Source organism: Pinus tabuliformis, chromosome 7, assembly GCF_031772625.1.
Source record: "Pinus tabuliformis cultivar Carrire ecotype Pingquan chromosome 7, CPIR1, whole genome shotgun sequence".
NCBI classification, from domain to species: domain Eukaryota; kingdom Viridiplantae; phylum Streptophyta; class Pinopsida; order Pinales; family Pinaceae; genus Pinus; species Pinus tabuliformis.
The window spans coordinates 583323617-583395705 of NC_142293.1; the positions used below are offsets into that span (position 1 = coordinate 583323617).

A 72089-nucleotide genomic window follows, 5' to 3' on the forward strand; every position below is an offset into this window, starting at 1 on the left:
CATGATAACTATATATAACTGCCTTCAGGTCATTCCTCCTTGTATTTATTTAGGGAACAACTTTATTTCTCCTCCCTCCTAGCTTTGAGAAGTTTCCTCGTCTCATCTTGAGGGTTGTTCACCATTTGCTGCATTAATTGGGATTTCTTGGAGAAATTTGATGCTCTCATTCTCCTTTTGGACCTGCAATCCATTATCCTCTCCTGAAAAACTTTCACTCACACAAAATTCACCAATTATAAAAAAAAATCCTTCTAGCCTCACCTAGTACCTTTATCATCAGTTCCTCTATTAGTTATTCCTATTGATTTCTTATGATACTTTCAGTTGGTGTCTCATCATCATATTCTATTCGTAGATGCATTTCTTCATATAGACTGTGCACAGAGTCCATGAGGCTCTCAAACAATCTCTCTTCTTCCTCTTCTCTAATAATGTTTCCTTCCACTTGTTCACAAGTGTGAACTACTCCAAACTTAAGTTCAACTACACTGAACTCTTCCTCTCTCAATGAAGCATTCAACAGGTGCTTCATATTCTTCCCTGGCATCTTAGGGATATTCTTCTTAAAACTTTTCCTTTTTACAAGTAATATATGATTTTGGTATTCCTTCTACCTCTTTTATAGAAGCATACTTATCTCTTTGTGTCTTACCTTCAACTTAGTTATTTCTATGTCAAGCTCTTCTTGTTTTGACTTCCACCTTCTGGTTGCTTTGTTGGAAGTAATGCTTCCATGTCATGTGTGAGATGTCATTGTGAGTCCCTAGGTGTCAATATAGAAGTACTCAATTTCCTATGTGTGAGTTATAATAGCTATCTAGATGTGTTGTTGTCAGTGATCTAGATACTATAAATATGTAATGTCTGTGAGATCAATAAGATCATACAGTGTTTTGTGTTGTGTGTTTAATCGCTCTCTACTCCCTCTTTATTTTCTAACATTGTATGAAAGCGTATTCTTGCTTGACTCCCTCAAGGGAGCACCAGGAAGATGAGAGATCCTTAAATTTTATTCCTCTGTAAATAAATTAGGGTAGGAGATTTTGTTGTGTGAGTAGATTATATTATTTTTTATTTGTATATCTATTCACCATATATTTGAGTGAGATTGGTAGTGCTGGTTTTTATAGATATGTATGTTGACCGCTTATTGAAGTATTGAGTTGATCCATTGTGAGTTTTCAAAGAAAAATATTCTGTTAAAGATTCCATACTCTGCTGCAAACAATTCAATATCTAAAGGGATTTGTTGTTGTGCTGCTTCTACTACAATGTGATTGTGTTTGATGCTCAATGATATTTATAATTGTCATCCACACTTATGGTTAAGTGAGGTTCTGCCTTCTTTGTATGCAAGCGCCGAAATCAGGAATGCGGTTATGGACAAAATTTTCTTCAGCGATCAGCCGAAGTGTAATAATATTTCTTTTTAAAGATTTTGAAATCTCTGCAATGGTTTTGCGGTTGTGCAAAGGGATCTTTCTCCCTGTATTCAGAGGCATTGTTTTTGTTGTTGTTAAAACACATCGTGGATTATGTGCCCAGTTCTATGGATCTCTGTACCCAGGTATTATCCATGCCAGTTTAAAGATTGGGGTCTGTCAACGTTTTTTTAAATTGATCCAACAACCATATAATATCGAGGTCAGTGGTTTGGGCAGCATTGTTTCTATGCTAGGGCCACCAATTTTATCAAAAGAAACTTCACAACCGTCATTTTCAAAACTAGTGTATGAGGTTTATTTTTCTCTTCAACGGCTTTAGTCAAGCTATTTTAATTCTCTCAAATATACTCAAGGACACAGAGGCTCAAGATTCACCCATTAATTATGAACTGATCTGCTCTTGGTGTCATAGCTAGCCTCGACTTTGTTGATCATTGTTACCCTTCCGTTTATCCCCATCAAGGTCTCGACGGTGGAAGAAAGAGTTCTCTTGGCTATCTCAATTTCAGATACCTACTTTCCCATTCTCATGCCTCATGGATGGCCACATGAATTGGTCACTTTTATTACTTTGATTTGTGAAAACCTTTTTTACTTGAGGTTATTTTAATATTGGTGTGGTTGATTGGTATATTATAAGGAGTTTGGTAAAGAGCAGGAGTTTTCGGGTTTGCATATTGTGATTTATAATTAAAAAAAAAATAACAATAATAGTTGTGAAATCGTGTTGATGTTTGTGGTGTGGGTTGTAAAATTATTTCTGTGTAAAAAGGAAGAAAAAAACGAAGAACCACAAAGAATAGGCCAACTATTTCATAGACTAATGTGACTTGTTAAGCTCTGGGAGCATTAGTCATGGGTAATTCTTAATAAGGTCAATTTGGGGTGACCTATCGTGCTCCAGGAGCATCAGTACAAGTTATTTTATAAGGTCAAGTTATAGAATTGTCTGTTGAAGACATTTTGTATCTAGAATGTTGTCCTAGATAACTGATGAAGCTTGCGGAGGGCCGTGGATTCATAGATGGTGGAAGTTCCATAGCATGGTTTGTTATTGAGACTGACCCGTTGCGCTCTGGGAGGTTGAGAAGATTCAATTTTTCAAAGCACATCAATGATGGTCTAAAGCGGTTACGTTTTAAATGGAGGTCAAGTGACACCTCAAAGATGGGGTGGTGAAAGAGCGGTGTTTGCGAGATTCTAGAGTGGATGTGGGTGCTCATGATGACCATATCAGACAAATCTGATAAATATTTATTTATTGTTGTAATGTGAGTTTTTTTATATTTTCTACATGTAAGCATTAAGGGAGGGTGTTGGAAGTAATTCTTTCATGTCATGTGTGAGTTGTCATTATGAGTCCCTAGGTGTTAATCTAGAAGTACTTAGTTTCCTATGTGTGAGTTGTAATAGCTATCTAGATGTGTCATTGTCAGTGGTGTAGATACTATAAATATGTAATGTATGTGAGATCAATAAGATCATACGATGTTTGGTGTTGTATGTTTAATCGCTCTGTGATCTCTCTCTATTTTCTAACAACCTTCAACTTATTTATTTCTCTGTCAAACTCTTCTTGTTTTGACTTCCACCTTCTGGTTCTTTCTAATTTTCCATCCTTCCTATGGCTTCCTACCTTGACATTCTTCCCCTTCTTCTTTTGGATTTTCACTGAACCACTCATATGACCATCAATGGTCACCTTCTTGAGCTTCTTCATCCTTCCTTGTGCGTTGTAACTTAGCCTTGTAACAAGTCTCCTGTCACTTGTTACTAGTACACTTCACCTCCACCTAGTTATTGTTATTCTTCTAGTTCCCTCCCGTGGAACCACTTGAGCACCCCTTGCTCCTCTCTGGTTGTTTCACCTTGCTCACTTCTTGAGAAATCCTTTGGTTCTCTCCTCTTGAGGACCTCCATTGTTCCCCTTCACTCTTTAACCACAACTTGGTTTCTTCTTCTACTACATCCTTTCTTACTACAAGGGTTCTCTGTCGCTTCCTTCAAGAAATTAATTAGTTCTTTACAACTCTGTTGGTTGTAGCTATGTCATCTACCTCTGTTGCTACATGAAGTTATTATCTTACTTGAAAAAATTAAATAAAATCAATGACCAGTTACCTACCAGTGTTCCTCCACTTGCCAAAATCTCATTATATCCTCTAACTCTACACTTGGATAGGGTTTCTTCTACTTCTTCCAGCTCTACTATCGGATGAAAATTCTTCTTTGTGTTGTTTTGACCCTTTTGTGTCTTAACCTCTTCTTTTTCGTGTCCTTCCTCTCATTGATCAATTCCCCTCTGATGCCAGCCTAAGTTGACAATACCATAATGATGCAGCCTAAGCTGCATATACCCACATTATGCAAATAAAATGCATGTCATATACACGTCCCAAGATTAATCACTTGATCAAAGGTGAAAACCCTCTATAACCAAGGTTTAATGTTCTTAATTAAACTCTATGCGAAACGATTTGATTTAACTTATCCAAATTCTAAACTTTAATTAACCTTTGGGCAGAAACTATACGACCCTTCAATATCTTTGGTTAATTATTAATCCTTATAACTTAACCCTTCGGTAATCACCCACGCATATTAACCATACCACGGTTGAAGGACTTCGGTTAAAACTCAACTTAACGCATAACACATTAAACCCGCTCATTTCTATTATAATTCCCATATAATAGAAATATTTCATTAACCACACTTAAGCCTTACCTTTCCATTGTTCACATGACTTTACGCATTTCCCGATACTCAACCTCAGCACGTTAAATTCCCGCCATCGATCTCATTCCTGCAGATCCAACGGTTATCGCGTCGTCCACTCACTTCTTCAGACTAACTCTTTAGCGCATTAGATCTCCACCGTTTATTTCTCTGACCTCAATCCAACGTTGATCACGTAATCTCACACGGATTACATGCATGACCAATATTAGCCCGAGAGCACGCGAGAAAAGTGGTTTTCTCTTTCCTCCGTGTGCTATGTGTCACCCGCTAAGGCTAATCGCGTGAACTCATAGAAATATCGTTTACCGCTTTGAGGGCACGCGAGATACCACTTACTATTTCCATAGACTGCTCCACTATTTTGCACATGGTTTTAATCTCCACCATCCATCTTCTTAACTTTATTCTATGTGACTTAATCCTGGTCGTCTATCTCCAACACTCTCGTTCGTTGATCTAGTTGATCCAATGACTATGCTCCGCTGCTATGTTCTTTTGTCTCTTACTGTGTAATAACCCATTTATCTGGCTTTCCGCCTATGTCTTTTTTCTCGCCTCACGATCTTCAATTATTCTGATCCAATCTTCAGATTCGCTCTTTATTCCTTCGCTCCTTTATGCTTCCGCTGCATAACTCCTCAGGTTTTTAAGAACCCTTACAGTATACCTTCACTATAACATTAAGGTTCCTCCAATACTGTTTGTGTATAAACTCGTAACACACTTCTCTGCACTTCGTCTCTGGTTCTGCACACCTGCAAACCTATGTTATGCAGAATTACTAAAATCCACACACAATTCATTCAATTACTCCATTCACACCACACAAACTCAGAAATCGAGTTATCTGTATTAATAAACAAATAATTACAAAATGATTCCTTTCTGGGCTGATCTTCACTATAAGTAGCCTTTTCCTTCTGTGCCCATAGGCTTACAATCAACCCTACCTAACTAACTCACTCTCTAACTCCTAGCTAGCTAACCCTTTTCTATGCCTTTTAGGCTTACATTTATACAAAAGGATTCTATAACCAATTCCTGGTTTAGATCCATAACCTTCTCAACAAAATCCTAAAATCTCTTCTTTATCTCTAAGGATCCTCTCTAATCCACAAAATCATGAACTAATTCCTAATCTAAGATTTACAATTAATTCCCAAATCTCTCAATCTCTATGGAATCTTAACTAGCCTAAATCTCTCATGTTCTCCAATATTCGAGAACATTTACAAATGTGCCTCACAATATTTAATTAAATCCTATTCTAGCTTCTCCCATTAAAATCACTCAAAATCTTAATAATTACATTAATCTGACACATAGGAATCCAACTTCCTTGAAAACACATGACCCCCTAAGTTAACTACAATAAAATGAAATTGTTGAGCTGGATGCTCCTGCATTAGACTCCCAAGGTTAAAATAATCATGATCTCCTGATCATGTGCTTCCGATCTTTGTCCTCCTGGATCCCATACTTTGTTATGTAGTCTGTCTTTGGTTGTTGCTGTTGTTTGTTGTTGTTCTCCAGGTCTCCACACTTTATGCTGCATTTCCCCACTAGCTATGCTCTCACAGTCTGCTGCTATCTTTTTCTTGCTGTTGCTTTGCTTTCTTGTTGTTGTCTTCTCCCTTTGAGACACTTTTCTCATCAATTCAATTTCTATGTCCAACTCATTTCTTTGCTGGACTTTTTTCTCTTCCTCTCTTACATATCCTTTGCAATATTCATCAGGCTCTTTCTTCCCTACTGGTGCTTTCAGCCATTTCTCCAGTAGCTCCAATTCTTTCTCCCATTCACTAATTCTTTTATGAGAGTTTAGTCCTTATTCTTTGTTGACTACCTCAACAGCTTCCCTGGTTATCTCCACTGTGCCTATCATCATGATGGAATGATGATCCTTTACTATGTTTTCAGCTAACATAGTCTCTTCTTCAAGTTTGCCTTTAATCTTCTGCTGGTTACCTTCACTTTGGAGTTGCTGGATCCTTACTCCCACCTTTACATCCTTACCCTCTTGTTGCTTCTGAACTTCCCTCTCATCTCCAAATAACCTCTGTTCAATTTCTTCGATCATAGCATCACACTCATTCATTCTATTCATTGTTCCTGCAAACAAACTATTGGTTTGTGAATTAAAGCACTCTTATGTATCCATGTCTTTTAGAGACTCTCTGCTACTGTCAAGTACTGTTGTAACCATTTCTTTTCTATTGCCATTTCCTCCTAGCAATTTCTCCAGTGATTCAATTTCCTCTTTACATTTAGCAAGTGTTTTATCACAATGCTCTTCATTTCCAACTTCATCCTTTACCTAGTCACTATTGCTCACTGATTCAATCAGATTATCTTCCATAGACAATTTTGTCTCATTCATCTTCACAGAAATAAGTTCATGTTCTCTCCTTACATTTTCAAAAATCAATACTTCATCAACTCCATGTTGTATAACAGTATTTGAGAACTGTCCTCCTTCAACACTTATAATCCCTGTATTCATACAACACTTATCAGTTTGAAAAATGTAAGGCTCAACAGCCTCAACTGATGTTTCACATATCAGCTCTTTAGGCTGAACTTCATCTCCTTCTTCCACAAGGAATTATCCTTGTTTTGTAACAGCTCCAAATATCAATTCATCAATAATTTTCTTTTGCTGCAATAATTCAATATTTTCCTCATTCGAGAGGCATTCTCCATTATACTCTAGTCTAGAATACTTATCTTCTGAAAAGTACTCTTCATCCTCTGTCAGCACATCAGTATGTTGATTTGAGCTTTCCTCTGAACTCTGGTGACTTTTATCAATTTTTATGATAGCTTCATAAGACTGCCAATCCTCTGTAAAACTTGCAAACACACCAAAACTATTAGATTAAAAAATACAAGGTTTTATAGCCTCTTCTACTACCTTTGTCCACATTTCCTCATGCTGCTTTGAACTATCCCAATAGTTCACTGATCTCCATTCTTCATCTTCACCCAGAACTTCCCCCTGTTCTGCTTCACAAATAGAAACTTCCATTTCCAACTCAGCTTCTCTGAGTTTTTCCACCAGCCACTTCACTTGCCTCTGTTGTAGCCTTCTCTGTAACTTATGCCACTTCACTGCCTTTTTCCTCAAGACCCAACCTTGTCTTTGGTTTTCCTCTAGTATCATCCTTAATACATCGAGTTGTTCTTTTAACTCTACAATCTCCTTGTCAAGCTCCTCTTGACTCATTCTCTTGCCATTTGCCTTGGCATCCTCTTTCTTCACTTTTCTTCTGTTGTGGTCTTCCTCAGAACCTTTACTATGACTATCAGTAGTCATTTTCTCCTCTATCTTCATGAGCTCCTCACTCACTTACTATGAGCTGTACTAAAGCCTCTGCAACAACAAGTCCTCCCTGTTGTCACTTACCTCACCAAGCTTTCCTCTGTACTTGGTCTTTTGGCAAGCACTTGGTTCTCTATCTCTGGAACCTCTTTGAGCACTTCTCTTTGCTCCTTCTAGGCTTCAACTCATCTGCACCTTTTAAGAACACAACTGTCCTCTTGTATTTCAATCATAATTGAAATACTAGGTTCTGACCACCTCTTCTTTCACTCAGAAATTCTTACTAGCTTCTTTCATCCCTTAGTAATTCTACCCACATCCTCTATGGAATTGCCTTTATGATCTTTCTGTGAGCTGCAACAAAACCTCTACAATAACAAGTTTGCTTCTTGCTATGCATGCCTTACTAAGCTTCTCTCCTCTGAGCTCAGTCTTTTGGCATCTCTCTGGTTCTTTCCTTTGGAACCAATTGAGCACTCCCTGCTCTAGGTTGCTGCAATCTTCTCACCTGATATCTTCAAGACCTCTGCATGATCTTGTTCTACCATTCACCTGCACTTTGAATGGATTGTTCTCTGTTTCTTTGCATCTGCAAATTCTACCAATATTCTACTACACTTTATCTCTGTATGGCTACTATTTGTCAGATTTAAAATCTGATCTCCTCTTGCCTGCATACATACCTTCACAACATAACTATGTTCTAGGTTTTCTCAAAGAATTCTTACATGCAGAATTTCCTTGTTTTGCTCTGATACCAAATGATGCCAGCCTAAGCTGACAATACCATAATGATGTAGCCTAAGCTACATATACCCACATTATGCAAAAAAAATGCATATCATATACACGTCCCAAGATTAATCACCTGATCCAAGGTGGAAACCCTCTATAACCAAGGCTTAATGTTCTTAATTAAACTCTATGTGGAACTGTTTGATTTAACTTATCCAAAGTCTAAACTTTAATTAACCTTTCGGCGAAAACTATACGACCCTTCAATATCTTTGGTTAATTATTAATCCTTATAACTTAACCCTTTGGTAATCACCCACACATATTAACCATACCACAGTTGAAGGACTTCGGTTAAAACTCAACTTAACGCATAACACATTAACCCCGCTCATTTCTATTATAATTCCCATATAATAGAAATATTTCATTAACCACACTTAAGCCTTACCTTTTCGTTGATTCGCATGACTTTACACATTTCCCGATACTCAACCTCAGCGCGTTAAATCCCCGCTGTTGATTTCATTCCTGCAGATCTCACGGTTATCGCGTCGTCCGCTCACTTATTCAGACTAACTCTTTAGCGCATTAGATCTCCACCGTTTATTTCTGTGACCTCAATCCAACGTTGATCACGTAATCTCGCACGGATTACACGCACGACCGATATTAGCCTGAGAGCACGCGAGAAAAGTGGTTTTCTCTTTCCTCCATGTGCTACATGTCATCCGCTAAGGCTAATCGCATGAACTCATAGAAATATCGTTTACCGCTTTGAGGGCGCACAAGATACCACTTACTATTTCCGTAGACTGCTCCACTATTATGCATGTGGTTTTAATCTCTGCCATCCATCTTCTTAACTTTATTCTATGCGACTTAATCCTGGCCGTCTATCTCCATCACTCTCGTTCGTTGATCTGGCTGATCCAACGGCTGTGCTACGTTGTTACGTTCTTTTGTCTCTTATTGTAACCCATTCATCTGGATTTCTGCTTATGTCTTTGTTCTCGCCTTCCAGACTTCAATTATTCTGATCCAGTCTTGAGCTTTGTTCTTTATTCCTTCGGTCCTTTACGCTTCCGCTGCGTAACTCCTCAGGTTTTTAAGAACCCTCACAGTATACCTTCGTTGTAACATTAAGTTTCCTCCAATACTGTCTATGTATAAAATCGTAACACACTTCTCTGCACTTCGTCTCTGGTTCTGCACACCTGCAAACCTACATTATGCAAAATTACTAAAATCCACACACAATTCATTCAATTACTCCATTCACACCACACAAACTCATAAATCGAGTTATCTATATTAATAAACAAATAATTACAAAAGGATTCCTTTCTGTCCTGATCTTCACTATCAGTGGTCTTTTCATTTCCTGCCCGTAGGCTTACAATCAACCCTATAAAACTAACTCACTTCTAACTCCTAGCTAGCTATCCCTTTTCTATGCCTTTTAGGCTTACATTTATACAAAAGGATTCTATAACCAATACCTGGTCTAGATACATAACCTTCTCAACAAAATCCTAAAATCTCTTCTTTATCTCTAAGGATCCTCTCTAATCCACAAAATCACGAACTAATTCCTAATCTAAGATTTATAATTGATTCTCAAATCTCTCAATCTCTATGGAATCTTAACTAACCTAAATCTCTCATGTTCTCCAACATTCGAGAACATTTACAAATATGCCTCACAATACTTAATTAAATCATATTATGGCTTCTCTCATTAAAATCACTTAAAACCTTAATAATTACATTAATCTAACACATAAGAATCCAACTTCCTTGAAAACACAAGACCCCCTAAATTAACTAAAATACAATGAAATTACTAAATTGGATGCTCTGCATCACCCTCTCTGCGCCTTGACTAGTTTCCACTATGATCGCTTGTTGATTTCTTCTATCTCACCATGCTTTCTCTCTCTCTAAGCTCGTGAACCTTCCTCACGTATCTAAATGCTCTGTTCTTTCTTCGACAAGTAGCCTTCTTCAACTTCTGTGCTTATTCTTGAAAAAACTTTTTAATATCCACGACTCTACAACTTCCAACACCCTTCATATTTGTTTTACTCGAATAGATTATGTGCTTTGACACCACTATGATACAGAGCACACTCTGCGACGTTCCATCTAAATTAAAACAAAAAACCCCCAAAGTCTTGATTCCTCCTTTTGTTTCTCCGTAGACTATGGCATCACTGGTTTCAAAACATATATATATATGACTCGAAACATATATATATAAATAATGGGGTCCACCCCAAGTTAGTGGGGATTCTTCTATTTTTTTATTGTTAATCAAGTTGTTGACTAACTCCAATACGGTCCCACTATGGTTGCGCACACATCAACCATTTCCATTGGTAGTTCCCACCTCGAGTCATGGAGTGGGGACCTACGGAGAGGTCGGGAAGCCTATTGGTTACAAGCCCAACTAAGCTTGTTTGTTAGGATCAGGGATTTATTGTTAGTCGGGGGTCAGGTCCCCATCACACCTTCACTACGCCTTGACTATACCTTGGCCCGATTTAAACTTTCTCTGCGTCGTCCCACTCTTAACTGCTGCTTTAGTGTCTTTATTGGTTTCAAAGGGTTTTCATGGATTTTTTTTTTAAATACTATGTGTTGGTCAAAGCTTCTCTCCCCACTTCATTATTTCTTAGGCCTCTAACCAGATGTTTTTCACTAACGCAATAGCACAGCCGATTCCATATATGTAAAGACGCTCAACCTTCACTCGCGCTATTGATTCCATATATGTAAAGACGCTCAACCTTCACTCGCGCAACCACTCTCGACATAGGGATTCAGTCCGTCCTTTAGCTCATCATTTCGATTTTGTTGGGCTTGCACCTTTTTTTGGCATATACCTCTAAACTCTATGCTCACATGTTACGAGGATTTTCTCTAGCGCTCGAGGCTTCTTCTCCTTCAAACAAGAATTACTACACAAATCATACACATAATGTAAACAATCAATTCAAAACATAAATTACACTACTCAATCACGAGTGTACGTCGTTCTTCCGTAGGTACAACAATACACCAAGAATAGATAGTGCATATTCATTTCCGGACACATATATTAAATCCTTATTCTATTCATAACATTAAACATACATAGATGGGCGTGGTCTTTCTACATAATTATCAGAGCCCTCGTGCTCTTCCAAAGCTACACCGTCAACACTTTGCTATGTTTTTCCAGTTGCCTCTCACTGACATAAATTTTCATATCAACCATGCCACACCAAACCTTCTAATGTACCAATACAATGTTTTTCTAATTTCCATGGGCCGGGAAATATCCTCATCCTCATTAACTAAATCTATTTGGATATCTATCCAAAACTAACTAGCATGACACCTTTATAGACACTTGACATATTTATAAAAGGCCTATTTAGCCATAAAAACAACTCATCAAAACAACCAAACAACACAATTATTCATGATTCTTTTGAACAAAAACACTTGTATTTACTTTAAAACTCCTTATTACTACTTTTATACAAAGTTACATTTGAGGGAAAATAAAATTCCCTTTGGAAATCCCCATGACCCCACTTGAGTCTAAGTAAAAAGTGTTTCCTAGGGTTAATTCTCTTGCAACAAGGCCAAGCGTAACAATTTATATCCCATGCTTCCATCCTTTGTGAAGGCTTCACAGAACGAGTCACCATGATTAGTAATCATATGTTCCCTACTGCATCCTGCAATGTAAGTCTATCGATCAACACAAAGAAAGTGGATCCCTTTGATGCAAAGTCGACCATGGATGCTCATAAAAAACTAGATGTTCAGGCTGGGGTGAAAACCTACAACAGTCACAGGTGTGCTTTTTTTTTATTGATTTTGTTTTTTGGATGGTGTGTATTTTTCCTAAGGTTTTTTAGTCGAAATGGCAGAGGATTCAAAGGAGGCAGTGCCTTTTTTAAACATTGAGTTTGGAGAAATTCATTAAATAACTTCTCAAGAAATACTCTTCTTCTTCTAATTGAGATGATGATAAATTTTGAACCTCCAAATTCCCTTGATGTAGCATCTAATATTTATGTAACTCTCATCATTATTGGAATTTCCATATAAAAAAACCAAATATACAACTAAAAAATACAAGTTTACAAAATTAAGACATATTTCAAGAACACTTAAACCGATTATTACAATTACTTGTAGTCATATACATTTTTATTGAGTTAGACACTGTCATTGTGATAAGCATTCTTTTACACTATCTTGAATGGTTTCATATGGTTGTAGGTGTGGGTATGACTACAATTTGGATGAAAACCTTTTGAACACTTATTATCATGTATTTCTATATCTGCCCATGTATTTCCATATATACCATTTATATACACAAAGTGACCAAACTAAACACACAAATGTATTTAGAAATATATACAGAAAAGATAATCAACATAAATTAACCATGTTGCAACATTATTATAACCATATATTACACAAATTAGATATATCCATGTGTTAATTGTATTCAACCATGTTTTGGATATACACATGTATGATACCATATCTTGACAATATTTGTTTATTCTATTTTTTTTTATAGTGTATCATTAATTTATATGTATTTATATAAATAAATGTTAAGTATGTTTTGAATTAATAATATAGATTTTATAGCTAATTAATAATGTTTGTTTTCTTTTACCCGGATGCGGGTGACTTAAATGGCAATTAATGGATTTAATTAAGGTTGCAGGAGCATGGTCCTGCCAGATGCGGACTAGTGTTGTTCTCTAGGCTCACATCTGGCTCACGTAGGCTCACATCTAGCTCAATTCGGCTCACCTAAGGCGAGATCAATCCCACCTGAAGATTGAATTAAAGGCTCACTCTGTCCGAAGCAAGGATACTGCTGGAACAATCATGGCCCTTACGGCTCTCCATCCCTTTATTTATTCCTCGTCTTCTCATCTCTGCCTGTCCCTTGATGCTTTTCACTGCAGCAGGTCGGTTTATGTCTTTAGTGGGTCGCTCTCGGTGGCTCTGGCTGTTGCTACTGCGCCCCCCTTTCTCCAGTCTCAGGCCAGTTTATTGACCATTGTTAGAATCCTCCTCGTGCTGTCTCATCTCCCCTCCAAAGTTTCCTGTGTCTCTAAGCCTTCCCTCTGTGGCCTCATCATGGTTCGGGAACGCATGCGAATCCGCTATGGTGGAAGCCGAGGTGGACAGGGGCATTCTCAGAGGGCTCAATCTGTCGATCAAAATCTGACCCCTTCTTCTCAGCCCTTATCTCAGTTGAACTCGCCTCCTCTCAGCCCTTCCCGCAGGCCTTTCCCGCATAATGCTTTTCAGACCACCCATTTCAAGTTCCAAAGCAACCTTAACAGGCCCATTATCTCGGCCAATGTCACAGTAATTTTTTCCGAAGAAGAGGTTCCGCCTCATGCTACAGGATGTACTCCAGCTGAACTCTCTCAGGGTAGTCACAGCAGCGAGGAAAGCCAAGGTGATGGGCAGAATTTGGCAGATGAAGGCAAGATGGACGGGCGTGGCAAGCAGCATGACAAGGGGGGTGCCCCTAGTGACACTCAGCCACCAAGTGGCAGCTCGCATGGTATCTATGTCTCGATGGCCACTGCTGGTTGTTCCAGTGACACCCGTCCCTCGTCGGCTCCTCCTGGCGGCAGTGGTGCTGGTGACATTGCTAGAGATGAAGGGACTTGGTATGGCAACGCCTGCCCGGTGGTGGAGGAGCCTCCGGACCAGGGCATGGAAATGTAATGCCACCTGGACTTTATCGTGTATTCGCAGCTTTTCTCTTTTGGTTCTTTTGGTCAAAGCACAGGCGGTTTTTGGGATGGCGGTTCAGATCTCCCCTCGGCAGACTGGAATTTGGTTCTTTTTTCATGGCAAGGCGGCATATATGGTCAGCTCTCTGTTTTTATGTTTCTGATCTTGACAGCTTCAGACTCCTATGTTCTTATCGTTGTTTTCACTTCTAATGTTCGACTCCTTGCTTCTGTTTCTAGTCCTCCCATACTCGGGACGGTTTGCTGTGTTGAATGCTCTCAGATGCCCTTGCCTGAGGCTTCAACTTGTAACATTATTTTGATTTTCCTTTAATAGAATTAGCCTTTACTCAGAAAAAAAGATAATGTTTGTTTTCTTTTATAACCTAGATTTTGTACCTAATTTGAAGCTTGCATTGAGACAAAAAATTATAATATCATGATTTTAATCTTAGAACATAATTTGTTCAAATGTATATGGTATCTAAATTTTTTTGTAAAGTTAACTGCTTTTCCCATTTAAACAATTTAACAGCTCTAAAACCACCACTTCCAATTAAAAACACTTCTTATTAAAATTTTACAAAATCTAATTAATTAACAACTTTCTATAAATATATAATATTAATAACAAATACTGCCAAATAAAAATAATTACATATCAATTAAAATTTAAAATTAAATTATTAAAATAAAATATAAATTATAAAAAAATTCACAAATATATTATAGTGATACTAAATATCATTAAACAAGAATCATTATAAAACTACCGCTTCCAATTAAAAACACTTCATATTAAAATTTTACAAAATCTAATTAATTAACAACTTTCTATAAATATATAATATTAATAACAAATACTGCCAAATAAAAATAATTACATATCAATTAAAATTTAAAATAAAATATAAATTATAAAAAAACTCACAAATATATTATAGTGATACTAAATATCATTAAACAAGAATCATTATATTTATAATTAAAACTTAAAAATAAAATATTGGAAAATAAAAAGTTGAAATATAATATAAATTATGGAATGTAACCCTATTTTGTATGAAAAATAGTAATTTGCATAAATTTCCTATTCTATTGTCTTTTAAAAATTCTCCCTTTCTTATTTTTTTTTAAATAGTAATTTTAATAGATTACCTATTCTATTTTCTTTTAAAAACACTCTCTCTCCCTAATTTTTTATATGTTATAAACTAGCATTTGCACCTTGTGTTGCAAAGGAAACGTCGTAAGGCATAGAGTGGGGAAGAATAGGGACATGTATAGAGTGGGGAAGAATAGCATAGAGTGGGGAAGAATAGGGACATGTGAATGGACATTGTTGAAAGCAAGGGTGGATGATAATGAGTTACAATTGCAATAGTTAGTTATGTGTATTCTGAAAATGGATATTTTGTAAATAATAATAGTTTGTGGAAGAATAGCGACATGTGAATGGAGATTGTTGAAAGAAAGGGTGGATGATAATGAGTTAGAGTTGAAAGTATTAGTTATGTGTATTTTGAATATGGATATTTTGTAAATAATAGTAGTGTGTGGAAAAATAGCAACATGTGAATGGACATTGTTGAAAGCTAGGGTGGATGATAATGAGTTATACTTGAAATGATTAGTTATGTGATACGACATTGTGAACAACATCATGGTCGTCGTTCCATATTTGAAAATGCATGAAAAATTGTTGGAGCCATCATGATAATAATAAAAATTCCAGCATGATTTTGAAAAAATTTAGCTAAATTTTTTGAAAATGTGGATTATAGTTGTCACGTTTTAGAATTTTGAGTGCCTTAATTTTGCACAGAAAATGATAGAAATTACAGCATGATTTTGAAAAAATCCAGCTAATTTTTTTGAAAATGTCAATTACAGCGGTCAAGCTTCAGTGTTTTGGGTACCCAGGCATTCATGACGGATGCTAAATCCATTTCCGCCATCCAAAAACAATTTAAACACTCCCACAGTCAAATTTCGGAATTTTCCGTCCAGACAAAACGAATGCGTACACGCATAGAGGATTATTATGGAAGATTCCTTCTTCAGGGAATCGTAATATAAGCCATGAGGATATTAAATGTCCTTAAAAACTAAAGCACAGAACTTGGGAGCTTCAAGACCCAGGAATGGAATTTGGTATTTGGTAACATTTTACAAGGGAAACATGATTGAACATCAAAGTTTCAAATGAATGCGTACACGCATAGAGGATTATTATGGAAGATTCCTTCTTCATGGAATAGTAATATAAGCCATGAGGATATTAAATGTCCTTAAAAACTACAGCACAGAACTTGGGAGCTTCAAGACCCAGGAATGGAATTTGGTAACATTTTTAAATGGAGTTTCCAATACAAACTAATGGGAATCACCCACAAGCTTTCAAGTTCATGGCCCCTAAATTTTTGCATTCTTGATAATGTTTTCTCACTGTTTCAATGTCAATTTCATGATGCTTCCAAAAAAAATTACAAAACAATTTTATAAGTTTTAATTTCTATCTATAAAATAGCTACTCCATCGTGAAGAACAGAGATTATTGCTACTCCATCATGAAGAATAGAGAACTTGCGAGCTTCGAGACCCAGGAATGGAATTTGGTAACATTTTAAATCGAGTTTCCAATACAAGCTTTCTCAATCTGACAGAATCACCTACAAGCTTTCAAGTTTGTGGGCCCTAAATTTTTGCATTCTTGATGATGTTTTCTCAATGTTTCAATGTCAATTTCATGATGCTTCCAAAAAACTATAAAACAGTTTTAAAGTGTTAGTTTTTATCTATAAATTAGCTACTTCATCATGGAGAATACACATTTGTTAGGTATTATTTGGCATTTCACATCATGTTGTATTATGAGTCATTGTGTAAGTAAAGCAACATTGTGAATCTAGTGTGAGGAGGACCAAGGTGTATTTAGTAGTCACAATTGATTGAGGGATGAGGCACATTGAAGAGTCATAGATAAGAGAGATGCATTGAAGAGCATTTTGGTAGTACATCATGAGAAACTGTGTGAGGCATTTTGCCACCATTTGGTCATCTCAACATATTTGTTACTTTCTGAAACTAGCATTTCCCAGGTATGCTTGTCCACTAAAGTTTGTTATGTGATTCACTGTAGTGTTGTAAGTTACACTGCATGGTTTCTTAAATTTTGCTGTGGTTTTACTAATTCCCTATATGGTCTGCTAAAGCCAAAATATTATAGCTTATGACATGACGTGTGAAGTTTACTTTCCAGGCTTTAGATATAGAAAACAGTAGCTGAGTTTTGTTACTTGTTAACTGTTGAATAGTTGGGTATACTAACATGTGAAGTTTACTTTCCAGGCTTTAGTTATAGAAAACAGTAGCTGAGTTTTGTTACTTGTAACTTGTTGAATAGTTGAGTATACTAACATAGTAAAGTCTGATATACTATAGTATATACCATATTGCATTTCCAACAGATAGGAGGCATTTGATTGAAATAAAATTTAAATACTAAAATCTGAAGCATTCCTAGGAGACAAAATAGTTCAGAAATAGCCCACATTTTGATTGAAATAAATAGTAGAATATACGCATTTATAAGAAGCATAACATTCCAATATTGGCATTATATTTCAGTCAGTTTTGAATTTAACCAAATATACGTGGATTATATTCATCTATCATGAATGTATCTGAACATTGGTAAGTAATACCTTCAAACAGCGTATGAATGTAATCTGAACATTGGTAAGTAATACCTTCAAACAGAGTATGAATGTAATCTGAACATTGGTAAGTAATACCTTCAAACATTGTATGAATGTAATCTGAACATTGGTAAGTAATACCTTCAAACATTTTATAAATTGAAATATGATATATATCAATGCACTACTCACTATAAGATGTATTGTGATTTAGAATATTTTTTCATAATTATTTAATTTATAGTATTGCCACTCCCAACCTGACGTTTCTTGTAAATTTGGAAGGAACTTCACTGTTCTAAACCCTCATATCCACATTCCCAATGTCCTGCATTCTAGATACTTGTATTCTAGATACTTGTGCAATGTGAAGAAACTTTGATGTTATAAACAATCATATCCACCTTCCCAATGTTCCGGCATTCTAGATGCTTGTGCAATGTAGCTATTATTTTATAACAACAATATTTCAAAGTACCATTTGGCACTACCAAGAGTGTCTAAGAGTACAAAAATAAAAAGGCCATCACATTCCCCTTGCAAGAATGTCTAAGGAGTACAAAAATTAAAAAGCTATCGCAGCCCATACAGTGCACAAAATATTAAGCAAACGTATGACAAATTTAGATGAATATATTACTGTAAGTGCTAGTATGTGGTTGGGCACATCATCATTTAGAAAGAAGAAACAAATGACACAGCAAAAAGAGTCAGCATCCGTCTTAGTTCCCAAGGTTGAAGTTCAACAAATTAGATGGGAGTACTCTACCCAGGCGGAGGAATTGCCCGGTTTCCGTCGCCGCCCGGAAAAACCTCCGGCTCCGGCCGCCGGCAATTCCTCTGCCCTCCGCCACCCTCCGCGGCCTCCGCCCAGCTCCGCCACCCTCCGCATTAATGTCGACGACTGACAGGTTCCTGACAGACATTCCGATTTCCATCGTGTCTTGCCGCCGGGAAGTTAATTCACCATGGAATTTGAATTTGGAAATAACCCGCGGGCTGCTCCCTCACCAATTCCTCTGCCTGGGTAGACTACTCCCTGCCATTCAACTTCACACAGAAGCCAATCCCATGAATCCAGTGAATGCTCCTGCCATGGTCGACCACGCATACTCTTTTACTTATGTCTCTCTCTTGCAGGCCTGCATTCGGAAAAACGATTTGTGGAGAGAGCAACCATGCTGGTGTTTACCTCTGGTCTGAACCCCTCTGAGGGCAATGGCAAGGTCGTCTGTGTCATGGATGTGTCCAGTTATGTAGGCTTGTGGATTGTTCAGGGCCTTCTGCAACGAGGCTATTCAGTGCACGCCACTATGCAGAGAGACGCTGGTATGTTTATTTATTGAAAAGAGAACAAGATTTTGTAGTTTCTTGATAAATTTCACGTTAAGATGAATCTATGAATTTAAGATTTTAACCCAAGTTTGATGCATTACCTTTTTTTTCAAACCCCTAAGAATAAATATAGGAAAATTGCGCCATCCCATCCCTATTTTGAATTCCCAGTCACCTTGAAATTGAGATGAAGGTTTTCACATTTCTTTTTTATTGAACTTATAGTATGCTGGCATTCTTCATTGATGATTTTAAATGGTGGCAGGCGAAGTTGAGTCTCTCATAAAATTGCATGGGGATCGATTGTAGATCTTCTATGCAGACGTCTTGGATTATCACAGCATTACTGATGCGCTCAAGGGCTGTTCTGGTCTGTTCTATAGCTTTGAACACCCTCAGAGTGCTGCAGGTTATGATGTAAGTTAGTGAACCTTTGAATTAAAGATGTGGGCATTTTGGTATATGTATTGGAAGGGTTGAATATTGATAGATGTGGACTTGTGTAATACAGGAAGTGATGGCAGAACTTGAAGTACAAGCAGCCCACAATGCACTGGAAGCGTGTGCTCAGACCTAGACCATTGAGAAAGTTGTGTTCACTTCTTCTGTGGCTGCAGCAATTTGGAGAGAAGATGGAGACTACAAGGTTAATGCCCTTGATGAGAGGCATTGGAGTGATGCAAATCTTTGCAGGAAATTGAAGGTCTGTATATATAATTTTTAAATGACAAAATGTTAAGTTTAGTATACAATCTAAGTAAAGTGGACTGATTTATCACTTTTTCCTTTTAACTTGTTAACGATATCTAACTGAATGGTATGTTCGATAGCATTGGTCTGATTAGTTGCTTAATCTAGTAAGTAACTCAGAAGTTTGCATCTAAAGCTACTTTGATCAGATTAGTTAATCTAATAAATAACTTCAACGTTTGCATCTACAGTTTTTCAAGGCCAGCTACAATAGTAGTTTTCCAAGGCGATGGAATCCATGACAGTAGTATATTTAATATGAGCTAAACATGACATTTGTAACAATTGTATCTGGGTGGGGAAAAGCATAATTTCTCCTTCCAATCTAAAGAAATAAATCCAATTGACTCTTTCATATTTTAGTTTGTCCACCATCATTTTACTGAGCTATACAATGCATCTTGCTTCAGCGTTCTCTCAGTCCATGAATCCATATCCAATTAGATTTTGGCTTTTTGAAATTGCTCAAATGATAATACATGCTACATATTCATCTTGCTTCTTTCAATCCATGAATCCATATCCAATTAGCTTTTGGCTTTTTAAAATTGCTCAAATGATAATACATGCTACATATTGCAGATAACCCTGCAATAATCCATATCCAATTGATCTTTTGCCTCTTAAGATTGTTGAAGTGATACCACATCATAGACAACAGAGTGCATATATCTTCTCTATATGCAACAATCCATATCCAATTCATTTTTGTCTTTGAAGTTGCCCAGGTTATAAATTCATCAAATAATGAGAAAGTCTAGATATGTAACCTTTGTCTAAATATTTGGTGCATACTGAATCAAGGCTAAAATGGCTTTGTGCTAAAATGGCTTTGTGGAGTTCAAAGTTGTACAGTTTAATAACAATATTCTGAACCTTGCAGTGATCTGTGGTATTATGTTCTAATTACACAATATTTCCTGTTCACAGTTGTGGTACGCATTAGCCAAGACACTATCAGAGAAGGCTGCATGGGCGATGGCCATGGACAGGGGGTTGAATATGGTGACAATCAACTCATCTCTGATTGTGGGACCTGGTATCACATACAAAAGCTCAGGATCTACCATTGCATATCTTAAAGGTGAGGGTGAGAGATCTGCATATCAAATAGACTCTGCTCTAGAACGTACAAATATGGTATAGTAATCCCTTGGAGAGGATCTAATCTATGGAAGTGCAAAATATTAGCTAGTTTATTTACAGTGGCTAGTCTTTGTGATTGCAGGGGCTGCACAAATGTACGAGAAGGGCACTTTAGCTAGTGTAGACATAAGGTTTCTAGTGGATGCACATATATGTGCTTATGAAGATCCATCTACCTATGGGAGATATATATGTTTCAATCAAATAGTCAGTAATGCAGAAGATGCTGTCAATTTAGCACAGAGTTTGCAACACCTGATACCGTTCCCTGATAGGTACAAAGCAATTAATTATTCTTCAGATATTAAAATCATTGAAGATTCTGTATCTTCAAGATTTAAATTGGGTTGCTTACCTAATGATATTTTATCTTAGCTATTATGTCACAATGAAATTAATCATACATAGATACTATCCAAAGATAGTCATGAATTCATTATTTATTTGATTTTTTTCATAATTTGGTAACATATTTGAAGACTCGACGGTTTGCCAAGAGCGTCTGAGTAATAAGAAGCTGACTGGATTAATGGTTGGATATGGAAACCATGCAACCCTAAGCAGCGAACTGTAAGGGAAGGGGGGAGCTTTTCCCCATGTTATAGCTTAACAGCAGCCATCAATGAGGGGCACAAGAAAACTTGGGGAGTTTACATGTTCAAACTATATCCATTTTTGTACATAATGTAATGTAATTTTCACTTCAAGGTTTGTTGGATAGTTGGCAATAAGTCGATTTCCTTCACTACGAGCACCAGCCTTCATTTGATAGTTGGCAATAGCCCTAAGTCGATTTCCATAACGACCAGCATTGAAGTTTAAGGATGTGACTAAGGCTCTCTACCATATGCATTTTTTTTGGTTAATTTCTGAAGTAAAATCAAATTCATGATTCCTTGCAAGGAAAAGTGAAAGCAAGCTTTGTTGATGGGTTGTTTTGTGTGTGAATAAAAAGTGGATACCTCATACTTTGGAATTGTTTTATCATTATGAAAGTTCCTCCTGTTTGTTTTACCATTATGGGAAGTTACACTTTTTAAGCATCAGCGGTGTTATGAATGGAATGGGAAGTTACACTTTTTATGTTTTATGGAGTGTGTAATGTTCGCTTATATGTGGCAATTTTGTTACAGAAGGGCTGTTTTTTTTGTCTGTCTCTATATTTTCTTATAAATTGATAGCATCTTTATATATTGGGATGGTAAATTCTTCAATTACAAGATAAAAAATAGAATACTGCTCTGCCTTGGAAGATCGAACTTTTATTTTTAATTTTTTATTATTTAAAGTATGGAATGGATTCGGTTTTTGGAGCTAATGGAAGGTAAATTTCCATTTCTTTTTCTAATATATTTGGGTTTTGGTTCATTAATATATTTTATAACATGAAAGAAAAGCTTCTTAATTAAATAAAAAACAAACTATTTATATATCTTATGAATAATTTTTGTTGGGATTAAAACAAACTCTACAAACATTCTCACTTTTTTTTAATAATTTTAAAGTTATTAATTTTTATTTTATATTTGTCAATATTTTAAATAATTTATTATTATTAAAAATATATTTTTAAATATATAAATAAATTCACTTTTTTAAAAACTAATTGAGTCTACTTGCTTTCTGTAAGTAGTTTTTACTTTCAAATATTTCTCCATAAATTTGAACTTTTAAAGTTCAAGAATATTAAATTTACATAAAGTAACTAATTCACATTTCACATCTCAACTATATAAGAAAATATTACTTTGTTAATTTTTTTTTATAGGATTCATTAATTTTTTCACATATATCTTGAAAATAAACTAAGGGAAAGATAAGCACTAGTTTTTATTTTTTAGAAGGGTCCCCATTTATTTAGCTTTATTTCTAAAACTAAATAAAAAGGGGGGTTGTTGATGGCCACAACAGGGCCATAACTCTTACTTCTTCCCTTCATAAATTCAAATCATTACAATCAAGTGAAATCTCTTAATACTCGATGACTAATTTAATCTTTAACTCTTTCCTAACTTGACCATCGTGTGGACATCGTTAACCTTAATTACATGTGAAAACCCTTAAGACAAGATGTATTTCTTAGGATTCTAAATAGGGTGCAAGTGATGATGGTGAATGTGGTACAAGGGAAATGATGTTTCAAGAGCTAGAGATTATTTTTCTTTTTCTCTTTTTATATGCTTAGTTCTTTCTTTCCTTCTTTTTAATCTGAGAATGGGGCTGGGAGAACCTGGGTTTTATAGCAAGGCAGCATGTCTCATGTGCATGATGTGACTTTAGTTGCTTCTACCTCGAGCATTTTTTTTAGCTCTTTGATTTTTATTTAGACATTCTTATACCTAATAATTTTCCTTTTTATTTTGAACCTTGCTACAATACATATGATAACTCAAGCATGGAAGGAGAAGTGATGATAATGCATGAAAATGTTGATGAAGTGATGGGGTGTGAAAAATGAGTAGGGAAAATGATGTAAAACACCTACCTTGGTTTCTAGTAGTTCAACTTGATTCATAAGGTGATACATTATCTAGAGGTAAATTATGAACAAACCATGGTACAACATGGTAAAAGACAAGAATTTAAAGTGTTATGAGCCAGTATAGAATATACCAATGATTACCATATATCACAACCCACATCCAAAAAGCAACATCATCATGTGTGAGAGGATGAGCATAGAGTGCATCACAGTTTGGTATAATCTCTCTCTCCCAAACACCTGACATCACAAGGGTCAGCTAAGTATGTTAAAAACATCTCTGGAAAATGTCCATGGAAATTCCATATATCTTATTTATGGAACTGCTGGTTCTGATACAAAACACAAGTGAATTGATTCTCTAGCTACCCCGGCAAGTCAAAGGATAACAAGAACAAAGCAATAAAGAAAAAAAAGATGACTTGGAGAACTTGGGAGTCAGACATGGACAACAATATTAGCAGGATGATACTTGGGAGTCAGACATGGACAACAATATTAGCAGGACGATAAACATCATTGATGATATTTCAAGATTTTCCAATTATATTCAACAATGCAACCAATCATTGAATCTGGTTATTGCTGAAATGGCAATTTCTTTGAAAGTTACATTTCATTCCTCACTCATCCAAATAGGGAGACTTCTAAGTCCACCAAACAGCATGTTAGCAAGACAGGACTATTGCCAAGATGTAATATCAAGGTCACTCCTTTTCTTGTCATTCTAATCTCATCAAAGACACTAACTTTCGAGGGCTCTCCAAACTGTTCAAAATAAACAATTTATTCTAGTATAATCAACAATGTATTTGGTTTAGCTCGTAATGCTAAATGTATCATTGAGCTGGATCTGAAACTCCCCAGCTTGCATGCTGGGCCAGTAAATGTATTCATGTAACTTTGCCACTTCCATGATTACCATGGACAATCTTTTAAAGACCAAGGGGAGAAAACGAGTGCTAGGAAACTTCTCCAAGGTTTAACATATGTTGATTGCAGGATTGATGAATTTCTTGTTGTAGTTACCCTAGAGGAGATTCAAAGCACACCCGTAGCAAGCACCATGTGATTAGATATTTTTGGATCTATATTTATTCCTTTGCCACGACAAGGAATAGACATTTTGTCCCTCATAAGTCGGCCACCTCAGAAGTTGCATGATACAGTTAGGGCATGTAATCTCAGTGATAAGTCTGAGGCGAATTAAATAAAAGAATGGTATCTGAGCCTGGTAGCAATTTAACAAGGTATCCATGACTCGACGTCTTGCAGAGTGAATGAGAAGGTTGTTGACTGGAGTTGAATTATTTGACAGTTATGATAACAATTTCATTGGTTTGATTAAAACACGTTGAGTGAAAATGCTTGCTCCTTGTCTTAAGAATGAAGCTTATCTTTATGTTTTGAACAATGCAAGGTGGGTAGAGGGAATTCATATCTCTAGTTTTGCAGACCACTTGGGCTTTTGATTGAGGGAAGTATGGAAGTCATTTGCTATATAAATTAAAGTATGCTCCTCATTTTTGCATACAACCTTGAAAACTAGATTAGAACATACCCTATTCACTTCATCTCTGAAAACAATCTCTATAACCTCTTTGGTCATGTATGTCACCTCTCACCTAGAAGGAAGGCATGCACCTGTTTGTTGACCTCAATCCAACTGCATCCAGGAGTTTTTTTAACTCCTCTGACTTTCATTATTTTTCTAACCTTTTCAAAGTCACACCATCTACCAGCCATAACATATATGTTTGAGAGAAGCACATAAGGTGCAACATCTCTCACATCCAACTCAAAAAGGTGTTTTGCCACAAATTCTCCTAACTCTATATTGTTATGTATTCTGCAGGCTCCAAGCAAACACATCCAAACAGATGCATCGGGTTTGATTGGCATTTTATTGATAAAGCCTTCTGCTTCATCTAGCTGCCCAGCACGGCTAATCAGGTCAACCATGCAGCAGTAGTGCTCCATCGCAGGTATGATGTGATAATAGTCCCTCATGCAATTGAAGTATTGAAGGCCCTCATAGACTAGGCCTGCATGACAGCAGGCAGACAAAACACAAACCATTGTGATATGGTTTGGTTTTACATCACAGGCTTTCATTTTTTCAAAGAGTGTGATGGCCTCACTTACATAGCCATGCATGGCATATCCTGCAATCATGGCCGTCCAACAGACAACATCTCGATGTCGCATCATGTCAAACAGGTGGCGTGCATTGTCTAAGCTACCACATTTTGCATACATGTCTAATAGGGCAGTGACCACAATGACATCCAGCTGAAAGCCATTTCTAATTATTTGTTCATGGATTTCTACACCTTGCTCCAAAGCTGCCCAGTTGCCACATGCAGAAAGAACACTGGCAAAGATTTTTGTAGTCGGCTTCACACCCGCCAGTTGCATATCTTTGAAAAGCTTCAGGGATTTTTCTCCCGAACCATTCTGTGCATAACCTGCAATCATTACTGTCCAAGATACCTCATCTCGTAATGGCATTTTATCAAATAATCTGCGTCCCTCCTCTATACTCCCGCAACTTATATACATGTCTATCAGGGCACTCTCCACAAAGATATCAGACTGCAATCCACTACTAATTATTTCCTTGTGGATCTCCATACCATGATCCAATGCTGCCAACTTTGCACATGCTGAGAGAACACCAGCAAATGTTTTTGCTATCGCCTTCACATCAGCCCATTGCATTTGCTGGAAAAGCTTCAGGGATTCCTTGGCACGCCCATTCTGGGAATACCCTGCAATCATCACCATCCAGGATATGATGTCTCGGAGATTCATTTGGTCAAATACTTCACGTACCTTGTCCATTTTCCCACATTTTGTATACATGTCTAGTAGGGAATTGCCCACAGATACCTCAGACTGGAATCCCCTTCTATTTATTTCTTCATGTACCTCCATACCCTGTTCCAGAGCTCCCAAATTGGCACATGCCAGGAGAATACATTGGAATGTCTTCGAGTTTGGCTTCACACCTGCCAATTGCATTTCTCGGAAAAGCTTCAGGGCCTCCTCATCCCAGCCGTTCCGCGTAACAACTGCAATCATCACTGCCCATGACACGGTATCCCGTTTACGCATTTTGGCAAACAAATGGCGTGCATCTTCTACACTCCCACATCTTGCATACATATCTACAAGGGCACTTTCAACCAAGACATGAGACTGGAAACCACTTCTGATTATTTCCCCATGAATTTCCATACCCTGTTCCAGATCGGCACATCCCGGCAGAACACTGGCATATGTTTTGGAGTTTGGCTTCATACCCACAAGCCACATTTTCTTGAAAAGCTCCATGGCCTCCTCTGCCTGCCCATTCTGCGCATACCCTGCAATCAACGCTGTCCAGAATATGACGTCTCGTTCACACATTTTGTCAAACAGATAGCGTGCATCCTCTATGCTGCCACATTTTGCATACATATCTATCAGGGAATTCGCCACAAATACATCACTCTACAATCCACTTCTTTTGATCTCTTCATGAATGTCCAGTCCTTCTCTGATGTCTGCAGAGTCGGCGCAAGCAGGGAGTACGCTGGCGAATGTGAACTTATTGGGTTGGACGCCTTCTCGCCGCATGAGGAAGAACAACCCTAAAGCCTCGTGGGCTACCCTCTGCCTGGCATAACCCGCGATCATCACAGTCCACGAACATACATCACGTTTGGGTATTTGATCAAAAACTCTGCGAGCGTCCGCCAGGCTCCCACATCTGACATAGACCGTTTCAGTTTCATGAACCGTTTCAGTTTTGGATCAACGATCAAACTTTGTTCAATCGTCTAACACCACAAATCCACGGTGAACAATAGGACACGGCGACGGCTGGGGCAATTCATTTCAAAGGGAAACACCTTACGACGTAAAAATAATATTGTGTTTAAATTTTGTATAATATATATATTTTATTAATAAAAAACAATAAATAATTTTAGATAATTAATATAAATCATTTTAACCTCGAATTCATCAAATATACATAAAATCAAATCTTTTAAGTTGAAAACATCTTTCAAAGTACAAAACATAAAAAATTACAACTCTATTTCATCTTCATATGAAAATATTCAATTAAAATAATATACCTCACTTCTAAAAATTCTAAAATATATTTCACATAAGAGTCATTAAACATTTTTTTCCTACGTTCATTTAAATCCATATAAAGTGCATATTGATGAATATCTTATTAGTCCCTGCCATCTGGCATCCGGCAGGGACTATAGTAACCGTTCGGAGGCCAGTTAGCATTAATTTGCAAGGTTTTCGTGTGTTATTTGCAGTTATATTGTAAAGTTCGGAGTTGACCTTGCGTTCGCCATCTTATTTGGCCTCTTCCCGAGGCGGAAGAGGCCCGACCATAGCCTAAATTGCTATTTCCGCACAATGAACTGGGCCTGACCGTGAGCGGTTTCCTCTTAATGCTAACATTAATTGGTTAATGTTTAATGTTAATTCGTATTATATGCGAACAGGCATACATATGCTAAGGTTTGGTTGCTGTTGTGCAGGTGTCCGCCGTATGCTAAAGGGTTGCATGGCGGGAGGTGTCCGCCTACCGGCTCAGGAGAGTCCCCAATATCAACACCTCTGTGCGCAAAACCCCGTTCGGTTCGCTCGTCTCCTACACAGGTCACACAGGGCACCAGTTTCATTCTTCTGGTTTCTCTCAGAGCCTCGACAGGGTCCTTGTGCGAACCACAACAGCCAGACGTAGATCGAGTTGTTTCAGCAGCGAAGGCGGGGGGCCGGAGCACCCAGATCCTAATGACGGAACCACGAACTTAACAGGCTTATACTCTTTAACTTGCCAGACTCTGCAAAGAAGCTGTCGACCATTTCTAAACTTGACCTTTCTAATAACAATATGAAGGTAAAGGTAGAAATATTGCATCGTTATATAGACTTTCTTGATCGCATTCATCTGATTTTACTTGCAAAATTAATTTCTTGCTGCAGTGTCTGCCCGAATCCGTGACGAGTCTGGTGAATTTGAGAACTCTGGACGTCCATTCGAACCAGATCACATCGCTGCCGCAATCCATGGGACGACTGCAGAAGCTTAAAATCCTCAACATTTCTGGAAACTTCTTTGCCGAATTGCCAGAAAGCATTCTAAATTGCCGGTGGAAACTTCTTTGCCGAATTGCCAGAAAGCATTCTAAATTGCCGGTAAAAATTGTATTCGAGCCCTCAGTATTTTCTACGAATATTTAATTCAAGATACTCCATATTTTTGGGAACTTGCTTGCCGGGTTTTTCAAGATTTCGGTAAAAATCGTTTGCAAACCCTAGCTTTGAAGATTTAAATTTCTGCAAGCAAAGCTTATTGGACATGGAATATTGCTCAATAGTGAACTGAGTATAACCAGAGAGCTCCTTCAAAACATATTTCAGTGTTTTCCTACGGGGAATATACAAATACTCATCTACATCGCAGAAGAAAGTCCAATTCGCCATGAATTTGTACCTGTGCAAACAATCGTTCACAATAAGGAACTGATTATGGTAATACCCATCATATTGTTCCTGCTCTGTTACATCCTGCAATGTCACTCGACCTGCCCTGATCCATGGCTCCAACACCTTTCTAACCTGGGGATGCACTCCACCTGCATCGTGAAAAACAAAATGCGACCTAGGCCCAAATAATTTGGCATGATAAGCCATCCACTCCCTCATTCTCTGAGCACTCAGGTCACCATACAGGGAGGAACCACAGTAGAGATAATCATAGGGAGGAGCCTGGCTATAAACAGAGCCATTGTAGCTACCTTTTTCTTCCTCGAGAGCAATGATCCTCTCTGGTTTTCCAAACTCGTCGCCATGGATTGCGTGAAGAATGAGCTCTCCACCATTGTCATTGGTGCCCACGCTCTAGCATTTTGTAGGCCTTGCCCTTTATTAATCTTCCAGAAGACGAATTCTTGGGGATGCGTTCACATTCAAATCGTGGCTTTCCATAAACATGGAGAGGCTTGTGTACGAGAAGACACTTTACGTTGCTAACATGTGGCCACGTTTCTTTGCGCATGCAACATTTGGCAGTCTGTCGTATTCATTTTTCTAACCGGCATATTCACTTTACTAATAATTTTAATGAACTTCAATTTATGTTTAAATATAATAACAACTACTTTGGTGAGACAGTTTCAAGGAATGCCCTTAGCTGGACAACATTCCTTCTTGCCTGTTGTTGGAGCCTCCACCAGAACCACTATACCAGGGTAATATGCTTGTCAATGCTGATGTTAAGTTGTGATTTTAGTTTAAGGTTTGTAAATATATTATCTTACTCTCTGTATGGTTCATGCAGAATGCCAATTATCTTTAGCTTCATTGTGGATTGACAAATCTGTGGGCATTTTTGGTTTTGAAGGGTTACCAGGGTTTATACGACTACTCTTTATTTCTCTGTCCAATGCTTTGCTCTAGCTTGGAGGAACGTCTGAAGATTTCATATGCATCCTCCTCTTTAGACCTGAGATGAGCATACGTTCATGTTGATATTTGCAATGCTGTGTATACTTATAAATACAAAGGCTTGATGGACGAATCACCCTAGTAGAATTTATCTCTCAGTTTACCTGAATCTAGTGAGCATTTCTGTTGTTGAAAAGTTTCCCTTTCAATTTATAACTGGTTTTTACCTGATTGTTCTACTCATCATTTCTGCAGATGTATGGAATGACTGAGATGAGTGGTTCAGTCATAAAGAGCGAAGGAAACGACATCAAGCATTACGGTTCAGTAGGCATACTAGTCCCTAATGTGGAGGCTAAGGTAGTTGATATTGTAACGGGGAAGCCCTTGCCTCCCAACAGAAGAGGCGAATTATGCTTCCGAGGCCCTATGGTCATGAAAGGTAAAAACACATTAGGATATAATGTAAAATATGTATGAGATTATATGAATTTTATTAGCATCCTTCAAGATTTTTATGAGCAGAAAACAGTTACACCATCTGTAAAATTAAATCCACTACTAAGCTATGATTTTACTCTGAATTGACATATATTGTAGACAGACTAAAAGGGCTCATCAAATACAAGGGACTCCAGGTATGTCTAGTTAATTCTCGTTTAATACCAACAGTAATTCATTATACTCACTTGATAAATTTTTCAATTACATTCATTTGATGCTATTTATTATGGCATGGAAAACCATTTCAGATAGCACCAGCTGAATTGGAAGAGCTTCTGCTGTGCAATCCACAGATTGAAGACTCTGCAGTAATACCGTGAGATTTCCCAGCTCTCCATTTCATTTTTTGGGCAAGTGAATTGAATAACAGAAGCTCAGGCAGAATATTATTTTGTCTGGAGAGGGGATTCTGATTCAGCTATTAGCAAAAATGTGAATCAATTGACTAAAAGGAGAATATAAATCATTATTTTGCATCGCTCTATATTGTTCTTATACCAGCCTATATTTTGTGTATATTGACAGTGGTTGGGGAATGTGTTAGCAGATATCCAGATGAAGAAGCAGGGGAAGTTCCTATGGCATTTATAGCGAGGAAGCCTCAAAGCCATCTAACAGAAGAGGATGTGATTGAATTTATTGGAAGACAGGTGATTTATTGATTGTTTCATTTGTTTGTTTCTAGAGTTTTATGTGGTTTTTGGTTTACTTAGGAACCTCTCTATCTTCTGCAAGTAATATGGAGGTCCAGAAGCTGCTCGTTTTATAAATGATCATCTCTTTCGCCATTTCCAGAGTATGTCTCCTTGCCCTGTTTCCTATTTGGCTCAATTAACATGTATCTCAAACTTTGCCTGTGTTCATTTGGTTCAATTAACATGTATCTCAAACTTGCACATGTTTCATTTGGTTGCATATACATATGTTCACACCGATATGGAGCTTGCCTTGTCTTTAAACCTTAGCTTGCCTTGCCGAGAAAGCAAGTGGTTGATACTACTGGAAGGAAATTGCATAAAATATGTTTGACAGTATAGTTTACTGGGTTACACAATTTCTAACAACACATGGCAACAGACACAAGTGCCCTTGAGAATATAACATATCTTTTGAATAAGATGTATGATCGGTGTGTATGCTTTTGTGTACAGTTTCCCATTAACAGGTGATATCTAAGATGTTTGTTTAATGTAATTAATAAGATGTATATTTACTATAACATATTGAACCTCTCTGCAGGCCCTGTAGGGCTTAGTTCGGCAACAAGTCCAGGTAAGTTGTCTCTGCCTCTGGCTGGGATGCAATCTCATTTCTTCGATTTTATAGCAATGGCATGTTTGTATAGATAGTGATATATGTTTTTTAGTCTTTTTGCTCAGAGTTTTGCAAATACTTTGATATGTAGTGATTAAATAGTCTGTAGACATATTTCATTCTTGACCATAGAACCTTAGTAAAACTCTTGTAAAAATCATTTTTTAGCTCCAGTCAACACCCCACCAGTAGATTACCAGTCTGCAGATTCTGAACATCTCTTGAAAACATCAAGGCCAGTTGGTCAGCCAGGCGAGGAGATATTTGAATAGTATTATTTTTGTTTGAACTTTGTCTCATTCTTCAAATTGAGAGTTTAGCTTTTGTTGTCCCATGTTTAATTTGTCAATTTTTGCACTCAGAAGAGTGTCAATTTTTGCACTCAGAAGAGTTAATTTAAACTGATTGGTATCTTTGACTCAAATATGAGTGCTTGGCTGTATTGTTTTCAACATTCGTAGTTAATTTATTAATAAACTTGTTGCAGGTTAGCTATCATGGGACAAATCATCTTCAGTGCCTGTATTCGCAAGATGACCTTCCAAAGACTGTGGCTCAAACTTTAAACCAGGGTTCTTCCATAATGAGCATGGATTTTCACCCTCTGCAGCCCACTGTACTCTTAGGTGTGGTATTATTGCATCAAATATATGTTGTCTTTTATTCTATTCAACTATCAAATTATTACCACAAATGCTTTCCATCTGGATATTCTGAGGCCGACTACAAAATTTGTTGGCTATTGCCATGAAACAGGGAAAGGAAATGTGAATTCTCTAAGTTGAAACAGATAAATCACAATTGCAGTTTTCATATGGTTCTAAATTGAAATATAACCTAAGATTGCAAATGAGTTTTTGAATATTCAAAGCTTGGTGACTGAATTTGGACTATACTAGAATTTTTTTGAAATTGTCTTCTAATTGAGATAATCATTTTAAAAGAACCATTAATCATTTAAGCCTCATGGATTGCAATTGGAAATTTTTTCTGATTTTCATGCGAGCTGTAAGTCGCTCATATGATCAACAACAACACACAAAAAGGAAGTGAAACGTTATGACATGTAAAGCTGTCTGCATCTGCATCCTTCAGACAAACAATGCTCTTTGCCCAAAAAAGAAGGGGTTGCTGTTAGAAGAAATTACCTTAACAGAAGTTAGAAACCCCATTTAGTCTCTTAACACCAACCTTGTTGCTTAATTAACATCATATTTCCGTACCTGTATTTTTGTAATATTAATCTTTCTGGCCAAAACATTAATTGACCACTCAATGCTAATTAAATTAAATGCACTTGCCTGTATCAATGACTGAAGTCTAAGTGCTGTTGCTAACTGAAAACATTAACCAGTTTCATATTTTTGTAATATTCGTCTTTCTGGCCAAAACATTAATTGACCACTCAATGCTAATTAAATGCACTTGCCTGTAAATGACTGAAGTCTAACTGCTGTTGCTAACTGAAAACATTAACACTTTAACTGATTGTGAGTCTGATGTTCTAAACTGTTACATGGTTTGTCATATGCATAACTAAACACACTTACAATTTTTTTGCGGTGCCTAATCTCAACACTTGTATTTAAATTTTGTGCTATTACAGTCATCCTATAACCTCTTAGATCTCTGATAGCATAAACTCAACAAGAAGTTCTTTACTATATCGTACTAGGCAAGTGCCCATGTATAGCTCCAATTGCTCTTTTGATTTATTTGATGTCTTTTGGTGGCATGGTGGAGCTAAGAAGGTTGTAATTTCTGCTCCATCAGCGGATGCACCCATGTTTGTGGTTGGAGTAAACGAAGGATCATATAAGCCTGAAATGTCTATTGTTTCAAATGCAAGTTGCACAACTAATTGCCTTGCTCCTCTTGCAAAGGTATATAATACTATTCTTACAAATCGCATTGAATGATATTTCTTTTAGGCAGAACATGTTTCTTTGGGGCAGATACTCTAAGCTTCTTCCTGCAAACATTGTCATTGAGTCATAACTATGTGTCAAAATTAGCTCACCGTAAAAACTGAAACGAATACTCATGGACTGGCTACAGGTGGTGAATGAAGAATTTGGTATTGCTGAGGCCCTCATGACCACTGTTCATGCAACAACAGGTAGGCATGGGCCTCTTTGTTTTAAGTCCTGAATTTAAAATGATAATAAAGTTGTTATGATTCTTTTCTTGTGATGCTTAGATCCAGAGCTGACTACTTTGCTTTAAACGTGATATAAAAATAGCATCGGGTCTTCCGAACAAGTAGCAGCATCGTAGATACTCATTAGATCCCAGGAGGATGAAAACAGGAGTAAAGAACTTTATTGATTTATTTTTTGTAAATCATCTAAGCAGAAATATGTTGGTGTTTTCAGATATGCAATAGAGGCAAATGCCATATAATAACTGATGTTGGCTTCTAAATTGACCAATGGCCTCAGGGCCGCATTGGTCAAGCATTTACTGATTTTTACTTAAGACAAATCTAACTATATTTCAGTCTTATTAGAAGTTAGAACATAATTAAGTAAACTGAACTCTCTGTCTGAATGACTAGTGTTCATCAGGTTATACCAGAATTCATAATCCAATCCATACAGTAAGCAATAGTACTATTCAATTCCAAACACATCCCAAGCAAAGACATAAGTTTTATAAAGGGAAAGGCATCTAGATCGAGGAAATTACCCATTGTTAAAAAAAGTAACAAGATATCTATTCTAAGCTTAGCTTATTACAGTCATCCTATAACCTCTTAGATCTCTGATAGCATAAACTCAACAAGAAGTTCTTTACTATATCGTACTAGGCAAGTGCCCATGCATTGTTGTTCTTGATAAAAAGGAAGGGCCTTTTTCTAACAAGCTACACATATCAGGATAATATTGCAGTCAACTATTATTGTTATCCTCTTATAGGGAAGAGCTTATCTGATCTGCTAGATCTACGAATCTGTTACCATAATGCAGTTAGTGCTCTCCAATTGCTTCTAGCAGGCATGCCCGTCAAATGGAGGATTTCTTATACTACTTGAAAATCTTCATTCTTGACACAATGATTTTCATGGAAGATATGGTATTATCATGCTCTTGTAGTGTGTATTGTCTGGAATAGAAGGTCGATCATGAAATAACAAGAATCATTATCCATTTGTATCTTATACTGTTTGCCATTACAAGCAAAAAGAATGCTATTATTTGGCAGACCTAGGCAAATAGTAAGTGGATTACTTCTGTATGCCATCGTAAAGACCATCTATTCTTATGCATGTTAGTCAGACACATCCTAATTCATGATTGCTTACAAATGATGTTGAGAATCAGAGGATTTTGTACCGGCTGTTCCAGTTGCTGCTAAAGAGAAACCAAAAAGTGTGTGGGATGAAGAGGATGCTGAATGGTAAAATTCCAAAGGTCAGTCACAAGGTTTGCTGTTAAAATTTTTGTATTTATTCCATATTCGGGGTTTAATCTTGTTGAGATCATAAGAGGACAGTGGATCTATTTTGATCTCTTCAACAAACCCTAATCCAGTAGTAGTGCAAACAGCTTCTTGCTCATCATAGGGTCCGGTTTCATCTTAGTAGTACCATTGCTCATCGCTTATTCGCTTGGTACAGGAGACAACAACTGTACACTGTGGTTTCTATAGTGAACGTGGATGCCTGTTGTCTCAACCTGCACATTTGGTGGAGGAGATGATCTTTACCAACCTATTGGCATGTTACAAACATCATTAAAAAAGGTTTGTATTTATAACTCTCAAGTTATTCTGATTTGCTATTAAATCAGAGTAGTTACTTATGCTTACAGATCATATTTAATCTACCGCCACAGACTCAAAGGGGCACCTAATTTCGCATTTACTACTGCCGCCACATCCATCATTCCATATGCCATTTGCTCCCCATGTCAGATCGATATGCCCATCATTAAATACTGAACATATTTAATCTACCGCCACAGACTCAAAGGGGCACCTAATTTCGCATTTACTACTGCCGCCACATCCATCATTCCATATGCCATTTGAACCCCATGTCAGATCGATATGCCCATCATTAAATACTGCCCTGATCCAATCTGATCTTCAAGATTATTTCTGCACCTAGATATTGACATAGATCTCCTGTCGCACCCAATCTACCACCAAGATTGCCCGATGTCAGATACATCACTTCTACCGCCAAATACATCATTCCATATCCCATTCGCTCCCCATGTCTTATCGACCACTTAATTGCACCTCAAGTATTTTAGCACCATTCACACTTAAAACCACCTTACAAACACGTTGAACTTTTGTATAAATTGGCCTCCTCTGCACCTGGATATTCACATACACCTCCCCGCTTCACATAACATGGAATCCATTAGCATAAGCCAACTTACTGAACTCACAGCATTGTTTCTCTTAGCACTTATTCTCATGACTCTTCTGATTATTGACATCGTAAAAGTCGAAAGACAAAGAAAAAAGAAACCAAAAAAAAATTAACATCTCTTTTGCATTATCTTACGCATTGTCTTATTTCCCCGCTTCTTTCTCTGTTACAGGTGTACAACGGATGCTTCAAATATGCATTTGGGTCCGCCATCACCGTCTCTGCTCGACTGCAGACAGCATGTATCTCTCGGCCTACAGTGAATGTCCGTGTCTTAATAACTTCATAAGTTAGATAAGAACTTGAATCAGTTCGACTGCAATGTGAAATAGTTTTGTCATTAAGGCTTTGCCTACCTTTTGCTCTTAGCTATTTTTATTAAGCCGTGTTGTGAATTAATCTGAAAAACAAAGGAAAGCAACTCGATGCAGCAAAAATCAATGTCAGTTTGCTATCTCTGATTTCAACCATGCTTTTGTTAATGGGTGACATTGGGTTATTTATTGCCTCCCGATTGTTGTTTCTCATTGGCTTTGGGTTATGATCTAATTGTGAAATGTTAGCAAGTTTAAATTAAAACTTCTGGTATACAGATGCTGCATTTTGCTCTTAGCTCTTGCTACCACTTCTTAAAAATCGAAGCCTACGACAGCCCATTACATTATGTTCTTCAAATAAGGCAGAGACATGCTTGCTTCAGTCTCAGTTCCTTCCAATACTGTAAAAGTTTATATTAATATTAAGTTTTAGTTAATTTTCTTAATTATTCACATAATTAACAACGTCATTCTCATTGTTTAGAAATTTGTTTTATTCATTAAAATTTTCAAGCGCTTCACTTTCGGATGCACAGTGATTTGAACCTGCAGGAAAGGAAAAAAAACCGAACGGCTGTCAACGTCCTAATGATTACAGCATAAGCTGACTAAAGAAACCGAGCTTCTGTCAACATTTGAACGTACATAAGCATTATGCAACACAGGGTAACCGTAGAAAAACACTGAAATCAGAGGCAGCAACGAGATTACAGTTTTTGTTAGTTTCTCAGTCCCAGAGCGTGAAAGGTTCATGTTCGTCCAAACTGCAAAACCCGCATGTTTCCTCCCCTTGATTAAATGACACAATCTGATTGGCCTCCACTTCTGGCAGCGTTTCTTCCAGGCAGTTGGATTCATGTACTAATGGGGGAGTCTCTAGGCCACCTGCTATTAGCTCTCCGATTGTTGATCCCTCCACAAGTAGCTCTGGTGAGGCATTAACGGCAGCAGTAGCATGAATTATTTCGTGAAGCCCTGGCGATGGGGGCCAATCTCCTAGATTCAGCTCTTAGTGACTCTACAATATATACTACACACCTCCATTTCATTAATAAAATGCAATGCTTCTCTTAAATATTCCGCAACATACAAAACACAAATACAATAGTTCACAAAAATGAACAAAATGCTCAAACAGTTACAGTTAAAAGACAGTTTATGGTACTTATGCTACCTATCCCTTATGCTATGTAGCTGGCTGGCTTTCTAGCTTTCAGGTTATGGGTCTGGATCGAACAGCTACTAGAGAACCAGCAACAGATCCAGTGCAGCTACTGTCAGGCAGGCTCAACTTCACGCAGGGACTCGCTGCGTCGCAGCTTCACTTGTTTTTATAACATTGGTGGTGCATATTGATGAATATCTTATTTTTATAACATTGGTGGTATAAATAACATTTGTAATGTGCGTGTAACAAATGACACTTACTAATGATTTTTTTTTTAATATTGTTTTTAAAATTACATAAACACTATTAAAAAAAATTCAATATTTTTCTAACTTCGCCGTTCTTAGCTTCTAAAACAAGGAATACATCAAGATTATTCAAAGGACATCATAAATCCATTAAAAAAAATTCAAATATACCCAATATTTTCTAGTTTCACAGTTCCTAGCTTCTAATATAAGGAATACATCACGATTATTTAAAGGACATCATAAATCCATTAAAAAAATTCAAATATAAATATACCGAGTATTTGCTAATTTCACAATTCCTACTTTCTAGGACAAGGAATATGTCAAGATTATTCGAAGGACGTGCTAAAGTATCTACCTTATCCAATAATTGATGCTCTATGTTGAAATACAAAGGTCGTATTACCTATAAAATAAAATAAAAATTTGAGAAAACTAGTTTTTAATTGAATATTGTAACCCTGGTGCGAGTAGGCGCTACTAAAGTAGAAAAATAAATGAATTAAAATATAACAATATATGTTAAATTAAAAGTTGAAAAAGCATTTATAACTAGTGATATCTGATCATATTTCCAAAATCTCTATATTTAGATGTTGTTAACTAATAATTGACCTTGTAGGTGTAAAGACACCCTTTAAACTAAATTAAAAATCTTTAAGTAAAAGCACACTCTATAAACATGTGCTATCTCAAAAAGAAAAAATGGTGTGGGTTCTTACGGCCTTGAGTCCTATATAGATAATGGACTCACAATGGGAGGGGGAATCATTCTCTGTCTACATGTTAACGATTATGATGAGTGTATTATCAACCCCCAAACAAAATACATATATAAACATTTCACAAAAATATGCAAAATACATATATAAACATGTCACAATGGGAGGGGGAAATCATTCTCTGTCTACATGTTAACGATTATGATGAGTGTATTATCAACCCCCAAACAAAATAGAACACAAAATTCTGATGTAAACATATGATGTTGGGATGAGAAGGAATTCCATCTTTGTTTACCTAACAAATTTATAACATGTATATTATTAAAAGATAAAGTTATTATCTAGCCTATGCATTTCCAAATAAGTAAGTTGTAGTTTACAATTATGTTTTTTTTCCATAAAGTTATGGAAATTTTGGCTATATTTAGAAAAAATTCGTAGGAATTTTTGTAAATCCAAGTAAAAGTTGTCAAAATTCATTATTTTAGGTGCTTTGGAAATTTTTGATGGTGCTGAATCCATTTCCACAATCAAAAACATGATTCAAACACTGCATCTATAAGATTTTTTGAATTTTTCGGACCCCACTTTTGACAATCCGCACAATTCCTTCATCTCCGTGAACCACTCCAATAAATAAAAATCAAAACAATTAAGAAGCAAAATGTTGAATAGGATATTATTCTTTGTTTACCTGTGAAATAAATTCATGATAAATGTACAATTAAATAAATGAAATTAATTAGCAATAAATTTAGTAATATTTATTTATAAAAATTTAAATAATAATATTTTTTAATTATTTTTATAAAATAAAAAAAATAATTTATTTTATTTTCTTTATAAAATTAAATTGATTATTTATTTGATCAAATTTATTTATTTAATAAAAATTAAAACATTTACAATTAAAATAAATAAAAAATATACATATAAATATAAAAATAAAATATTAATTTTATATAAAGAGAAATATAATATTAACCATTATAATAAATATAACCATATTTTAAAATTTTAAAACAAGGTCAGAAATTAGTTATATATATTGAAATAAATTAATAAATTTTATTATATAGATATTTTGAATTTGAAATTTTGATTTTAATGGAATGTCAATAGTTTAAACATAATAAATGGAGTATTATTTATTTATGTAAATAATATTGTGTTATTTTAAATTAGAAAATTAATACACAAAATCATATTATGTTTTACACAAATTTTATAATACCTATAAATGAAAATTAATGAATTTTTTTTAGTATTTATAAATGAAAATTAATGAAAAAACATAATAAAATTAGTAAGTACTTGCAATATCCATTAAAAATACTTAACTTTGAATTTAATTGTGATTATAATTCAAAATCTCGTATGAAAACACTGGAACATGACGTTTTTATTATTATTTAGAGAATAAAGATAAAAGGTCTATAAGAATCCACTCCACCAATGCAATCATTAATTTTGTACCATGTTTGGTTTGAAATTAAAGTCTTTCACAGAAAAAATTCAAAAAAAAACTTTTTAAAAAAATTTAAATTTATTTTTACAAAGAATTTAAGAAATTCAAATAGAAATTCCTGATTTTATATTACTCATTAGTAGAAACATTATATTATATTAAGAATTAAAACATTTTTGCCACTAATTTTTAGATTTATAAGTTTGAGATGTGTCATTTGTAAGATTTTGTAAAATCTAAATGTTTTATGGATTTTCATGGCATTAAATTCATTTATACATTAAAAAAAATAACATTTGAAAGAATAAAAATTTTATTTTTTATTAAAATTGTATTGTTAGATTCTGTAACACGATACACACCAATTGTACACCAATCATGTGGAAATTACGAAATAAATTGCAATATTAAAAACCAAGATTATTATTAATTATACACAAGGTGTCGGATGAGGATTTTAAAGGTTACATTCTCCGATTAAAACGTGTTAATACATGTTATACAGTTGTTAGAGTTGGGCCTGCTTAGCATTAAATGGTCACATGGCTCCACTCGGGGTGTTGGGCCTGTGACCAGACTCCTGATTAAATGCCCTTGGTACGCCGAGGCACGCAGCATAACCATGGCCTGCACTATTGCCTGCATTCGTCAGTGAGTTAAGACTGTCTGTGACATTTAGCATAGCTCTTACCCATTGATCTGTAGCAAGCGATCCGACGGTGGGGAGGGTTTAGAGTTTTTCCAACTACCCGCTTCACCGCGTCGGGCCAGATGGGAGGTCATTTGCTTTTAGATACTTGGGGGGGGGTTTTCTGCTCTGCAATCACGTTGGCCTTCAGGTTTCAGGTTGGCTCATAACCTCTACTATGACGAGCTATGGCAACACCTATTCACTTGTCACAATAAGGTATCCCCAACCACTCACCTTTGTACTGTTCGGGTTTACTATGCTACTTGAATTTAGTTTCTCCTTCCATCTTTCACTTGGTTTTGTGGCTAACTGAGTACTTTCACCGTCCAGGGGTGGCTCGAGAATTCTCTCGCTCTGCAGAAGGTAGTCGGGATTGATATTGGTCTACTGAAGGTAAGCATGCATTTTATGTTTCCCTGGTTTGTCTTCTTATAGCTCTTTACAGTTTTCTAGATTCTAGTTCTGACTATTTCATAACCTATGTTGCAAGGAAGGCGAACCGCCATCAGTTGAAACCCTCCAGGTTCAGGTAATGTTGCGACCCTCTGGGTCATTTTTGTCCGGCTTTCTTAGCAAGTTAATTTCTCCAAATAACCTCGGTAGTCGATGGCGTTTGTTTGCAGGTAATCTATTGCCAACACCAGGTTCTGCTCATGGTTATGACAGTGTATGCTGAGGTTTTTAAAGCTTATCCACTTCGAGGTTATTTTGAGGTTGGGAAACGCCTACCTTTGGTTCACCATATTTGATTGTTTATGTTAAATACTATGCAAAGGAATTGATAGAAGGCAGAGGCTTATGCCTGAACTTGCTGAATCCCTATTTCATTTTGATTTCTGTGTATAAATGTTAAGTTTGGTATACTCGGCACACATAAGGTTTTGAACTGTGGATAAGTTCTAGTTATGAGTTTACATGTTGCCTTTTCTCTGAAAGACGATGTTGAACAAGGTTATTTTGTTGATATATGTCTCGATAGAGTTATGAACTTGTAGTTTTGATTTTTGATTTAATAGTTGGCACATTTAGGCCGCTGAGCTGTTATACTGTAGAGGACTTAAGTTATGCTTGTGGTTACCGTTGATGTACATGCTCAAACATTGTTAAAGGAATGGATATATATATACAGTTTTCTTCTTTACTGTTTGTTCTTGAATAACTAAAAGGTTTATTTCCATTTCTTTTTAGTGTAACGGCTTGGTGATAAATAGTAATTTTCTAGACATTCGACTTGGTTTCTTCTGCTATCAGTTCGGAAATTCTAGAATTACTGTTATAAAGATCATTCTTTCCTCTGTTATAATTTACCAAAGGAATTGTTTGTACAGTTCATCAGAAGCGATTACTTTTACAGTCTAATATTTCTTGTTGTAACTATTTAATATAGGGAAATATTCTTCGTGCATTGCTTGTATATTTCTTACCTTTTATGCATTACTGTAACATTTACTGTTAATTCTTGAATTGCAACTTCAACTTTGTTTTTTGTTCTAATATATTTTCGAGAAGTTTCTCTCCTTAATTTATTTTATTACTTTAAAGGAATAATTTCTATAATCCACTATCATTTCTTAAATGAAGTCTATCTTACTTATCTACTTACTACTTGTAAACATATGTTGACAGGCCAAAATGTACTGCCAACGACTAAGGGGTCTCCCCGGTGTGAAGTCCCAATTAAACCTCACACCGTTTGGGATAGGAGCCCCGTCCAGTATGTGGGCCTGGCTGCTAGCATGAATGTTTTCTGCTCTTGGTTATGAAATGAGAAGGTGCTACAGTGGGGCGAGAATGAAGTGCTCGGGCAGCAAAACAAAATCAGCAGAAGATTGAAAAATTGCAGAAAGAGGTTTAAACAAGTCACAACAACGATAAGAAGAGATAAACAATGAGGGCGATTAATGAGATAAAACCCCATCGGACATAATAAACAGAAACATATCGGAGGTCAATTGTGAAGTAGTTCACAATAGGTCATCGACATGGCAAGGAACAAGTAAACACAGATTCGAAAGCGAAAACATACATGCAACCACTATGTATCAGAACATATTAACATCTTTCCTATATGAAAGCACATATACAAATATGGTGAGGTACCAGACAGCTAATACAACCACCATGAGTGAGCATGGGAATCAGTGCCAAAGATAAAAGAAAACATCTTACTAATATGCTGCAACTTCAAATACACATCATGCAATTGGTTAATAGCCAATAGTGGAACATGGGTTGTTCATACCATTGCTTGATGTCAAAACCCTAAACCTACTACAAACTCACTCTCCTAGCTACCAAGAGTTGAGTGACCCTGGCTCTCAAGCATCAATCAACTATCTATATTTGCCTCAACTTAAGTTCTAAATTCCTCACTCAATGGGGCATGAGCACACATTTATAGAGATGAGGTGACTGTTCACCTACCATGACCCTTGACCTACCCTCATGATTCTTGAACTTCCTCACTACTCCCTCATATATATTTCTTAGTACATGCTAAATTAATCTCAACATAGCTGTTGACACCATGATGAGAAAATTCTCATACAGATAGAGGAGAGAATTTGGGTGGAGAGAAGTCTTGAGAAACCCTAGAGTTGGTTTTGGTTGCCAACACTGATGTGGAACCATGGAGACTTGCATGAAAAATTGAACTTCTTGCTATTGTTTCTCGCATGAATAAAATCATATTTTGTCGTTGTGTTCCTGACATTGCCACCGTATTTCAATGGATTGAATGGATCCAGTTTCGATTCCTTTTGAAACCCTAGTTGTAGCTTCTTTGGAAACAACAACTATTTCCATGCAAACTTTATCTGCAAACAAATGGAATTGGTCATATTTACTTTTCAACAAAGAATAATACCAGAAATACAATCAAGTAATTGAAATAATGAAATTAATAAGTAATTAATTTAGACCCCTATGCTTTATATGCCCCATTCTAGCTTCGATCAAGAAAGGGACTCCATCCCAGTGTGCATTATCAATATATAAAGTTACAACTATGAAAGTTGGATTAAGATTGTTCAAGAGGACATCAGATTTGTCCCCATCTTATAAAACTCTCACTTTATAATGACCAAGGACAACATCTTCAAGGTGTAGCTTTCTCATTGACCTCAAAACCTTAACCTGTAAAGCTTTTCATTTCGAATATCTTCTCCATCAAGACCTACTAGCGGTTCCATAGAAAATAAGGAAATAGTCTGCAAAATATGACTTTAGACGATATCGTGGATGATTCCATATTTTTTAAAATACCTTCCTCTTCCTTCCATCCCCCAATCTTCTAATACTATCACCTGTACATTTCATATGTATGTCCAATTCCATAAAGGAACAAAGACAAGATTAGAGAAGAAAAATACTGTCAGGTTCTCGATGAGATCCCTCCATAGAAGATGATCGATCCTGTAAATTTTCTTCTCTGAATATTTAGAAAGCAAACCATGTGTCAACTTCGTTGAAGATTCTGTGTCATATCCAAAATCCATTCTCAACGATTAAATGATTCCATCCCCTTTTGCTCTGAGCATTATCTGCTACACGTCACCACATTGAGAAGGGCTTCTTTTGGTACAGACAGGTAAAATATCATATTCGTTGTCCCTCTAGACTCTAATTGTCGCATTTGTGAATCAAGCCTTTCCATTCCTCCACAGTCATCATAATCTCCAAATGGATAGAAATTCCTCCTGAGGAACGCATTCATCTTTTCACCATGTTTTTCTTGATGATCTGTTCTACATGTTAAATTCCTTGCAATGATAGATCATAAGTCTTCATCTGTTAAATGAATTCTTGAATAACCAAATATCCCAACATTCTTAGGAAGGCATCCACTGTAATAAAGAGCAAACAATGTGGGAAATATCTTGTTTCTAGCTAGTTCACCAGTAGCTCCTATAACTGCAATGCATAGAGAGGGGCCCAGAGATTCTTTAAAAATCTGTGAATCATTTTCTCTCAAATATATATCATGTTCAATTCTAGGAGCAGGGCCTCCAATATCATTTAGATTCTCTACATGGTCAGTTGTCTTCGGTCTTACACTGACTGTGATTCCAGGTTCATCTGTGGGGTAGTTTACAACTTCCAGAGGTCGCAACATCGTGCTACAATAGAGTCGCATCCTTTGACTACCTTCCTTGAGATATAAGAATGAGGTGATGTGACCTGGGTGGAACTACGACTCATTGGAGGTTACGTAATCATGTGTTACTCAGGTCGCACTTTCTCGAGTAGTTCGAGTTTCAGAACTATGACTAGTGGAGGTCGCAGGGTCACAATGTAATGCAGGTCACATCTCTTGCCTGCCCACTTGAGGTCTTTGAGTGTGACTTAGCGACCATTAGTTGCATAGTCGCATCTGGAGCAAGGTCGAACCTCCAACACTTATTTAAGGCTCCAAAATTGCGATCTTGCAACTCAAAGAAGCAGCATGGTCGCAGGTCACGTTTAGAGCTTCGTCTCTGAGCATCATTTCCGGCAACTTCGCAACTTGCCCAGCTGCTGCGATGGTCAAGCCAAAGTATCAACCTGCCATGGTAGTGCAATTATCAGCGCGTGATGCATTCCTATGGGTCTGCCATGAGATTTTTCATGCTGTAAAATCAGCGATGTACCATCTGGTAATCATACGTTGATCGTGAAAGCTAACCGATGTTATGTTTCAGCCAAGACAGATCGGTCATTTGAGAGTGTGGGGAGTCTTTGAACCAACAAATGATGTGTTTTCTTTGTATAAGAGCTTCGTCTCCGGGACGGTCCATTGACAACACGCTGAGGTCTCTATGGGGCATGAATTCATTATACATGCCTCCACACAACGGTAGTTGGTTATTACTGATCGTATTAAATATCTGAAACGAACCCAGTTCCATTTTCTAGGCTCACGTAGCCAGCTTATCAACACTCCCCTTGGTCGAAAATAGAGATGTGGTACACCCAATTACCTCCTCCTCCGCGATAGGTCTGATTGGGAGGTGTCACGCTGGCCTCAACTTGATAACATCGAGTCCTACCAGGTGGGGCTGCTTTCCTCATGCTCATACTCCAAATGGTTTTCCAATGAAACGACGGTAATTGATTAAGAAGGAAGATATCTGCCTTCTATACATGAGTATCCCTTGGCGCATAGATGAGGTTATCGGCCCTAGCTAAACAATACGACTAACTCACTCAGAAGAACAAGGCCATCGCTATATAGGCAAGCAAGGCCTTGAAGGTCTGAAGTCAATCCATTTTGTGCTATAGTTTAACCATAATCGACGAATCTGAACTTTGATTATATCATGCCCATTCTTGATCTTCCTTTGCGGCTTGATATTCTTTTGAAGATTCGAATCTAGTGGTCAAATAAAACCTCTTCAACGCGATGCCTGAAACTTTTTCTTTTAAAGGTATGGTTTCATATCACTTCATAATTTGGGCCACCCATCGTTAATTCCATCACCAAAACTTCTCGTCACCCTTGAGTGTGATGCATATCTTTGCTTTTTTTTAACGAGAGGAAACTTAACAATTACCCCATGAAAAGTGTTTTCCTAACTCCTTGTAATAATGCTTAAGGTTGAGAGAAATGACGGTGGCAGAGTTGTTTCGACATATATCTATACAACAACAACCATTATGCATAATATATGTATGTATATTAACAAAAAATTCTTCCCTGCTTACATTCCCTCATTGTCAAAACCCTTCAAGCCCGCATTTTACATTAGTTTTGTGGTGAACAGTTGCCTTGTTGGACATGTGCCCGAGCCACCTCCCCTTGATCCCTGCAGAGAGGGTGAAACAAACCAATCACTTTACCCAAACAACATACACATGTATATATTTTCACATGGAAGCATGGAACTTAATGAAAATAATGGAAATAACTCATTAAAGGAACATGCATCCCAAGTATCCCAAATTAAGGTGTCATACATTGTATGGTTGAGTGAATTATGATTTCATTTGGAAATCAGTTCAACATTCAAGCATCTTAATGGGCTTCCTAATTACAAGCAGTCATGGTATTATATGAGGCCCAAGGTAATTTCCTACTCATGCGATAAACGCCTAAGAATATCTGTTAATAATCGTCTTAGAGAGTGAGGACTAATTCAGAACAGGGTTGGACCCTCAATCACACATTTCAGAGTTATAAGGATGCAAGGGAAAGATATAATTCTCATAGAACCCAACGCACATGCTGAGGTGAAGGATCTGCCAAGGGCATGAGGAAAATGTGATACTATGACTCCCACGATGATGCCATGTGATGTCAATGGGAGCGCACCCCTAGAGGCATGTGGATATGGTGATAATAGGGAGGAGATCACTCTTCTGACAATATAGGGTTTCTCCCAAACCCTAATATTGTCACTCTGATGGGAATCCATGTTGAACGCATACTTGTTCAAAAATAGGACATCCACTGATCACGATGTGTATCATGCGAAGATGAGTTTTAAAATCATGAGAGACTCTTAACGCATTAATGAATCCATTGACCTTTGAAACCCTAATGTGATTTTGAGGCCTATATCTGAGATAAAACATAATGCATGAATGTGATGGATGAAACATGATTGGGTGCGCCAAAGGGGTTGGATAGTCAAGGTCGTTGGGAGAGCAACCAGTTGGGGTCCTAGAAAAAACCCCATAAGCTCACGGTGAGTGGTGGGGTACCCAAAATTTTGAATATATCCAAAAATTTGGGTGGTTTTGTAAAGGCTACAACAATTACCAAACCATTGGTAGAATCCAGTATCTCTGTCAACACCCCTGTAGTAGTCCGAGTGCGAATAATGATGCAAAGGAATATTGCACGGATGCTATGGGCACCTCTTGTGTTGCCATGACCTTTGCAAATATGCCTTCCCTCGTGCCTTAGATAGGTCTTTCCAGTCAGTAAACACCTAATTAACAGTTCACACATGCCGGTAGTTGATGATGATGCAAAGAATAGGGTAGAGGGCTTATTGTATTCAGAATTTTAAAAGTAATTTTTTGGTGTTGCTCCACTGCCAGCGGGCCTGGACAGTACCCCGATGGAGTCACTTCAAGAAATCACAAATGTTGCTCTACTGCCAGTGAGCCTGGTCAGTACCCCAGCAGAGTCGTTGCATTACCTCTCTGCGCAGGAAGCCTTTCTCGATCCTTTACCCTTTATTTGGTTTCATTTTCTTTTACGTGTGCATTTGCACTTATTTCTAGGTGTTCATTGCGCCAGGGCAGATGAGGGATCCCGACTTATTTTACGAGCAAGAGAGGTTGTTTCTTGTTTGACAGAAACTAAGGGATACCCTGATTTAGGTTTCCCTTATGCCAAGCTTCAACATTTCATTTCTAGTTAGCAAGTGAACAATGAACACAAGTCATTGAAACAATAAAGACCACGCTGAGCACGAGTTTCAGGTTATGGGTATAGGTCATTAAAACTTATTAGGGTTCCCCATGAGCAATCTGTTCCTATTTCCCTTGTTAATAAATTAGAATCGCAGGAGAGATATCGATGATGCAAATTTGATCACTGGTTCTAAGAGAGGCTACCCATTGGCAGAATCATCACAACTTCACACAATCATAGGGCTAGGGTTTAAGTTATAGGGCTAGGTGACCAGGAAACTCTCCTAGGGTTTACAAATAGGTGTGAAGAGGTCGAAGCAATGCACTTTGAGGTTGGAACAAGAGGAAAAAGGTGAGAGAACGCTATTCATGGCACCACAGGTTTGAAAACTTTAGGTTCATGAAGGCTCATGTAGCGGTACGCAACATAGGGGAAATTTCCAGGCTAGGTCAAAGGTGAGTGTGTACCAAGCGAGAGGGAAAGTGTATGATGCAATGAAGAAGACACGGCTAATGACACAATGTAATGCTATGTGCAGAAGAGATCAACTAATTACAATTAAAGGACCAACACAATGCATATGATGAGATTTCATGAATGCCATTCAACAATAAAAAAATGCAAGGACATAAGTGCAAAAAGAAACAATCAAGGAACTAACTACGTTCGGTAAAGAAAATGAATCTTGGGAAATTTAAATCATAAAGAAAATTCTAATCAACCAACTAATAGGAAGAACTAAAACCTAACTAGTCTAAACCCTAAATCCTAATTTAACCAAAGCATAGGTCGGGTTATGTTAAATCAAACTTCTAATGCAGCCAGCACAACAATTCCTAACCTATCAAAACAAAGATGACAACAATCAGAACTTGTGACAAGAGTTGTGCAAAAAATAAAATGCTTACTTGTAAAGTATGCACAACAGAAAGAAAACATCGTCTACTTGTATGGAAACATGCTAGACAAGACCTTTCAATGGAAATCGTAACCCAATCCTGGTAAACCAAAGCACATGCATGAACTTTAAAGTCATCCATCCATGACATACATTCGTTTGTGCTTAACCCTAAATCTAATGCAAGTAAGGAAATATGTTTCCAGCTAATAAAGGAATCTACCAGATTAATTCGATTAGCAGCCCTATCATGATGTAGAAGATGATCAACTTGATAACCCTGAAAAGAGGGGCCTCTGTTGGGTGTAACTGAGATCATTAAGGATTCAAACACAAAAACCCTAATTTCAGTAAACGTAGTTTGAAATTGTTCATAGACTTCGTCAAGGACATGAGGACCTGACATAACCATCAACGGAAGATGAAGTGCCTCATCGTCCTGGCCAACCTCTGAACCTTCAAATGACACACCATCAAATATTGGTAGCTTCGCAAGATTTGTATATGGATGTATATGGTTATCGTTGGTTGTGGCCGAACAACTGTCAGTGAAAATATTATGGATTGGATCCATTCTCTGGATATTGATAGATTGGCAGCTCAACAAATGAGATTCTTTAGATTCTCGAGAATGAACCGAATCAACCAAAAGAGTGTCGGGCAGAAGGGAGATCAGGTGATTGGCACCTTCCCATATAGGAGATTGTAATACATCATTTGATAGTGTATGTTGACAGACTTTACTAGCTCGACAACAATAAAAAAGATTTAAGACAATGGCCAGAGCACTCCCTCCAACAAACAAATTAGGGTATAGAGGTTGACGCACATCAGTTGAAAGGTGATGGAAATATTTGATCATAGAGACATTGCTTGAATCAGAGGATTTCCAAGATGATCTCACATCTGGGGAGATGATGTTGAGAGGAGTGTGATGTGCATAAACCCTAATTCGACTTGGTTCAGGGGTCTCATTAGGAACATGAGAACCTGACATAACCATCAGCAGAAGCTAAAGTGCCTCAACTTCTTGGATAGTCCCTAAACTTTTGAAAGGTGGATCATCAAATTTTGGGGTCTTCGTAGGATCAACAAATGGATACGTAGGATAATCACCAGAGGCGTGAGTGAATATATTTCTGGTATAATGAGAATTGTTGAAACCACCAGTTGGATCAAGTTGGGTATCTGACACATAAGCCTCTTCTTGGATTGGGAGTGAAGAGGGATTAATGGGAGAATCGGCTTGAGATGGGCGAGATGCATGGTCCTCTTCTCTACTTGTTAAAGACTGTGAGTGGAGAAGATTAGGCATAAGAGATTCAGAATCTGCATCCCTTAATTGTGAAACATCACCCCCATGTGCATGATTTCAATCAATACAAGCAAGATAAAGATGTGAATGATCTAAAGGAACCATCGGTGTAGTAGACCCATGGGCTAAATCAGGGTAGAATGGATTCACGGGGTCAGATGAAGGGGCACCGATCGTACCTGGAGTCACATTCTGCCCATTTATGTTTGCCGAAGAGAAAGACGGATTTGTAGGCCTGATGTAGTCCGTAGATTTGATAGGACAGTCAACTTTACTTGAGAAAAGACCAAATCTATCATGTGTAGGTGAATGAGATCATAGGATATAGTGAGACATATGTTGAATGGACTCAATCGGGGTTCCATCAGCAGGAAGACATGTTATGTAATTTTCAGATTCAATATCCAAAATATGTATGAGGGATTTAGAGGCGAGACCATCAGATCCATTTCCTAGAAAGCATTGCTCGTCTTTTGAACCATTTACGACCACAATCTTATTATGTAACAAGTCAAGAGGAGGATGAGAAATCTCGCAAACAATAATCTCTTCCTCGGGGGCTTGAGGTTGTTCCAGATTCTAAGAGATAGGAAAAAAAAAACTTATGGGTAGAATCTGGACACTTTGTAATATGCAAATTACGATGATACTCATGCAAAACGGGACTTGTTTTTAATTGAAAATGTTGTAAAGAAATGAGAATCAATCATTGAAAATTTATATTCAAATCCACCCAGTCGAGATCACTTTCAAGAAATTCAAAACAAAGATGCACATATCTGAAATAAAAATCCTCTAAATATTCTTCAGGTTTCATCCTAAGCTCATTTATTCTCTTTAACACATCTTGAAAATCATACCTGTCGAATGCTTGTTGGAGCTTACCGACGAGTTGCTTGAACGAAAGAATGGACGCCGCCAACAACGTGTGGCACCATTGCTTGGCACGACCTTCAAGGATGAGGGAGAATACCACACAAGAAAAATCTTCATCTTCGATCTCGAAAGATTCACAAAACTCAGGGAAATCATAAATGTGCTCGGTTATGGGTGTTCCATCCTCACCATCAAACTTTAACTAAGACAAGTGATGGAGCTGCTCCTGGGGGATGGAAAATTGAAAAATAGACAAACCAGATAAACATTGCAGGAGCAAGATTCTAGTCAGAGCCATCAACAGATATGAGACTAAACTACAGGCTCCAAGGGCTTGATGGTCATCTGGCCCTCTTTCTAGCGCCAATTTATTGACGGGCCAAAATGTACCGCCAACAACTAAGGGGTCTCCCCGGTGTGAAGTCCCAATTAAACCTCACACCATTTGGGATAGGAGCCCCATTCGGTATGTGGGCCTTCTTGCCACAATGAATATTTTCTACTCTTGGTTATTAAATGAGAAGGTGCCAGAGTGGGGCAAGAAAGAAGTGCTTGGGCATTGAAACAAAATCAGCCCAAGATTGACAAATTGTAGAAAGAGGTTTAAACAAGTCACAACAATTATAAGAAGAGATAAATGACGAGGGCGATTAGTGAGCTAAAACCCCATCGGACATAATAAACAGGAACATGCCAGAGGTCAATTGCGAAGTAGTTCACAACAGGTCACCGACATGGTAAGGAACAAGAAAACACATATTCAAAAGTGAAAACATACATGCAACCACTATGTATCAGAATATAACATCTTACATATATGAAAGAACATATAAAAATATGGTGAGCTTCCAGACAGCTAATACAACCACCATGAGTGATCATGGGAATCAGTGCCAAAGATAAAAGAAAACATCTTATTAATATGCTGCAACTTCAAATACATATCATGCAATTGATCAATACCCAATAGTGGAACGTGGGCAGTTCATACCATTGCTCGATGTCAAAACCCTATCCCTACTGCAAACTCACTCTCCTAGCTACCAAGAGCTGAGTGGCCCTAGCTCTCAAACATCAATTAGCTATCTATATTCACCTCAACTCAAGTGCTAAAGTCCTCACTCAATGGGGCATGAGGGCACATTTATAGAGATAAGGTGACTGTTCACCTACCATGACCCTTGACCTACCCTCATGACTCTTGAACTTCCTCACTGCTCCCTCATGCATGTTCCTTAGTACATGCTTAATTAATGTCAACATAACTCTTGACACCATGATGGGAACATTTTCATACTGATAGAGGAGAGAATTTTGGGAGGAGAGAAGTCTTGAGAAACCCGAGAGTTGGTTATGGTTGCCAAAATTGATGTGGAACCATGGAGACTTGGATGAAAAATTGAGCTTCTTGATATTGTGTCTTGCATGAATCCAATCATCTTTTGTCATTGTGTTCTTGGCATTGCCATCGTATTTCAAGGGATTGAATGAATCCAGTTTTGATCTTTTTGAAACCATAGTAGTAGCTTTTGTGGAAACCGCAACTCTTTCCAAGCAAACTTTATCTGCAAACAAATGGAATTGGTCATATTTACTTTTCAACAAAGAATAATACCAGAAATACAATCAAGTAATTGAAAGAATGACATTAATAAGTAATTAATTTAGACCCATGTGCTTTATAAGCCCCATTCCGGCTTTGATCAAGAAAGGGACTCCATCCCAGTGTGCATTATCAATATATAAACCTACAGCAATGAAATTTGGAGTAAGATTTTTCAAGAGGACATCGGATTTGTCCCCATATTTTAAAACTCTCGCTTTATAATGGCCAAGGACAACATCTTCAAAGTGTAGCTTTCTCATTGACCTCAAAACCTTAACCTATAGAGCTTTTCATTTCGAATATCTTCTCCATCAAGACCTACTGGAGGTTCCATAGCAAATAAGGCAATAGTATGCAAAATATGACTTTGGACGATATCATGGATGATTCCATATTTATTAAAATATCGTCCTCTTCCTTCCATCCCCCAATCTTCTAAAACTATCATCTGTACATTTCGTATGTATGTCCAGCTCCATAAAGGCACAAAGACAAGATTAGAGAAGCGAAATACTCTCGGGTTCTCGATGAGATCCCTCCATAGAAGATGATCTATCCTATAAATTTGCTGCTCTAAATATTTAGAAAGCAAACCCTGTGTCAACTTCGTTGAAGATTCTATGTCATATCCAAAAGGCATTCTCAACGATTAAACAATTCCATCCCCTTTTGCTCTGAGAATTATCTGCTATGTGTTGCCACATTGAGAAGGGCTTCATTTGGTATAGACAGGTAAAATATCCTATTGACTGTCCCGTTGGACTCTAATTGTCGCATTTGTGAATCAAGCCTTTCCATTCCTTCACAGTCATCATAATCTCCAAATAGATAGAAAGTCCTCCTGAGGAACGCATCCATATTCTCACCAGGATTTTCTTGGTGATCTGTTCTACATGTTAAATTCCTTGCAATGACATATCGTAACTATTCATCTCTTAAATGAATTCTTGAATAACCACATATCCCAACATTCTTAAGAAGACATCCACTGTAATAAAGAGCAAACAATGTGGGAAATATCTTGTTTCTAGCTAGTTCACCAGTAGCTCCTATAACTGTGATTCATAGAGAGGGGCCCGAAGATTCTTTAAAAATATGTGAATCATTTTCTCTCAAAGATATATCATGTTCAGTCTTAGGAGCAGGGCCTCCAATATCATTTAGATTCTTTGCATGGTCAGTTGTCATTGGTCGTACACTGACTGTGATTCCAAGTTCATCTTTGGGCTAGCTTGCGACTTCCGAAGGTCACAAAATCGTGCTATAACAGAGTCGCATCCTTTGGCTTCCTTCCCTGAGATATAAGAATGTGATGACATGACCTGGGTGGAACTGCGACTCATTGGAGGTCGCGAAGTCACGTGTTACTCAGGTCACACTTTATGGAGTAGTTCGAGTTTCATAACTATGAGTAGTGGAGGTCGCAGTGTCGTAACGTAACGTGGGTCGCATCTCTTGGCTACTCACTTGAGGTCTTTGAGTGTGACTTAGCGACCATTAATCGTAGAGTTGCATCTGGAGCAAGGTCGCACCTCTAGCACTTGTTTAAGGCTCCGAAGTTGCGATCTTGCAACTCAGAGAAGCAACATGGTCGCAGGTCGCATTTAGAGCTTCGTCTTTGACCATCGTCTCCTGCGACTTCGCGACTTGCCTAGCTCTTGCAATGGTCAAGTCAAAGTCTCAACCTGGCATGGTGGCGCAATTATCAGCGCGTAATGCATTCCTTCGGGTCTGCTATGAGATTTTTCCTACTGTAAAATTGGCGATGTACCATCTGGTAATCATACGTCAATCTTGAAATCTAACAGGTGTTATGTTTTCGTCAAGACAACTCGACCATTTGAGAGCGTGGGGAGTCTTTGAACCAAAAGATGATGTGTTTTCTTTGTATAAGAGCTTCGTCTCTGGGATGGTCCATTGAAAACAAGGTGAGGTCCCTATGGGGCATGACTTCATTATACATGCCTCCAAACAATGGTAGTTGGTTATTACTGATCGTATTAAGTCTGTGAAACGAACCTAGTTCCATTTTCTGAGCTCACGTAGCCAACCTAAAAACGCTTCCCTTGGTCGAAAATAGAGATGTGATACACCCAATTCCCTGCTCCTCCACGACAGGTTTGATTGGGAGATGTCACTCTGGCCTCGACTTGATAACATCGGGTCCTACCAGGTGGGCCTACTCATCGTTATGTGTTTCCTCATGCCAATACTCCAAATGGTTTTCCAACGAAACAACAATAATTTATTAAGAAGGAAGATATCCGCCTTTTATACATGAGTATCTCTCGACGCATAGATGAGGTTATCAGCCCTAGCTAAACAATACGACTAACTCACTCAGAAAAACAAGGCTACTTATATATAGGCAAGAGAGGCCTTGAAGGTCTGAAGTCATTCCATGTTATGCTATAGTTTAACCATAATCGCTGAATCTGAACTTCGATTACATCATGCCCATTCTTTATCTTCTTTTGCGGCTTGATATTCTTTTGAAGAGTCAAATTTGGTGGTGAAATAAAACGTCTTCAATGCGATGCCTGAAACTTTTTATTTTAAAGGTATGGTTTCAGATCGCTGCATAATTTGGGCCACCCATCGTTAATTCCATCACCAAAACTTCTTGTCACCCTTGAGTGCGATGCATATCTTTGTGTTTTTTTAATGAGAGGAAATTTAACAATTACCCCTGTTATAGCCTAAATCTACGTCAGGCTGAGAAAGGCAGGATCTAGGGTAACATCAAACCACGCTTAACCTGGTAGCTAGCCCTACTAGGTCGGGATAGGGCTCTCTCCTTGTCAATCTCAGGAAAATATAGAAAATGAGGTTTGAGATGACTGATGTAAAGAGTAATTTTAGGCTACGTATATGCTCAAAGGAGTTTGATTGAATTTAATGTTGATTTGCTGGCTTAAATGTGAAAGGCAGATTTGGGTCCGGGCAATGGACTCAGTGTTGCAGAGGTTTCTGTGGGGCGAGGTAGGAAAATGGTTTAGTACTTTGAATTAAGTGAGATGGAGAATCTTAAGACTGGTGAGGAGTTGGAGAGGGCATGAAAGTCTCAGGAATCCTCTTCAAATAGTTGAAAACATGAAAAACTAAACAAACCCTAGGTAGAGCACTGCAACATCAATGATTTCTACCTTTATCCTTGATTCATTTAGTTCAGCTGAAAAGAGAGAGATGATGGAATACATAAACACATCTAAAATTGAATTACAGAACGAAAAACAATACCAAATCAACTTGCCAAAAGAATCCCACAAAATGCTGCAAACCCTGGTCTATTCCTTTGCCAAACTGTAGAGATGAATGTACAATAATGCTCAAAGCATTCACAAGAGTCCAACCTTTACAAATGACTGAAAAAGTACTAGATATAGGCAACAAACAACTCATGCTAGCCTTTAGGGGTCGAATTCATGAGTTTAGGAGCTGTTTCAACAAGATCTAAACTAAGAACTGAAAAGTAGGCAGTGGAACAACTTGCCTCTAAAACCTAGGAAACTGATTCATTCAGTTCAAAATCACCTATACATGATGTATCTACCTCCATGAGTGAATTTTTAACATTTTTAAATCAAATTTCATCAAGTTACATCAATTTACATCATGAGTTTGACCATGAGAGAGAAAAAATTCAAACTGAGAAAAAACTAGGCGAAAAACAGATTTTCCATCCTCTGCGTCGCGCCACTTTCCCTATGCGTCGCTCCTTTTTGTAGCTGATTTTGGAGGCCTTCCCGTGCACCGAATTTGCTCCAAGTGGGCTTGTTGGAAAGGTCTGTTAGTGTACTTTCTAGAACAGGTGGAATCTTTAAATTTGGTGTCCATTTGCCTCTCCAAAACTGAGTTCTCCCAACACTACTTCCTGTGTGGCCCAAAAGGGGCAGAGAGGGCATTTTTGAGGTGTTTTTGACCCTTTTGGAGGCCCAAAACTTGACAAAACTTTCTATTAATTTCTGGGTATTCATAATTTTGCATGAGGAATCCAAAAAATGTAGATTTTTCCTCCAGAGGAGGTCCCTAGCAAAAGCGAGCGCCAGGTGGCGCTACGCACCAGGCAGAAAAACGTGCTTTTTCCTTCAAAATTTCAAAATTGTCAAAAAGTGTGCCAAATTTCTTGAAATTTGTGATAAGTGACCTGCATCAAGTACTATGTTGGGCCAAGGAAGCCTCAACCAAGATCTTGAGCTTATCTTTCTCTTTCTTCCTCCTCAAAGTTTTCCTCAACTTGGCCTTTAAGGTCCTTATCCTCGCTTTGCAACTCTTGTTTCTTGCCAAATAGTGATAGGCCATGTGCCTCAACATCTTTTTCTCCTTATTTTCTTTCTCAAGCAGCTTCTCCAAGTGCATATTCAACTTTTCCAACACATATTCCTGGTCATTGTCCTTTTGCTCAATTAACTTGCCCTTTGCCCTCTTGGAATTTTGCTAGTTTTCTTTAATGACTTGTAGCTCCAGGATTTCTTGTTTGTCCTCCAATTGCTTATTCCGTTGCTCAAGGTAATTTATGATCCACTTAGCTCTTTCAAGGTTAAGAGCTAAGTCATGAATGTCAGCTTCTTGTTCCTTGATGATTTCCTTGAGCTTTGAGCTTTGGGAGCCCAAATCAGTGTCCTCATCCTGAATCAAAATAAAGTCTTTCTCCTGACCTTCAGAAGGCCCCTCATCATGCAATGGTTGTTTCCCTTTGCCCTGCTTTGCTGAAGAAGAAGGAAAAGCCCCTTTCACGCCGGGTGAAGATAGCATTTTCCTATGATATGATGATGGAAACGAGACCCCTTCCACTCCGGGTGGAGATAGTACTCGTTTGGCTGTTGCAAATAATCTCCTTGTGCCCTTCTGATAAGTGACAAATACTGGCACACTGGTGGTTTGAGTCTCATGCACTTCTTGCTGATGTGAAGGCTCTCCTGCCTCATGAAATACTGATGGTGTCACTTGAGGGCTTGTGAAAACCTCATGTGAAATGAAATCATCCCATGAAACATTCAACAAGCTCAACTGATGCAAAACCACAGTTTTGATCAATGCAAAGTGATAAATGCTATTGATTTGTTGATGAAGAGGTTTCCTTTGCACCAATGTGGTCATTTTCTCAATATTCCGGCACATGAAATAGGGGATGTTCATCATCCTCACTCTACTGAAATGCATCAATAGTCTAGCATGATAGGTGTATAAGCGAGAAAATCTGCCTTCACAACTGAAGTATTTGATTATGAGCTTCATAAGTGGAGCATATGTGTCTTGTAGGTATCTGAAAAGGAAGACCCTACTGATTTGCTTCTGATAGCCAGCCTTGATATAGGGCTCATAATGCTCTTTGTCCACCAGCTGTCCTTTGTTCCACTGTTCTCCCACATTCGGAATACTTGTTGCTTCAGCTATAGTTTCAGGTGTCAAAGTGAATGTAACACTTGCCAAATTGACCTGGCCATTGTGAAGATGAAGGAAAAAAAGTCTAGCAAGCTCATGGTGGTATTTCACCCTTTCCACCATCTCACAAAACTGGTAGCAAGACTGATGTTTGAAACATGCTATTGCAAGAGGACAAGCCAATAGCTCTGTGAGTGTAGTGGGCTCCTCCCGGATGTGTTTTCCTCCCTTGTGTGGTTTTCTTGGTGCATGAATTTCTTAGGAGGAATCACTCATTGTTTCCTCATCCCTTTCATAAGGTGAATCTATTTCCATATTTGCCACTGTTTGGTTTTCAATGATGAGTATGAAGAGATTTTAAATGAAGAATAGGTGTTTGCTATGTAATGAGAGGGATTGATGGGTGGGGACTGTGAATGAGTGATTTTGTGCTGACTGTAGGTTTTTTTGGGAGTGGCAGGGTTTTGGAAATGCAAATTAGGGTTTGGGAAATAGTGGGGATGGGATGAGTGGAAATGGGAGAGGGAAAGGGAAATAGAACGAGTGAAATGTAGTGAAGGGGATGTGAAAATGATGCAGGGGAATAAGATAGCAAAAATGACAAGTTTGCAAACCCTAGGCAGTTTTTAAGTGTAACTGTGAAACAAACTAGGGTTTTATCTTTCACCAATTAGAACACCATTAAAACTGATCAAATCTCTTGGAATGGCAAAGTGTGAGGTTCCACTTACTTGAGGAATAAGGTTTGCAAAGATTTGGAGCTTGGAGGATGATTTGAGTGAAATTTGTGCTTGGAGGGCAGGTGCGCTGCGCCCAGACACAGGTACGCCATGCTACTCAGGTGCGTCGCGCCCTTGCAATTTCCAGTGTAAAATCTGAGATCTGTGCGCTGTTCCGACCAGGTACGCCGCGCCTCAACCCAGGTGCGCCGCACCAGGAGCTTTGCACAGTTTGGCTGCAGTTTTCTCTTTTTCGCCTCAAAAACACGATTCTACTTGTTCACTCTCTCTTTGGCATAAAATGAAGTCTTCAACATGAAAAACATTTTATATACAAGTGGCTTTAATTTTTCATTTACAAAAAACCCACTTTCTAATGTTTTTCTTTTCACTTTATCTTTAAAACTCTGTTTTGGCAGTTTGACTTGTTTTTTTGAAAATTGATGGACTAATGCTTTGAATTTTTTACTTTTTTACAGGAGCTGGAGTGCAGGAGTTTGGCAAGGTGACCAGGGCTGCATTTCCGAACTTATTACATATAGGAAGAATAAAATTACATGAAATTTTATACATAAAACAATAAAACTCTGTTTTTCCTCAAAATAGGGTTTTGAGGAAAAATCAATCACTGAGCATGTGATTATTGAAATTTTTGATGCTGAGACTTTATTTGACCTCCTCATGTGCCTGCTGACCATTATTGAGCTTTTACAAGACTTTGATGAAAAACCCTAGACCTAATGAGACCTAAAACCCTAAAAATGACTTTTGCAATTATAAAGACAGAAAATGACTGTAAATGACCTGAATTTGTGAAAATAGGCCAGCAGGTAAAGACCATGAGGGAAAATTGATAATATGCCACTGCCATCAGATGATCCATGACCTAATGGAATGCAGCTGATCGGATGAGACACCTAAAATGCAATGCAACAAGAGAATTTTGATCATTGATGGAGGGATGAAGATACCGACACTAACAACCCCATGACAAGTGTTGTCCTAACTCCTTGTAATAATTCTTAAGGTTGAGAGAAATGATGGTGGCGGAGTTGTTTTGACATATATCTATACAATAACCACCGTTATGCCTAATATATATATGTATATTAACAAAATAGTCTTCCCTGCTTACGTTACCTCATTGTCAAAACCCTTCAAGCCCGCATTTGACATTAATTTTGTGTCGAACGGTAGCCTTGTTGGACATGTGCCCAAGCCACCTCCCCTTGATCCCTGTAAAGAAGGTGAAACAAACCAATCACTTTACCCAAACAACATACACATGTATATATTTGTGCATGGAAGCATGGAACTTAATGAAAATAATGGAAATAACTCATTAAAGGAACATGCATCCCAAGTATCCCAAATTAAGGTGACATACATTGTATGGTTAAGTGAATTATGCTTTCATTTGGAAATCAGTTCAACATTCAAGCATCTTAATGGGCTTCCTAATTACAAGTGGTCATGGTATTATATGAGGCCCAAGGTAATTTCCTACTCATAGGATGAACGCCTAAGAATATCTGTTAACAAGCGTCTTAGATAGTGAGGACTAATTCAGAACAGGGTTGGACCCTCAATCACACATTCCAGAGTTATAAGGATGCAAGGGAAAGATATAATTCCCATAGACCCAAACGCACATGCTGAGGTGAAGGATCTGCCAAGGGCCTGAGGAAAATGTGTTGTTGTGACTCCCACGATGATGCCATGTGACGTTGATGGGAGCGCACCCCTAGAGGTATGCGGATATGGTGACAACAGGGAGGGAATCACTCTTCTGACAATATAGGGTTTCTCCCAAAGCCTAATATTGTCACTCTGACGGGAAGCCACGTTGAACGCATGCTTGTTCAAATATAGGACATCCACTGATCACGATGCGTATCATGCGAAGATGAGTTTTAAAATCATGAGAGACTTTTAACGCATTAATGAAGCCATTGACCTTCGAAACCCTAATGCGATTCTGAGGCCTATATCTGAGATAAAACATGATGCGTGAATGTGACGCATGAAATATGTGTGGGCGCACCAAAGGGGTTGGATAGGCAAGGTCGCCGGGAGAACAACCGGTTGGGGTCCTATCAAAAACCCTAGAAGCTCGGAGTGAGTGGTGGGGTACCCAAAATTTTGAATATGTCCAAAAATTTGGGTGGCGTTGTAAAGGCTACGACAACGTATAACTCCAATTCTGTCTGGAAAGTCTCTCCTCCCATCCGCGAGTCTGGTAATCACGTTGGGACTCTCCCCCGAGCACTTTCGTTTCTTCACAGTCAAAAAATATATCGAGCTACAGTTGGGTACCTTGGTTCTCAGGACTCATTGTCTACCCTCAAGTCCTATACCTTTTCAAACTGCCTTTGAGTGTTTTCCCACTAGTTTATTCCACCTAGCTCTAGGATCTCTCACTGGATTCTTTCCCCATCTATATCTCCCTTTCGAGGGCAGATGGTAACTATTTCTTGATAACTGTTTCTTTTAACTACTGAAAACAATTTTATTTTTATTAGCATATCTGAACTCCTAATTATCCATTAATTAGGTAACCAAATGTATGCTAGCCTTCCAGCCTTAGTCATTGTTATTTTAACAACATAAAGTAAGAATTTAATGCAGTAAAACATAAAAATTGAATATCACTAACTACTATAATTTTTTTTTTATATAACCTAAAATGTTACAGATTCTAATGAGGAAAAATAAATAATTAAATTAAATTAATTATAAATACCAAAAAAAACTACATTTAAATATACTCCAAAAGAAAAAGAAAAAACACAGCTGATTTCTCCCCCCCCAAATATATATATATATATATATATCAGCGAAATTTTGATAAAAAATAATAAACAGAAAAAATAAAAACCTAAATAATTAATTAATTATATAAAATAATGGTATATCTATTAAAAGAATTTTCAAGCATTTCCCTTCTTGTTGGGACTAAATTCTGGTCGGTTAATAATGTTAAAATCAGATTGGAAATATGAACTTATTCAAATAAGAATAATTTGAAAATAAATTACATAGATCGATAAGATTGTTCTATCTCATCCTGACAGGGTGTTATATGTAATGAAATCAATATGCTACTGTTGTAAGATTCACGTTTGGAAATAGTAGCGGTTGAAATTATCTTTTGTGAGTTATTGAAATTCCCCGTTTATCATTTGTTTTTCCCAATCTCAAATCCACTATGATAACTTTTGCAACTTCTTCATACGCCTCGAAATTTGGCGGAGGATACACTTTTGCATACCGGAAGCAAAATCGAAATTTTATGGCTGAATTGAATCCTCGTAGCCACGATGGTGGAGTTTATTTACATCTTCTCTGCTATATGGCTTGATTTCATCGCCTTGACTTGTGTCCATCCCAGGGCCTATTAATACAATGTTTTATTAATCATAATTTTATAAATTTATTTTTGAATATTCATTAATTACGAGAATGAGTGATCAGTTCTTTTTAGCCGTGGATTTTGTTCGGTTGATTTTAGATTTTTGTTTAGGAAAAAATGAAAATGCAGTTAGATTTTGAAGAAATTTAAATTACAGTTGTCGAATTTAAATACTTCTAACCTAATGTTGAATTTATTTCAACCATTAAAAATCTATTAAAACAAAAATCTCCAACCACATACTCTTCCTAAAATCCAGTGTAAATAAAATTGACTGTTTATCACACCGCTCATTATTGACTTAGTTCGTGGTATTGATATCAGCTAAATAATTATTGTATTTACCGTTACAATTATAGTTTCTTTCGAATTTATTAGCAGGGTTGAATGTCAAATGTGGGTAGTTAAATATGGGTAGTTGTTAGTTCACCCGATTCCTTGATTTGACTGGGAAAAGAAGGGTAACATCGAAAATCTCAATTTCGTCCACTTATGAACACATTTATTTCATAACGCAAAATTATAGTGTATGAAAATTACTTGCATGCTCACCCTTTTCAGAAAGAAAAAGTATGATGTATTATATAAGATATATAATCAACAAATATATTATAGGGGTTATTTTAGCCGATTTCAGATTTTCAAAAAGTCCAGCCTATTGAGCTGACACAAGTTGCTGTCAAAAAAGACATGATAACCAGATACATTGCTAAAATAGAAACATAAAAATCTCTCTTTAAGCAGTATTCAGAAGCTTGTTCAAAGAGATTCCAAATTGCATGCTCACCCTTTTCAGGACAATGAAAGCTTTTGAAGACAATCTTACTTATTAAATGCTTACATTCAAATGAATTCGCTCTCCGCGGAAGTTCATATATCTACCTACAAAATGCTACCCAACTTAAAGATCGTGGAGTCTCCATGATCCTGACTGCTCATCCTTCAACCTAACTGAAAGAAATCCATCTAAATAAACAGATATTGCAAACTTTTAACCTACAAATTCATCTCTCAATAGGAAGGAAGAGGAATCATGAATTGCGGATACTGGTCTAAGAATTGCAAAATTCCAGAAATCAGTTTCAGTGAAAACGCTATTCTGACTCTGTAAAGTAATAGTGTGAAATCCATTTTTATATGCTCAACAAATTGGAGATTTTCTCTGAGATCCATTACCTTGTTTTGGATACTGTGACGTAGTATTTTGAAAGAGCATACAGTTAATCAATGAACTTTGGATATGTAAACTGATTTCTTTTAATATAAATCTGTTGTATTTTTCTTGCCCGAAAAAGTGGTAGTTTCAGATTGAATCAATATGTGAACGATGTTGTGTTGCTCATGGGAAGGAATTTTTTACTAAAATTTTTGTCTGTTATTATTTAATATAAGTGGTAAAATCTATTATAATTCAGTTGTTAAACCAGCAGTGAAAATAACTATCTCTAATTGCTATTGACCAATGCAGGTTGACTCATTATGTTATTAAAAGAAAATCAAACCACTCGGAATAACCTCTTGCTGGTGGTCAGCAGTACCGCAGGTTTTCACTACTGGCTGATGCCTCTAGGTTTTGGGCAGTCAACCTGTTTCCTTACAACTGCCTGATGCCTCTGGGCCTTGGGCAGTCAACCTGTTTCTTACATTACATCTGAAGAAAAAAACTCATAACCAAACAGAAACAATTTAAGGACATACTTCAGGCCCAATACTCTCTATCAAATTATTGCATAACATATATATATATATTTAACCATAATAAATTGTAACTCCTTGCAACTGTTGGGTGTAAATAATTGAGACGAGTACCAAATAAAGCGTTTATGGCAGCCAGGAGCCCCAGGCACGTAGAAGCCGAGAGGATGACATTGCACCGATTTCGCCAGGCCGCTTTGGCTGAGGCTTGAAGAGAGACGGCGGTGCCTCGGGCCGCTTTGGCTGTGGCTTGAAGATTGAACGGGCTGCCCTGCTGCTGTTTTCGAGTGGGGAACCCGTCATCTGCTGAACAATTGCTTGAAAATTTGCGGGTTCTGTCACGATTATTGTGAGGGGAGCTCTAGTTCCTCTTTGCGACCGCCTCTTGCCGATGAAATTATTCATCATTGGGATGGATCTCGGATTATTACAGGGTCTGGCCAGTGCCTCTGCGGGCCGGGTTCGTGTCCTCGAAGTCTCAGAATCGACCGCCATCGAATTCGAAACCTCCACTATCGCACTTGCTTTTGCTTCGATGGAAGCCTGGGAAGGGCTACCCGGATCACAACTGGAAGTAGACGACGGCGCAACCTCGCTCGTGAAACTCCCGGCAGTTTTCTCGTTCAAAGTTCCGATCATGACGCCCTCGTCCTGTCTGGAGTTCAATTTCCTCTCGAGCGTTCTGAATACGAGTTCCATGTCCCGCTGAGAGGCCTGAAACATCAACGGAGCGTCAGCGTCCTGGTATTTCGCCGTAACAGATCAGGGCCGGAAGCGCCAGGCAGCCAAGACTTGTTCCCTCAATATGCTTCTGCTGCTGGATGGCGTTGACAGCTTCATGTTCGAACTCGTGACCTCCTGCACTCCACCACCGCTCTGCTTCCTTTGTGAGTTTACATACAACGAGATTTAATTTCTTAATACGATACGGATGTTCAACTTGTTACAGTGGTCAAAAGTTTACGGTATAATATCTTATTTTCAAAAATATACGCTATATGTCGTAATCTAGACAACATCGTTTTGATGACTTTTTAATCTTATAATTGAATTTGAAGGTGACACAAAGTGGGATTGGTGATATTTAATGCCATAATTGAATTTTAAGATTACTATTCATACTGAGTTTTCCACGAGTTTTATATAAAAGAGTACATTTTGGCTTTTGTTGCCAGTATTATTATTATTATCCTGGGAGGCAATTTGGTTTAAAATGAATTATTACTTTTAAAAATCATAATTTAAATTTGTTTAATGTTTATATTTTTAATAAGTATAATTTAGAGTTGTTTAATGTTTATATTTTTAAGTTTGGGGTATTAAATTTATTTTAATGTTTATATTTTTAGCAATTATAATTTTAAGTTGTTTTATTTAAGATTTGTGTGTTTGGGTGCTAAATCCATTTAAATATTTAAAAGTATATTTTAAACAATAAATGTTATATTTATTTATGTATTTAAAAGTGCATTTTAAATGATAAGAAATCACGATATGGACCAAAATACAATTTAGAGGAAAAAAACCATTTAGATCAACTTTACACCATTTTTCACAATAAACCAAAACAATCATTTAAATAATTTTCAGTTAATAAGTTCAATTAAATTATGTTTTAATAAATTATAAAGTATTTAATATTTTAATGATTTATTGAAATTGATTTTTATAAACATGGTTTATAAATGATTTTTTTTTTAATTTAATTAATTTATTTACTATTTATCTAAAAAATTTAAAAAAATATTTTATTTTCATATTAATAATCATTTATATAAATATAGTCAAATTATAAAAAAAATCAAATTGTTAATTCAAAATAATATATTAAATATTCAAGTAATTTTAGAGTGTAAATTTCTTATGTGTTTGATTTCCTTTATTTTGCAATGAAACAAAATAGTATATTTAATAGCTAATTCTAATTCCAATCTCAATAATCAACTATATATTATTGAATTTCAAATTTTAATAAATTATTTTTAAATTTTTAAATTTATTTAGAAATATTTTATTTAGATATATAGTTTTTAATTTCAAAATACTGACTTATAAAATCGATAATTGAAATCTGGGAGTTACAGTGTTCCATTGTAGAGTCAAGCACATAGGGGAGAGATGTCTAATGTTGTGTAGGGACCAATAATTGATATAGTATTGGTCCCACCAAACCACCAGAAGTTGAAACTTGTGCAACCAATATTTAAACAAAAATAGATAACATTAAGTGCAAATATGTTTTAATTTATGTCCAAAAATTCTCAAAACATTGAGTGGGCCCACAACTATCCATAAATAGTATCTTAATATTTAAGAGTACAAATCACATTGACCCAACTAGAAAACAGAAAAAACCATAAATCCTTCCAAAATGGTCTATTTCAGAAGTACAAAGTAGCATTCACTTCAACACCCACTCATCACTACTGAAGCTATGTATCCCAAATAAGTATCCATACATGCACATAATAAAAGTGAATGCATGTCAATCATAATTGTTGTGTTGTTGAACATTTAAACCTGCTATGTTCAATAAATGACACGCAACCCAATAACTTCAATATATTACACCCAACCCATTCTATTTCCCATTAAAACATATCAAGCACATGGATCATCAAAAAAACAAATTCCCAGCCATTGGATCACATCCAATTCAATCCAGATCACACATCCAAAATGATTTCATTCCAATCCATGTTCATCATTTCCACCAATTAAATTCAAGTGCAAAAAACTATAAAAGAATTTCAACCACTACCGTTGAAGTTGCATGTTTAACATTCAAACTATTCATGAGACAAACCATCACAGAACATTTGACAATATATTCAGGTTAGTTATTGAAATTTGTATGTTTAAAATTAAAACTATTCATGAGACAAACCATCACAGAACATTTGACAGTATATTCAGGTTAGTTATTTCAATTACGACACATTTTGCTTACAATTTTATTTTCATTTCTCACAGTTTTTATTTCAGTTCTTACAGTTTCATTTTCATAAAAGTATATATTTTTCTACTTTTCTATGTTCTGAATCATTTTAAAGTTGATTGGAAAATATGACAACCATAATGAAGAGTATTGGCTAGTATGGCTAACTACAGAGGAAAAAGAACAGAACTCTTGGAGATAAACTTTAAATTGAACTAACAATTACATAGTCTATTTCTAAAACCACACGGGTTCATTTATTCTTTTATTGAAAATAAATATTTCATTAAACTTTTTTCTTGAGCAAAAATAAGTCCAAAAATCAATGTGTGATAGACAATCCAAATCAACATATTAACCAAAAAAGGAACTAGGTGACACTTTTTATAGTTGAAATTCCTCCTAGAGCTTCTTTCATGTCTGAAGAGTGTTAGCTATAGGAATAACAACAGTATTGACATTAGGTCTCTAAGTTTCCAAAGAACCCAAATGAGAATTCAAGGATAGCCCCAAAGAAAACAAGCAATGCAGAAGTTTATGAAGCATTACAGTCAACAATAAGTAGAGGGGTCTGCTCATAGTACCAAAAGAAGGTGGAAACCCAGGGAAAACAAGCAATGCAGAAGTTTATGAAGCATTACAATCAACAATAAATAGATGAGTCTGCTCAGATGACAAGAATGTAGAAACCGAAACAATCTATTGGGCAAATTCAATACTAAAAGCATGCAAATATGTGAGTAGAGGTAGGCATGATAATGATATCAAAAGGAATGAAAATGGTGCAACATTAAATCGTCTTTCATGCAACCTAACAATAAATTAACTTGTCTCGAAGAAAAAATATAAATATTGTTCAAATCTTGGTACTTAGAGACCTAATGAAACTAAATAATATTGACAAACATGAGGCTAAACAATTTAATTCAAATAACAATTTATAAAAAAGAACTAAACCAGATCAACATCTTAACCAGAAAGATCACTTTGTTTAGTTGAAATTCCTAGGATGTTTGTGAGTGTCTCCAAAAGTGTCAAACTTTACAGTTTTCAACATTTAAGGATTAAATTTAATTGAAACAACAGTAAGCCAATGCACTTTATAACTAGGTCCAAGAACACAGCTAAGGCTACCCTCAACAACCAAACGAAAGAGAGAATTTGTCAAATTGGTGTTGCCTAGATTGGGATTGCATGGTGTCATTTCACCATCCCTTGGCAGCCTCCCATTATTACGCACTCTAGATATTCTTAGAATAATTTGACAGGAAGAATTCCAACGGATATTGGGCAGTTCAAGGTGTTGGGATTTTTCAACCTCAGCGTTAATTTTCTCTATGGTTATATTGCAAAAGCGCTATGTAATTGTACAAAGTAGCAATTGATGTGATTCTCAGTAAACAACTTGGTAGGGAGTATACCAACAAAAAATGGTCATCTAGTCTAGTTGGAACAACTCTGCCTGAGCAACAATAATCTTAGTGGAAGTATTCCAACTCCTCTGATCAACTACACTTCTCTCCAGGTTTTTTCCATTGGATACAATGATCTCACTGGTCGAATCCCCTCTCTACCACAAATTTGGTTGAAAATAGCATGATGGGTAGCATACCTGAAGCTATTGGCAATTTGACTCGGCTCATCTACCTAATTATTTCTCAAAATAACTTTACTGATAGCATACCTCAAGCCATAAAAAATTTGAGACAGTTGACCACCTTAAATTTAGGGCCAAACAATCTAACTGGAAAAATACTGGAGGACATTGCCACTTTGAACTATCTTCAACAACTTTTTCTAAATGACATTCATTTTACATCTACAATTCCAAAAGGAATAGGAAAATTTCATTCTCTTACAAAATTATTTTTGAATGCAAACAATATTTCTAGGAGCATTCCTAGAAGTATTGGTGATTTGGTTTCACTTCAACAATTAGATATATCTGAAAACAATCTATAAGGACCAATCCCAGATTATATTGGCCAATGTGTGGGATTAGAAATGTTATATTTGTCCAAAAACAAGTTGAATGGAAATATTCCTTCATCTTTAGGCAATTGTAAATCTATGAGGAATTTATTACTGCACCAAAACAAGTTGTCTCGAATATTGCCACCAACTTTAAGTAAATGTACTATTTTACAAAGGATAAAGGTGTCAGAAAACAAATTCAGTGGAAATCTAGAAATAAGATTTACAATTTCTATGGAAGTTCTCTCTACGTATTCTAATAACCTCTTTGGCCCAATGTACCCAACTTCAACTACTAGATTTAAGCAAAAATAGATTAACGAGTCAGCTACCTAGCTACCTTGTAACTTTGTATGATTTAAGAGTTTTAAGTGTCAAGGTTATTTAGATGTTTCATCTAATGAACTTTGTGGAAGAAATCCACTCGAAACACAATTTGACACTTTCAACGCTACTTCATTTAAAAGAAACAAATGTTCATTTGGTTTACCTTTACAAATATGCAAGGAAAAGAAAAAATTGTTTATAAAAAAAACTAAACCATATCAACATCTTAACCAAAAAGATCACTTTGTTTAGTTGAAATTCCTAGGATGACTGTAAGTGTCTCCAAAAGTGTCAGACTTTACAGTGTTCAACATTTAAGGATTAAATTTAATTGAAATGACAGTAAGCCAATGCACTTTATAACTGGGTCGAAGAGCACAACTAATGCTACCCTCAACATCCAAACAACTTGGGAAATTACAATCTCTTACCAATCCAAACCTAGGATGTATGTGGTCACTATGAATAACAATAATGACAAACATGAGTCTAAACAAATTAATTCAAATAACAGTAACTACCAGATCAACATCTTAACCAGAAAAGGAACCAAATGACACTTTTTATAGTTTAAATTCCTCTTAGAGCTTCCTTCATGTATGAAGAGTGTTAGATATAGGAATAACAACAATATTGACATTGGGAAAATTCAACACTAAAAGCATGCAAATATGTAAGTAGAGGCATACATGGTACTTAGAGACCTAATGAAACTAAACAATATTGACAAACATGAGGCTAAATAATTTAATTTAAATAACAGTTTATAAAAAAGAACTAAACGAGATCAACATCTTAACTAGAAAGATCACTTTGTTTAGTTGAAATTCCTAGGATGTCTGTGAGTGTCTCCAAAAGTGTCAGACTTTACAGTTTTCAACATTTAAGGATTAAATTTAATTGAAAAAATAGTAAGCCAATGCACTTTATAACTAGGTCCAAGAACACAGTTAAGGCTACCCTCAGCAGCCAAACAACTTGCAAAATTACCATGTCTTCCCAATCCAAACCTAAGATGTTTGTGGTCACTATGAATAAAAATAATGACAAACATGAGGCTAAACAAATTAATTCAAACAACAGTAACTACCAGATCAACATCTTAACCAGAAAAGGAACCAGGATAGCGCCAATAGAAAACAAGCCTCACTCAGAAGTTTATGAAGCATTAGAGTCAACAATAAGTAGAGGGGTCTTCTCATAGTACTAGAAGAAGGTGGAAACCGACAATAGTTTTCCAAGTACAAATACAGTCATGGTATTTTAAGTGTAAAAACAAGTTATCAAAACAACAATCACTGATAATTTTGAAGATATACAACAAATTCATTCTATAGATTTGATTTTTCAAGGATACTAACATACATGTTGATAATTGCCTGTAATAAAGTAGAAGTATTTTTGGCTTGTATGAAAGCATAATTTTCAAATATTCTTAACTAAATGCATGCAATAATTTTGTAGGTTGTTGTATCTATTGCAAGAATTAGTAATGTTTCTTGTACAAGGAGAAGTGATAGGAGAGTGACAAGGGGTGCCCAGCTGCGATGCCCATCGTCAGATAAGGACAAGACACGTGATGTGAATATCAAAAATGCCCCAAGGAACGTTGTTGAGGATGACCATGCGACTGAAGCTCACGTTGTCACACCACCACCCATAGAGCCATCGTCAACAACAGTCCAAGGGGCAAGTTCAACTAAAAATATCAGCGCTATAAGAGGTTGGAAAAAGAAGAAATGTTAGTTGGAATTGATGAAATAGATTTTAATGGATACTTAGTTTGGGCATCCGTAAAAAAACATGGTATTCCTCCCTCATCAATACATTATTGGATAAATGGAATAACTCATACAAAATGTAGAGGGCCTCTTAAAGTTATGACTAAAGAGGAGGATGCCGAGGTGGTTGAGTGTTGTAAAGAGATGGCCCAGTTGGGACATGAGATAGAGTCAATACAACTCAAATCCACAGTTGCTCAAATCTGTCAAGGGAGGCCAAACCCATTCAAAGATTGGTTTCTTGGTAAATAATGGTGGTTTGGGTTTAAAAAAAGGTATCCAGACCTTGTATTTTGTATAGTTGAGGGCCTTGACAGAGACAGAGCATTAAATTTGTGCCCTACAGTTGTATGTAAGTTCTATGACACTCTTTCTAGTGCTTACGATAAACATTCTTATGGTGCAGACCATATATGGAACTGTGATGAAACATGTTTACAGGCAGGGAGGAATTGTGCAATGCGAGTAATTGCCAAGAGAGGGAGCCAAAATGTGCCAAATAGTTTGCCTAAGAGCAGGGAGTGGATAATTATTTTATGCTTTTTGAATGCAATTGGTACTTCAATGCTAGGATTTTATCCATTCAAAGGTAAAAATCAACTGAAAAACTATATACAAAATTGTGAACGAGGTGCATGCATGGTTGCACATCCCCATGCATGGATGACTAAATAATTATTTTTAAATTGGCTTTGTCACTTTGTTGCATCTGTACCAGGTGGTGTGTCAGCTAATAACAAACACATATTGATATTAGATGGCCATGGAAGCCACATGGATGTACAAACAATTGAGGAAGCAAACAATTTGGGCATCAACTTGTTGACATTAGCTGCTCATACCACTAAGAGATTTCAACCCCTTAATGTTAGTTGTTTGGCCCTTTCAAGAACTATTTTAGGTCACAGTGTGTTGCATGGATGGTAAAGAATCCCTGAAAAGGTTCGATCTAGAAGAGCTTGAAAATAAAAAAATTTAAAAGGCTCTGACACCATCAAATATTAAGGCTAGCTTTATGAGGACAAGAATCTGGCCACTAAATTAGGATGCTCTTATGCATGATACTCGTTATAGCCAGGAGTTTCATGTGGATGGT

At 36.9% G+C, this 72089-nt stretch overlaps 1 protein-coding gene, 1 long non-coding RNA gene and 4 pseudogenes across 2 annotated transcripts; 3 read left to right on the plus strand and 3 right to left on the minus strand.

Moving 5' to 3' along the window:
- Nucleotides 1-18903: 18903 nt before the first annotated feature.
- On the plus strand, nt 18904-21530 carry LOC149248772 (cinnamoyl-CoA reductase-like SNL6; annotated as a pseudogene).
- Nucleotides 21531-25052: 3522 nt separating this feature from the next.
- LOC149248773 (pentatricopeptide repeat-containing protein At4g13650 pseudogene) lies at nt 25053-27230 on the minus strand (annotated as a pseudogene).
- A 6176-nt stretch (nt 27231-33406) lies between these two features.
- Nucleotides 33407-35138, plus strand: LOC149248774 (glyceraldehyde-3-phosphate dehydrogenase GAPCP1, chloroplastic-like). The gene is made up of 3 exons (XM_089451009.1): nt 33407-33604; nt 33780-33840; nt 35039-35138. Exons 1-3 carry the CDS (start codon nt 33407-33409, stop codon nt 35122-35124), a joined length of 345 nt encoding a protein of 114 aa, XP_089307135.1. The 3' UTR covers nt 35125-35138.
- Nucleotides 35139-35385: 247 nt separating this feature from the next.
- On the plus strand, nt 35386-36460 carry LOC149248775 (uncharacterized). Its single transcript, XR_016265776.1, has 2 exons — nt 35386-35465; nt 36278-36460. It is a non-coding gene; the product is annotated as an uncharacterized LOC149248775 (long non-coding RNA).
- Nucleotides 36461-43847: 7387 nt separating this feature from the next.
- LOC149248776 (inactive glucose-6-phosphate 1-dehydrogenase 4, chloroplastic pseudogene) lies at nt 43848-44839 on the minus strand (annotated as a pseudogene).
- Nucleotides 44840-52815: 7976 nt separating this feature from the next.
- LOC149248777 (inactive glucose-6-phosphate 1-dehydrogenase 4, chloroplastic pseudogene) lies at nt 52816-53950 on the minus strand (annotated as a pseudogene).
- Nucleotides 53951-72089: the final 18139 nt, after the last annotated feature.

What these genes read in the sequence shown, in the direction of transcription:
- LOC149248774 (XM_089451009.1), top strand. Translation starts at nt 33,407, where the DNA reads ATGTATAGCTCCAATTGCTCTTTTGATTTATTTGATGTCTTTTGGTGG. An exon ending in GCCTTGCTCCTCTTGCAAAG is followed by an intron (nt 33,605 to 33,779) that starts GTATATAATACT and finishes GACTGGCTACAG; the next exon opens with GTGGTGAATGAAGAATTTGG. An exon ending in CACTGTTCATGCAACAACAG is followed by an intron (nt 33,841 to 35,038) that starts GTAGGCATGGGC and finishes AATGATGTTGAG; the next exon opens with AATCAGAGGATTTTGTACCG.